Genomic DNA, 62089 nt, shown 5'->3' with positions numbered 1-62089 from the left:
AGTTCCCTGATGCATTCTCCATCACAATGTCTTGAACAAAGTTACTTACTAATCAATCAGAACTCTTTTCCACTGCATAATAAATTGTTGCTCTTTTTTAAGTCTGGCATTCATGTGTCTGTCCTGATGAATCTAAGATAAAAAGCTTCAATAGCATGGTGTTTTTTTCAGCAATACCCAAGTCAGATATTGTGAATAATGCAAGCTGAAAATATCCATTTTATGCTGATGGGGTAAGAGACTTCCCACTAATAGCCCAAACTGCTGAAATGTCAGGCTGTCCTTTTAAAAATATCTACTTTCTATTTCCCTATCTTTTCACTCATTTGGGCCAATATTGTTAACAGATCTGTAAAGTTATAATAGCTATTTAATGACAAAGAAATGCCAAGCTTTCTGTTCTACCACTTGGCTCATTCTGGAGTCAATAACACATTTTCAATTTGAGTCAAGTTGCCTCATTAATTATAAATTTGGAGAGCAGCGTTAATAAAGATCAATGATTTTTGAAAGGTCTTCACCATAATAAGAAAAAATATTTGAGATTCATAAATTAACATATCAACTTCTTCACGCAGGCAGAGTCAAAATGTTGGTGGTTAATTATTACAAAGACACTTCTAGTAGAAAAAGCCACAGACACTTCAGTCAGAGAAACAGTTTAATCAAGTGTCAAAGGAGGTTATAGAGGAAAAGCCATGGAGAGATTTAAGCAGGAGATTCAGAATTTAAATTTTGAGGCCAGAGAATCAGAGTAGATCAATGAGGACAGGTAAGTGGAATTATGTTGTATCGCCTATATGCAGCAAAGTTGTATTGGCATGAAATTTATATAAGGTGATGGTTGGGAGGCTTGCCTGTAAAGAATTGGAGTAATGGAGACAGAAGGATTTCAGCAGGAGTTAGGTAAATTACAATCACAAGTAGGCATGCCAAAAATGACTGGGTTTGGCCATACAGCCCCATGACTAAAAATTATGATGTAGCCTGGGACAGTGCACAAGGTATAGTTGGTAATGAGGGTGCAGGTGTTTGTGAGAGGGTAGTCAATTCAATAGTTTAATCAATAGTTTCTCTCTTTCCCATTTTACCTGGAGCATGTTATTGATTATCTAAGAATGGATAGCAACACAGTGGGCCCTATTTTACCATTTAAATTCTAAATGCTGGGTGAACTTGAAACTGGGAGTGTTTCAGATCCAACTTTTAGACCCGTTCTCAGGCACCCCCATACATACTGCCCGAAAGAAAATCAGCGGTTCTGAATCACGCTGCAGAAGCCTGTGGGCAGGGCATAACACACCCAAAATCCTGCAGCTCCGATTGGCACCTCCAACTATGCATGTTCAGGAAAAGAAAAATAGAAAAACACTCCCCTACCAGATCCCTCCCGGGCCAGATAATGCCTTCCCATAGCCCTGACAGACATTGCCTCACCCCACATTAATGACCCCCTTATCTCCCTAACCCCCTGCTATCCAGACTGATCACGGCAGCCCCCTGCCCCCCCCACTCTTGCTCCCCACCAAATCACACGCACAGTTGTAGCTGACTCCCCCTCCCTAAGCAGAGGTAGAGTAGCAGAGGACCCCACCCCCCACCAATCTGAATGGAGCCTTCTGACCCCACCTCTCACTGATCTGAGTGGAGCCATCTGACCCATGGCCCTCCCCATCGATTTGTGTGGTGGCCATTTTTGGCCTTTGGTATGAGGGGGAGGGGGGGGGGGCGGGCACAGTCTGCACTACTAGCCTCACGCCTGACTTTACCAAGCTTTTCGCACCCACAAATGGGTGCAACTTGATGGTAAAATCAGGCCCAGTGAAAGGATTGTATATATGTGCAAGCATACGTCATGCCAACAAATTATGTTATCAAGGGGCAGCATGTGGAATGAGTAAGATGAAGGAGCCATTCCCAGAAATACATTACACTTGAACTTAGAGATTTTGAGGAAATGCATCCAAAATTCATAAATGGTGTAAGTATTATAATACAGCCCCAGGAGAGTATTATTGTTGCCTTTGCTATTCCCTCAAACAACACCCTGTTACTATTTTTAGAAAGGGAATCTCATACTAGAATGTTCAGCTTGTTAGAATTTTTGCAAATTACAGACAAAACATTCAAAAATTAAAACAACAAAATGCTGAACTATGTAAGAATGCAATGAATTTATAACTGGGAATGACAGATAAATTAAACAGTTTTATGTATACAGTTAGCTGGAAAGCATTTACATATAACAAAGTTACATTATAGTCATCAACAAAGTCATTCAGTTTCAGCTCTGATCAGCAAATTAATCTTCTTCTGGGAAAATAGAGCACAATTTTGGAACAGAAATTAGCAGGAAACTCTAATCTTTAAATTGCAAACAAAACTACCCTCATGAAAAGAAATTACGCACCAAAATCTTTACAGTCTATTATCTGAGTTCATATAAGCTGTAGTATTTTGCATGCTGATTCTTCATTTCTTGCAGCTTCTCTAAGTAGTCATCTCACAAACTGTTAACACAATGTGCTACTAAATTTGTCAATGAAGATTGAATTTAAATTAACACAAGTCAAAAGAAACTCCAATATTTTCATCTCTAATAGTCTGCTTTATATACAAGACAAAATTCGTATTAAACATGCAGCAAGATTACCTGCACTCTAAAGTAGACTTGATTTTAGTTTGGCAGGTTTTCATACTATATAGGACATTCACTAAAAGTCTGCAAATAGTTGGCTTTCAAAGACCATGCTGTCACAAGGACAGAATGTGTCTTAAATGATGTCTTACATTATAGGTACAGATTTCATCATGAAGAAAATAGGCAAAACATTGAATACTATTGGAGTTATCATGCTAAAGAACTCATGTTCAATTCTAAAATCCCACAAAATATTTATATAACAAAAATATTGGTACATTAGAGTTAATAGCCTTGTTTTATTAGAGAATCCAACAATCAGTTGTAAATTACAACTATGTGAGATTGCTTATGAATGAAAAAATGTATATGAACTACAGTTGAACATCTACTTACAACCTGCATTGACAAGAAACTTTGAGAGTAATCTATACATTTCTTATTTTGCACATGTACAGTCTGCTCCTTCCCTATTCCAGTTGAGAAATGATCAGAGGCTCGTCACAGAAAGTAACAGCTATTGGTAATCAATTGAGTACACAATGTCAGAATAAAAGTAGCTCATCAGAGTGAAAATTGACTTATTTAGGAAGTTATAGACATATTTAAGCAAAGGAGAAAACCGTCAAGAGACCCAGCATCTTGCTGTTCTCACACACTTTCCAATTCTTTGATGCTGAGGATGATGGGCAGCAAATTGAGCACCGAACCTTTTGGCCAACATCAGTCAGTGGCTCATGGAAATCCAGGAAAAGGAAGGTGAAATGAGATAAGCTTCATGTCTATAGATAAAAGCAATAAAAAAATTACAGAATAATCTTCATATCCCACTTGTGCCACCTGTAGGAATACATTTCCAGAAAACATAAAGGAATAAAGTACATAGTATATACTTAAAAGTAATCAATTTGATTCCTCGACTGAAAAAACTCAAAGTATACTGGTATAATTTTTATACAACCATAAAAAAGTGTAATATAATCTTTTTTAAAAATATATTCAACAGCCTTTGAATTTCCAGAAACCCACATCATCTTTACTTTACCAAGAGTGCAAATCCTTCAATCCTTTCAGTAAGCAACACTTTGATTTTGCTACATTTTCCAACATGGTTTACTTTTGGTGTTGATTTATTCAATTTAGATTACTGATTGATCATAAAAGTTAAACAAATTCAAATATACAGTTGATCCCAGTAAACACATGACATGAATTGGCCAAGAACCTCGATACTGGTATGATGATACATGTAATCCCATTACCACTGGAATTCTATGCTTTCATATATCAAATAGGCTTAAATTTGCAACTCTAAATATATACAAAGTCAAGAAGTTCTTGTAAGCTCAATTTCAAATACCTATAAACAATTTTTACATTCTATTAGCCTTTTAAACATGTTACAATATTTAGTTCTAGAAATGACAACTTTAGTTGAATAACTCTTCCTATATTCAAATTATCGCTTCCATAACATAATTTTTGTACAACTCCAAAAAAATTAGAACATCTTATAACAGTACATAAAATGCTTAACGTGCTTAGTTGTCATCACTAAATATTAACATTGCTTTCACATTATTGGAATAAAATTAATCTTGAATTTAAACTTAAAGACAATAAACTTTCTGTGCAAGTCACTTTATAATTTCTCTTTCCAGTTGCAAGTTCTTTTCAAAATTAAAGAAAATAGCAAATGCTGAGTGAAAAACAGCATTTGCAAGCAAAATATTAAATATTGTAGATGAATGACTTTTGAGAATAAGTTGGTCATAAGGCAGGTGTGCTCTCCATAAAGCCAACAACTGTCTTTTCTTCATGAAAAGGTTGGAATGTCAACTTAAATATCTTGTCCCATTGATCTTTATCCGAGTCCAGACCAGCCATGAAAGTACGAAACCCAACCTGATGACCGTGAAGTGCTTTCAACTTCTCCTAAAGACAGAACAAAAATTAACATAATTATGACACCTTCAAATTAGGTGAAAACTATGCAAATTGGAAGGGAAACAAAGAAAGTTGCACAATTTCAAGTTTTTTTTGGTTGAACAGAAAAAACTATTCAGCATGTACTTATCAGTTCATAATGCAAAATTCTTAGTCTAGCAAGTGGGTGACACACTTGCAAACAACAAAGCTTTAGTATTGGCTGATTGGAAATGTATAATTCCAGGATTCTCTAATTGTCTCTGCCTCACTGCCCAACAGTTAGGGGGCAGTATGTGGTTTCTGCTTCAGGAAATCAATAAGTAATTGGTAAATTTTTACTGATATACAAGTTACCAAATAAAATTGTAAAATTTTATTATCAGCTTTTCCCAACTGTAAAATCTACTGTACCATTGACAAAAAAATCGCGTATGGGTTACTTCTGCCCTCCAGCCAGTAGATGAGGGAGATTGCAGACTGATTTGCCTTCTCATCAACTTCCACTTGAAGTGAAGCACCTCTACAATAAAAGACTGAGAATTCACTGTGTAGGGAATAAATGTGAACCTCCTTTTTTACAGTCCAAGCACAGGTTAGCTACAAAGCTGACTTCTTTCAAGCCTTCAGACTGGTGAATTCAAATTTTAGAGTGTGCAAAACAAATTCCAGGTGATTAAATTTCTGAATTTTTGATTTATTATATGTTCCTTCTGTACCATACATACAAATAAAATAGACTTTCTGCAATAATAGCACGTTGGGTAGCTGATATTGTGTGACCGGTCAGCAGCCCCTGGGGATGAGTCAATGGTCTGGATTTTGCAGTAAAAATAGCAGGCTATCTGTAGTACCTATTCACTAAAAATTATATGTGAATATTTTATGACAATAAATCTTAATTATTACCAGAGCGCTTCTCTGGCAAAGAAGAGACTTTGAGTGAAACTCAATACTTTCTAAGTATCGAGTTTCATTTCCTCAGGTTTTAGTAGATTTGCAAAAAAAATGAAGTGTGGGTGAATTTTCAAAACAAATAATGAAGTATCATCTTGGGTGGGAAACCTGGTGCAATTCCCCCTGGCTCAGGTGGTGCAATCCTGATCTTCCAACATGGTCATTTTTTTTGCAGGGGGCATATTTTGCATCAACAAAAGGGACAGGATCTCAAGATGTTAACAAGTCCAGTTTCTCAGAGATCAAACGGCACCTTGATTGCAAATTATTTTTAAAGACACCCCCCCCCCCCCCAAGTCAATCACCAGCATTGTCCCCCCTTCATATGAGTCAGCCCCCGCTGTGGGGTTGGCAATCTCCTGCGCCCCTAGCATTGCCATGTTGGCAGTGCCCAGCAATTTCCTTGACCATGTGGGGGACTAAACTGGCTTCTGAGACCCTTGCACAGTCATCACATATGTTTGCTGTTTTTGGAGACCAGTAGTGTTTCCTGCCAGGGTGGTAACACCAGATCTTCCCGGAGGATATGGCGATAAGATGATTTTGTATCTGTAAGTATATTTAAATATACGGTAATCTGGTTCATGCCCTAATGGGGAAACAGGGAAGATCATTCTGAGATTGCTCCATTGCAAATTCCATTATAGCCCACTCGAAGAGTTTCCAGCCATTATGGGATTTGTCCATGCTCTGGACAGGGCTGGAAAATCATTCCCTGCATTTAAAAAAATATATTTTATGTTTCTTATTTCTCTTTCCTGTTAGTTTTTGTACATATTTCGCTGTTGAATTGATCATACTAATTTGTATTTCCTAATTCAGATATTACAGTGCTCAGTTTCAATTCTCAGATCTGATCTATTAAGGAGTTACACAGTTGTTTGTCATGTTCACACAGATCCAAGATACTCAGCAGAGGTCTGTGCACCCAAACAACTTTCTAATTACTGCAAGTTTGATTGCAAAAGCCCATTAAAATTCTGTGGGTAAGTGTAAATGTAATGCTTGGTTGGTGTTGCTCCTTTACTTCTGACAGCTCACCACAAAATACTTCCTAATAAGATGCTGGAGAGATTAGAAAGAAATTATTTCATCTATAAGTGGGTCAATAACCAGAGGGCACACAGAACATAGAAAAATTACAGCACAAACAGGCCCTACGGCCCACAAGCTGCACCAAACATATCTCTAGGCTTACCTATAACCCTCAATCTTATTAAGTCCCATGTACTCCCAGAAATCTCTTAAAAGACCCTATCGAATCCACCGCCACTACCACCGCCAGCAGCCGATTGCATACACCCACGCACTACCCTCAGTGAAAAACTTACCCTTGACATCGCCTCTGTACCTACTCCCCAGCACCCTAAACCTGTCTCTTCTTGTGGCAGCCATTTCAGCCCTGGGAAAAAGCCTCTGAGAATCCACCAATCAATACCTCTCATACACCTCTATCAGGACAAAGACAAAGAGGGAAGTGAGAAATCCTTTCAGAGGGTTAAGATTGTAACATATCATCTGAAAGTATGGTGGAAGTAGATTCTACAACAATTGTAGATAGTAAGATAGATTGTAGATAGATAGTAAGAGTTTTTATAAATATATAAAGAGGAGGAGGCTGGCTAGGGTGAATGTTGGACCATTAGAGGATGAGAGGGGGGCTTTAGTGGTGGGAGATGAGGAAATGGCTGAGGCCTTAAATAAGTTTTTTGCTTCGGTCTCCACGGAGGAGGACGCAAATAGTTTGCCGGGTATTAAAGATAGAAGGATGGTAGGAGTTGAGGGCTTGAATGCGATCACTGCCACTAGAGAGGTAGTGCTCAACAGACTAGCGGGACTGATGGTGGACAAGTCCCCAGGACCGGATGGAATGCATCCCAGGGTTCTGACGGAAATGGCAGAGGTGATAGTGGATGCCTTAGTGATTATTTTCCAAACCTCGCTGGATTCCGGGGAAGTGCCGGAAGACTGGAAAACGGCTAATGTTATACCGCTGTTTAAAAAGGGTAGCAGGCAAAAGGCAGAGAATTATAGGCCGGTTAGTTTAACGTCTGTTGTTGGAAAAATGCTTGAATCCGTCATCAAAGAAGAAATAGCGAGGCATCTTGAGAACAATTGTTTGATAGAGCAGACGCAGCACGGATTCGTTAAGGGGAAGTCGTGTCTGACGAATTTATTGGAATTCTTTGAGGATGTGTCTAGTGCGGTGGACGGAGGGGAACCGGTGGGTGTGGTGTTTCTCGATTTTCAGAAGGCATTTGATAAGGTGCCGCGCAAAAGGTTGTTACAGAAGGTTAGGGGGCATGGAGTTGGGGGTAAGGTGTTAGCGTGGATAGAGGATTGGCTGTCAAATAGGAGGCAGAGAGTAGGTGTCAATGGGCAGTATTCGGATTGGCGGTTGGTGACTAGTGGAGTGCCCCAGGGATCGGTGCTGGGGCCTCAGCTATTTACCATTTATATAGATGATCTGGAGGAGGGAGCTGAGTGTAGGGTGTCGAAATTTGCTGATGACACAAAGATAAGTGGAAAAGCAAATTGTGCAGAGGGATCTAGATAGACTGAGCGAGTGGATGAAGACCTGGCAGATGGAATACAATGTTGGCAAGTGTGAGGTTATCCACTTTGGCAGGAATAATAGTAGGAGGGACTACTATTTAAAGGGCAAAAAGCTGCAGCATGCTACGATGTAGAGGGACCTGGGGGTCCTTGTGCATGAGTCACAAAAACCCAGCCTACAGGTGCGGTAGGTGATCAGGAAGGCAAATGGGATGCTGGCCTTCATAGCGAGGGGGATTGAATATAAAAGTAGGGAGGTCTTGCTGCAACTGTACAGGCCGCAGCTGGAGTACTGTGTGCAGTTTTGGTCGCCGCACTTGCGCAAGGATATTTTGGCCTTGGAGGGAGTGCAGAGGAGGTTCACTAGGCTGATACCAGAGTTGAGGGGGTTGAACTATGAAGAGAGGCTGAATAGACTGGGCTTGTACTCTTTGGAGTTTAGAAGGAGGAGGGGGGATCTTATTGAGACGTATAAGATGATGAAGGGGATGGATAGGGTAGAGGTGGAGAGGTTCTTCCCGCTCAGAAAGGACAGCAGGACTAGAGGGCACAGCCTCAAGATAAGGGGGGTGCAGTTTAGAACGGAGTTGAGGAGGAACTTCTTCATTCAAAGGGTGGTGAATCTCTGGAATTCTCTGCCCGTTGAAGTGGTGGAGGCTACCTCGCTAAATTTATTTAAGATGCAAGTAGATAGGTGTTTGGTAGGCAAGGGGATTAAGGGTTATGGGGAGAAAGCGGGAAAGTGGAACTGAGCCACTTCAGATCAGCCATGATCTTATCGAATGGTGAGGCAGGCTCGAGGAGCTAGATGGCCTACTCCTGCTCCTATTTCTTATGTTCTTATTTTCACACAGCAATCCAATATGTACTTGAAGTGTAAAAATTTGCAGAGTTTGGTAAAAAAGCTGGGTCTGCCTTTGAAAATAAACTTGACCTATTCACACAGTAAGTAGATCCATTTTAGAGGGATGTAAAACTGTTGGCTCTCGAATATCTGCAACGTCCAGTGCAAAAGTCAATGAAAAGCCTGTGAATGTTTGTGTAGCAAATGGCAAATGCAGTTTATCACTGAAAATCCAGGCCAATATTTGTAAGGGTACTATCGATAGAAAAGTTTGAAAATGATTGTTCACAAGTTGGGTGGAGTCCTTACTTATAGAAACCTCCAATGTGGACGTTTTAAGTTTCAAATTTTACCTTGAGCAATAGCAGCCAGCTTACTTTTCTCCTCTGGGCTCAGTTGTAGCATTGTGTCAATTACTGGGAGAAGGCTTTGCCTCTCACTGCCTGCATTTAGGAATATGAACTTTAACATAACATTCTTCAAATACTCCAGGTTTGCGATAGACTTCTCACGTTCCTGGTTCCTTTCTAGCCTTCTCACTTCACTTTTCAGCAGCTGTGTAGGAAAAGAACATTCTTTTAAACTGCATGTGGAGTTAGAACATAAAATCAGAAGGAACTTCCAATGAACTCAAGCATTCCACGGGTTATAACATTTGCTGTCATTTCACAAAGCCCCCTCACTGATTACAAGGCTGTTATTTCCACACTGGCAGAAGTCCAATTATAATGAAGACAATGGGTTTTTTTGACAAGTGAATTTGGCACTGCCATTTTAAAGGGCTTTCAATTTTTATTCAGGACAAAGTTTAAATAAAAATAAAACTTTATACTAATTGACTGAGCTCATTTCAGTCAGGTGAGCAATTGGGACATGGTAGGAACATCAAGTATTTCCACCCAATCACTAGCCAGGTGACTCCTCGTGGAATGTACCTGGGTGGCAGTGAGGTGATGAAACATCCAGTTCATTGATTCTGCCTGTGAATGACCCAAGAGAAAGGCTACCAAATTGTACTGAACAATTAGGAAAAGAAAGTAGGTCATATCAATTAATTATGGTGCTCTTCCTTAATATCTAAAGACATCTGTGTAAATCCTTTTTTATTCACTCATGGGACATGGATGTCACTGGCTCGCCAGCATTTATTGCCCATCAGTAATTGCCCTTGCCTGGCAGTTGAGAGACAACCACATTGCTGTGGCTCTGGAATCACATGTAGGCCAGACCAGGAACGGCTGGCAGATTTCCTTCCTAAAGGACATCAGTGAACTGATGGGTTTTTCCAACAATCAACAAAGGTTTCATGGTCATCAGTAGATTCTTAATTCCAGATGTATTTTATTGAATTCAAATTCCACCATCTGTCGTTCCATAGATCATTTGCCGAGTTTCTGGATTAATAGAATAGCAATAATACTACAAAGCCATAATACCACCTCAGCAAAAGCAATCTCCAAGTGTCAAAACCTTACCAACTCCTCAATCCAGGGTGTGCACCAATGTTTGCAGCAGGACCAGATATGGGCTGAATTATATGGGCCATGATGGTCTTGTGCCATAGAATCATAGAACCCTACAGTGCAGGATCAGGCCCTTCGGCCTATCAAGTCTGCACCGACCACAATCCCACCTAGGCCCTATCCCCATATCCCTACACATTTACCCGCTAACCCCTCTAACCTACACATCCCAGGACACTAAGGGGCAATTTTAGCATGGCCAATCAACCTAACCTGCACATCTTTGGACTGTGGGAGGAAACCCACACAGACACGAGGAGAATGTGCAATCTCCACATAGACAGTGACCCAAGCCGGGAATTAAACCCAGGTCCCTGGAGCTGTGAAGCAGCAGTGCTAACCACCGTGCTACCGTGCCCCCAGCTAAAACATCAGGAGTGAGGTAGGGAGCAGGGTAGTCCTCCCAGGAGAAGAGCAGCTGCCTTGTAGTCAGTTAATGACCAAGTAGCCATTAATAGGCTGGAGGTGGGATTTCTGCCCTCAGACAGAAAGTCCTGTCTTGGAGAACTGCCAACTACAGGCCAACAGCTCTCAATGTACTGCAGCACCAGCTGTGATGACAAATACTGGTTCTGCACCTGGGCGATAAGGTGTGCTGTGAATGGATCAGGACTTTGCAAATGTTTGGGGTTGGCGCTAGGGTTTCAGAGGCCACTGGGAGGAGCAAGCTGGCCAGGAGCATGCAAGCTCATCCCCAAAATTTACATGGGGATATAGAGAGCTAACCCTCAGAGTATAATCCAGCCATCTGCTGAGTAATTTTGAAAACCTTACATTTTGTGTAAATTGGTTCAGAATTTTACCACATTCAAAATCCATAGCATTAGAAAAACTTAATACAAAAACTGTAGCTTAAATTCTTAACAATTAAAATAACTACCAAGCTTCAGAGCAACATGAAAAAAATATTGATTTTACATTTTTTGCTTTCTATTGACATTTTCGAGTAAATATTCAAGCCCAAGAAGCAATTCAGAGAAAAGCCAAGAGATTAATCCTAAATATCAGAGGACCAATTACATATATAAAAAAAAAAATCAGAAAATCTTAACCTGTCAATTTTTAAGAGACTGATCTATGGTGATCTACGAGTGAAAAGGATACACATGGCTTAGAAATTAATCAAAGATGACCCAGATCTCACCTAATGGAAATCAAATGTAAAACTGATGTTGGCAAGATCTTTAGGGATTTATTTATGCAAAAAACAAAAACCCTGGAAATTATTTAAGAAACCCTTTGAAGCACTGATTGGATGAATTAAGTTGGGATGAATGTCATTTCTTGTGGCTTGTGCAAAATCCTTAGAATCAGCTGGACAAAGCAAGACTCAATTAATTTGTCTACAGGGAAATTGGAGTAGGAATCTGGTGTTGGCAACAAGAAAGTGAAACACCAGAGAGAACAGGCCAGGTTGGATAAGGACTGGATGGAGGATGGAATGACAGTACCACACAGAATTTCAGTGAACAGATGAGAAAACAACAAAGCCTCGTGGACTGTGGCTAATTGTAGGTGGATAGAATTATAGGAACATAGGAGGAGTAGTAGGTGATTCAGCCTCTCAAGCCTGCTCCTCTATTCAACTAGGTCATAGTAATCGTCTATTTCAATGTCCATTTTCCCATGGTGTCCCCATATCCCTCAATGTCATTCGTCTTTAGAAATCTATTGATTTCTGTCTAGCACATACTCAATGACTAAGGTTCCACAGCTCTCTGGGGTAGAGAATTCCAAAGCTTCATGATTTCTTCAGGGAAGATGTTGCTCCTCATCTCAGCCCTAAATGGCTTGCCACCTATTCTAAGACTGTCCCCCTGGTTCGAGGTCAGAGGTAACATTCATCTGCAGTGACCTGGTTTCGCCCCTTATGAATTTTGTAAATTTCAATGAGATCAGTTCTCATTTTCCAAAACACTAAATAATACAGGCCCAGTTTCCTCAATCTCTCCTTATAGAACTATCCTGCCATCCCAGGAATTAGTCTAAGTGAACTTTTGCTGTGCTCTGTCTGTCGCATGTGTATTCTTCCTTAGGTAAAGGGACTATAATTGTACACAATACTACAAGTACAGAATAACCAAGGTTCTAGACAATCAAAGCAAGACATCTTTACCCCCCTTACTCAAATTCTCGTGATTAAAGCAAACATACCATTGCCTTCATAACTGCTTGCCGCACCTGTATTTTAACTTTCAGTGACTTATTGAGGTCCCTTTGGTCATCAACGTTTCCTAGTTGTTCACCATTTAGAAATACTCCGCACATCCGTTCCTACTATCAAGTTGAATTTACCATGTTATATTCCATCTGCCATGTTCTTCGCCACCCATTAAACCTGTCCAAATCTACTTGAAACCTCTTCGCATCATCTTCATAACACATATTCCCACCTGATTTTGTGAAACCCCTTCTCATTCTTATCTGATTTGTGCCATATGTTGAAAGACATCTATTGTAATAGACTGCAGCTTCTAGGTTTAAACTAACTTTAGCAGACACAAATACACATCTGATCACTTAATCTTAAAAGTCAACCCACTTGTATATGATTCCGTCTCCTATACAAGTTAAATTCATTAAAGAACTAAAATTTAAGTTTATGCTCCCTGAACAAATTCCAGTGACCAGATAATGCATTTAATTAATCACTTTAGTGCTCCATCCCACTGTCTGTACACACCCACCGTAATTTGTTCCGTAAGGATGGCATTGGTGGCTTCAGTTTCACGTAGTAGCCCATTTAAATGTTCAATGCTCTTAGTAGCTGTGTTTAATTTCTGTATTATTTCTTCCTTGGTTGGTTCTGGCTGCCATTGAGGAACATCTGCAAACCAGCAATGTGATAGTGAGAACAGTTTTCCAGTTAACCTATTATACAAATATTTTAGTTATTTTTCTTAAGCCTTTTTCTGAGAAAAGAAAACCAGTAGTGGTTCCCTAAATCTTTAATTCCAAATCAATTATGATGAGCAGGTCTTTAAGTTGCAATTTTACACTTTTCCCAATTTCCTTCCTCTATAACTTATACTGATGTTGAATGAGGGAGAAAGCACATGATGTGTTTCTAGATCTAAACTCCAGGAAATATAGTACGAGGCCCCAAATGGTTCTTCCTCAAGTCTGTCTTTTTTTTGTTGAGAAAATGTTTGCCTTCTTTTGCAGTTTTAAGAGGTAAAGAATGCTGTTGCATACCAATCATTTTAAGATAAGCAATTCAGTTTTATAAAAACTTTTACAAACGCACAAATAATCATTCTAGATTTAAATAATTGCCAGTTGGTAGGTTTTCATGGTGATTTCCCTTTATGATACCATGAAAATAGTTAGAGAAAATACAAGAATAAGTTAATGGCCTTAAATCATTTGACCATTTTTAATGTCTGATATATACAAATATATTAGCCTAATAAGGCAAGTTAACATACTACATCTGTTGCAAATTCACAACTGTCTACCAACCTAACATAGTCTCGGGGGAAGTGAGCAATTGCTCAAGAGATGCAACTTGGGTATTGGTAGAAGATACAGACTCTGTTTCAGTCATCTCCATTCCTTCTCCTTCTCCACGGTCAATGGAATTTATATCTAACACTGATGTGTCCAGGTTTCGTCGGTCACGCAAAATTTTCCCAGATGGCTCAAGTGATGGAGGATCTTGGGCAAGAGACAAAAAAAGGATTAAAAAAAAAACACACTGTTTCTTCCACATGCTAATATGTAAAATGAGAAAATGAAGTGCTGCTTGTAACAGTAAATGGATACTATGGAAATTCATGCAAGATATGTGGGGTGACATTGTAAAGGAGTCATTTTTATCCTCTCAGTAAAGGGCATAGTATAGAATCAGAATATATTAGCTTTGTTTCTTTTGTAAAATCAGAAATTACACTGGCAATGGAGTAAATATTCTTCTATATTAATTTAAGCATTAAATACCTATCATCACACTATCTGTAATATTTGGTTGAATGGGGCATTTATTTTATTTGTTCTTGGGACTTGGACATTGCTGAGAAGGCCAACATTTACTGCCTAGCTGTAATTACCTTTGAGGTGTGATGAGCCAATGTTTCGAACCACTGCAGTCCTTGTGGAAGGCATAACCACAGTGCTGTTGGGGAGAGAGTTCCAGGATTTTGTCCCAAGAACAATAAAGGAAAGGCAATATATCTCCAAGTCAGGATGGAGTGTGAGATGACAGGAACTTGCACATGGTGGTATTGCCATTCGCCTCCTGATCTTATTCTTTGAAATGGTAGAGCCCACAGTGTTGGAAGGTATAGTCAGTCAAAGATTTCTTGGCAAGTTGCTGCAGTGCATCTTGTGGATGACACATACCACTGCCACAGTATGTTAGTGGCAGATGGAATTAATATTCAAGTAGGTAGATGGAGTGCCAATTAAGAGGGCTGTTTGCGATGGATGACACTGAGCTTTGAGTGTTGTTGGAGTTGCACTCATCCAGGCAAATGGAAAATACTCCATCACAGAATTATCTCATGTTTTTTAGATAGTGGCAGGTTTTGGGAAGTGGACAGACTTTACGGTGTCAGAGGCATGCTATTCCCTGCGGAATTCCCAGCGTGTGACTGGCTCTTGCAACCACATCACTTATGTGGTTGGTCCAATTAAGTTCCTAGTCAGTAGTAACCCTCAGGATGTTTTACTGCAGCAGTTTCGATATGCAAAGAATACAACTGCACATAGATAACTTTAAGATATGCAATTCAGTTGTGATTACTTTTATAATGTATGGAATCGCCATTCTAAAGATTGAAATAACTAGCTATTTAATATGTCTTGAGGATACTTTACTATAAAAAATTAAACAGAATAAACTGAAAATAGTGAAATAGTTTTCAATAAAGTAACCAGAAGGAAAGACGACATGATGGCCACAAATCTTTTTATATTTTTATATCAATTGCATATAATAAATTAGTCTAATAAGAAAAGTTAAAATAACCACCATCTAAATCTATTGTAAATTCACTGCCAACAGCCAATCTAACTTAGCCTTAGGGAAAGCAGTGTGGGAATCAATAATGATAATGTTGTTAATGTTAAGGGACATGGTCATTGCTTGGCACTTGTATGGCATAAATGTCATCTATCACTTATCAAGCCAAGCTTGAAGGTACATTATGTCTTGCTGCATGTAGGCATGGATTCTTCATCACCTGAAAAGTCACGAATGGTATCTAACGTTGCAAACATTTATGAACGTCCCCACTTCTCAGCTTATGATTATTGACTAAGATGGCTGGGCCCAAAACACTACCCTAAGGAATTCCTGCAATGATGTCTACCTGGGACTGAGATGATTGGTCTCCAACAACTACTTTCATCTTCCTTTGTGCTACAATAGTGCAACCAGTAAAGTGTTTTTCCCAGTGACTTCAATCCTGCTAGGGCTCCTTGATGTCACATTTGACTATATACTGCATTGATAGCACAGGCGGTCTCTCCCATATCAGATTTACACCTCTACACTTAATTATTCCATTCAGGCACACTATTTGAGGCAAATAGCATAGCTGCCTTTAAGAGATAGCGATATAATCATATAAAAGGAGAATGTGTACAATAGAAACAATGGCATAGATAGGCCAGTTGGACAGAATTACAGTATATTTAATCTTCCTGGCATTTCTTCTCAAGTTGGCACTGTTCCGCTGTTTGATCTTTTAAGCACCTTATGGCTTGCAAGATGAACATGCCTCCCCTCACATGGCTTCATTCTCCAGTTCAGATACCTCATGGTCAGAAGAATAAACAGGTATTCCTACTGGTCAGTTGCTACGTGGTCCAAAGAGTAATCATGACCATTTTAAAACAATAAACGAGCTCTTACAAATATTCTGGTACATGTCTTCCCTAACTCTGGCCCAGTTGAACCCAGTCCATTATGCTCTGGGATTCAAGTAGTAGTGGGGTTACTGTCAGATAAGATCAACAAGAGAAAGACAAAATCTCAAGTACAAGAACAATTTTGAAATAAATTCTATGATGCTGTTATTTGAATGATAGCATAATAATAGGAGTTTTTAAAGAAATGGATAAAGGCAATCAAAAATATTTTAATTTGATGGAGTAGTTTGTCAATTAGAAGTGTTAATTTAAAATGCAAGTGGTAATGTTACTAAATAATGCAAAGCATGCAAAAAATAATAATTCGTTATTTGAAATCTATAACAAGTGGAAAGCTGTACTTCATATTTTTCAATTAGCTTTTAAACAAAAGCATTTCTACCTGATCTATAACATTTTCACAACTTAAGACAAGTCAGTAGTATGTTTTGTAAGTAGCAAATAATATCAAAATAGACAACATTTCTTACATGAGAACCGATCTGAAATAATTACAAGTAGTTTTTCTCTCCTTTTAAATCAGCAGAGTATGGCCTCTAAATTAATCTAAAATGATGTGCTGTGTAATGTTTGCAATCTCACATTAATAGATGGTTGTTTCATATATTGAAACTCACTTGCTAAGTTGTTTTCAGCTTGAAGCTGGAAGATCTGTGCCTCCATTTCGGCTAATTGTTTCTGCAACATTTCAACCGTCTTTCTGTGATCTTCTTGCAGGTGCCGGATTTGGTCACGGAAGCTTTGGTGCGCTGCGTCATTCTGGGCCGTCATCTGACTCACAATTTGAGCATGCTCCGATTTCAGCAGTACATTTTCAGACTGCACACAGCAAAGTCTGCAAAGCAATATTTAATAGCAATGTGACAACTTCACCTCACTGCAATTGTGAAACATTACATAAAACTACCATATAAAATTCTGAGCTGGATTCCTCCCCGTGCATTAAGGTAGATAGGCAAGAGACTACTCTCCTAGCTTCTGTTCATATTATGAGGGTGCATAACAGTGGCAACATCTCTCAATTTTCTTAATATATTTTGGTTGAAATTCCTAGGCTGAATTGAGGAATTCACCACATCCAGATTTATTAACATATGCTGAGGTACCATTAAACTCTAGCAATGCCTAAATAAATCAAGAGTGCTCATAATGTAATTTGTTGTGCAACTGGTATGAAATATTGTATTAGTTTAGACAATGCAAAATATATAAAAATCTTAAACTAAGATTCATAATTTGATTATGATCTGGGTTAAAATTAACTCAAAGCCTAAAAAAGGAATCATTTTATAAATTTGTATGCTTGCATGTAAACATCAATAATATATATTCCTAGATGATATTTCATTTTATAAACTACATACTTCTGTAACACAATCACTTGTAGTGACTTCCAAATGTATCTAATAGAGGTTGCTAATGCAAAATGTTGTCAGGTCTCACTTTTAAAATAAGTCATTATTAAATAATTCATAATTTTTTAAACAGTAGGCTTTTCATATGCAACACAGAAACATTATAATGTTATAATTGTAAACAACAGTGGGACAAATGGGTAAAGACAAAAAGGTTGAAAATTAGTTTCATGAAGCATGTCTGAACACCCCATGTTTCCTTTGTGATAAGCAAAATTGAGTATAGTACCTGTAATTTATTCATAACAAGTTTGATCATGTGCGGATTTGACTGGTTTGTGAAAATATTTTTTCAAATTCATTTACATTAACATTTTAAAAATCATATTGCAGCACCTTAGTGCTTAAAATAAGCACCAAAAATAGCTCTTGCAGTATTTAAGTTGCAACTCCAGATTTACCAGATACTTAAGTACTTTTTTTTTTATACAGTTGTAAATACTTGAAATTAGTAATTACAATACTTATACCTATTTAAGAACTACTTGAGGAGCTTGAAAAACAATAAAAAAGACGTACTTTTCTCGAATCTCAGCCTCTTTGGACACAGTTTCCTGCAGAATCTTGTTATGTCGTTCCAACAGCATATCATGCTCCAACTGTAGAGCTTGCAACTCACCCACATTGACTTGTAGGTTGCACTGAGTCTCCTGTAACTTTGCCTTCAGCTGGTCGACAACCTTTTGGAGATGTTCTCTGAAGCAAAAAAAAGTTTACCTTTATTCAGCACAATCACATCTGACTGGCACATTTGTGTAATTAATCGGGCGTAAATGATCAAACTGAGTAGTGCATAAGTTTTATTGGGATAATTTGTGAACTTTGGGCTATGTTGTTAAATTTGGCATATCTTTACTTGCAAAATACTGTCATGTAACTTTAACAAAGAACATGTAGGTCTGTTGGGAGTGAACTGAAGTTCTAACTAAGTCTAGCTTTGCAGCAAAGAAGCCAAAGCTACAATGCTGATTGACCAGGAAAGTAGCTTGAGAACTAGATGTTCTAGGGCCATTGGTCAAAGGTACTAGTAATGGTTTAGAATGTTTCAAGGATCCATCAAAGATACAAATTAAGGTTAGATTGGTTTGGAGATGCTGGTAGCATTCTTCCCATTGATCAAGAGTTGCATTTATCAGGTTAGAAGTTGTACAAAAATAGGGATGTATCAATGAGATTTTTGCATTTGTCACAATACATTTGTTGGTGGGCATCAAAGATCAAGCATCAGATCAAGCCCAAGATGGGGTGCAATACCTTGTCAGCTTAGATCTTGTGTCTTTTTTGTGGGAGCCATGAATTGGATTCAATTGGATTTTGATTTTTGGAGCAAGCAAGGAATAGTTTTGGGTCCTCCTGTCCACGCAGAGTTAAGAATGGAGTAAAAAATATTATCAAGAGAGTTAGGAGTAGGTCAGTTGCTGGGAGATCATTTGTCAGGAGTAAGGGGCACTTGCTAACATTTACGTAGGGCATTTTTCACAGGCTGCTGTAAGAACCTAGTATTAAGCCTATTTACTGATTAGAATAGCATAGGGCTGAGGATTATCATAAAAATGCAATATTAGTGATCAGTGGATCCAGAATAAGCAGAATTGCCAGGGCCTTGAGTGCAAATAGAAAATATTCATAGCCACTTAGCTGTCAAGAAATCATTCAGTCAAAGTCTAGTTTGGGAGAATCAGTAGTAAAATACAATCATAGTCTTTGTTAGAAAGCTGTGTCCAGTGAAATAGAGAGAGAATGAGAGAACACTTAGCAGGCAGCTGTGAAATATGTAGCTTCAGCAGTTAAGGTAGACTGGAAGCTGTGTGTTGAAGCAGCAGTCAGACCCAAGCTAAAATCTCAAAAGGATTTTGCGAGTCAAGAGATCAAGTTTAAGGAACTAAAAAGAGAAGACCCTAGAAGTCTGAGGATTCATGAAAAAGACAGGCTGACACACATGGAACTTATGGATCATACTTTGTCTCAACTAAATGAAATATTATATATCAATGGTTTAAATTTTTATTGTCTAATAAACCTAGTCAGTTTGCATTCTAAATTAGTGATTGCCCTTTTGCTAACATGGTTATTCCCTGACAAGATTTTTCTTACTCTGGGGTTTAGTATACAGCCCAAATCTCTATATCTATGATACTATTGGCTAAGCAACCCCATATTAACCACAATGCAATTTCACAAAAAAGTCATGAAGTCAAAGCCTTTCTTTTTGCTAGGTTAATTATTGTAGCAGGGGCTGCTGCAACACATCCCCACATTGACAGACTAGAGAAAAATAAACCATAATTTTACTCCAGAATACCAGTGCAAGAAACAGCTATTTGGCCCATCACAACCTATCCTTCAAGCATTTTAGTTCATTTAAACGAATCGCCAAATGCATTTTGAATGCCATAAAATGTAGAATCCAATATGCTGCCAGTAGATTAAACAAAGTGCTTTCAATGAAACATTTTAATTTTGTTTAAATGCTCCACAACCACACTACTGAACCTTCCCATGAGGACATTAGTTTCAATCCTTTTGAGCTGTAACCTGTCGCATGTCCCTTGCACTGTGCCTCAATTCTCCATGACTTGCTATTTCCACTCATCACTAGCATACGACACCAGGAGTAATCCAAAGATTACTACTGTTGAGGTCCTACTTCTGAACTTCATTCCTAGCTCTTAAAAATTTGACCACTGGATCTTAATACCAGCTTTCTCTTGGTACTGACATTACCAGTATCTGGTTTGTTACCCATCCCCCCAGAATATTATGCACCCTCTCCATGATGCCCTTTATCCTGGCACCAGAGAGCCAAGACACCATAGAGACACATAATAATAGCTGCAGAAACAGTAGATTAAACAAACTGTGGCATGGTAACACAGTGGTTATCCAGGGACCCAAGTTCGATTCCCGGCTTGGATCACTGTCTGTGTGGAGTTGGCACATTCTCCTCATATCTGTGGGTTTCCTCCGGGTGCTCCAGTTTCCTCCCACAGTCCAAAGATGTGCAGGTTAGGTTGATTGGCTATGCTAAAATTGCCCCATTAGTGTCCTGAGACACATAGGTTAGAGGGATTAGCGGATAAGTGTGTAGGGATATGGGGGTAGGGCCTGGGTGGGATTGTGTTTGGTGCAGACTTGATGGGCCAGATGGTCCCTTTCTGCACCATAGGGTTTCTATGATTCTAAATGCTTGTCAGTCATCTACCTATGGAGTCTCCTATAGCAACTGTATTTCTACTGTTTCCTCCTGTGCAATCCTTTATCCAGTGGTGACATGGTCATTGCACTTCAAGCCTCTTCTTACTCTTCCAGATAGCCACCCTTTTACGATCCTCAACTCTTTCTGTCCGTGGGCTGACAACCTCCTGGAAAGCATGATCCAGGAAACTCGCATGCTCCCTGATCCTCCTGTGACCCGAGCATCTGACTATTCAGAAATCCTAAGTTTGAGCTCAAGCAGCTGGAAACGCTTTCTCCCCACCCTGCCGTCCCAGCCCCCTTAGGTCACATGAATTGTCCTGAAGTTCCCACATGGCACAGGAATTGCAAGCAACAGGTGTTCCTCTGATCTAAGAAAAAAACTTTCCTCTTTTAGTTCTCGTAAATACCTTGAATAAACTATTAATTTTAATGAATGTCTTCAGACTCTGTGTTAATACTGTCTTCCTGTTATTACTCATCCCAATTGAAATTGTATTAATTGGTTTAACTAGTTAAGTTGTAAACTTAATAGCTTCCTGGTCCTAGTATAAATCATTGCCCTAGTTTTAAACAAGTGTGGAATCATTAGTATACAATTGAAAGAGTATATATTTTACAAATCACAAAAAATGCATCAGTAACAGAAGCTGCATTGAGAACATTCTATAGCTCACTTTTCCTGCTGGGTCAACTCATGTTCACTCTGAGCAGCTGATCGACTCTTCTGTTGCTTTAGGACATTATGAACGCGAACCTTGTAGCTTTCAAAATCCACAGTGGTTGCATTTTGCTCAGCCTGTAAAAGCAACATTAAATCACTTTGATGGAAGTACGTGAATTTCAAATAAATTGAACTCTATCATTTATATGTAAATTGCATAGCACATCAGAACAAATCCTCAATTCATAGCACTGGAATATTTCCCCCTTGCAATCAGGGTTATTTCTGGCTACTTGTTTGTGATGCTGGAAACCTCTTGACCTGTTCCCAAAGCCTGTAAGAAAAAAACTTCATTATGAGGTTCCCAGCACTGAGCCCTGCTTGACCAGAGTACAGGCTGGAGAATCAGGAGCTCTATATCAGCATCAGCAGAGTATTGAATGCGGAGTGTCAAGAACGGAGGTCAGGTTCTTTGACACATGCTGTCATTGAGTAAGTTTCTATTTACTTGGGGAACAAATATGCCCTATAACTCAAAATTAAATAGATGATACACTCACTTGCTTATGAGGGAACTGACAACAAAATTAGTAGTGGTGCTTAGATGATGAACATATTTTACTGTACAAGAGAGAATGGGTTAAAGGAAAGAGAATTGGAGAAAATGAAAAATAGAAAGAGTAAAATTTAAATAAAGAGGAAGTGAAAGCAAGAGGAAGAAAAATAACAACACAAAAAATGAGAATTAACTGGACACAGCAGATGAGCGCAAAAAGAATGACTAATGAACATGAACGCTACAATATGGCAGCTGCCAGCTTAAACCCTTATACTAATATCAATGGCATGCAATGGCTTCAGCAGTGAAAGTTAATTTTTTACTGATTAATTTTCCCAAGCTTATAGACCTTTTTGTAACTTGTCTTTTTCTTATTGTCACTATACAACTTGGAAAAACTCATGACCCTCAGAAAATCAAAATGTTTTATATTTTTAGTGTTAGAAATGAATAGAAATTCACTGATGGTTATTAATTATGATTTTGCAGCAAATAATCTTATATAGGAACTACAGACAACTAACAGATTGGAAAAAAATACCATTTGATTATCTAAGCCACAGGCTGAAGAGACATTGCATTCAAAGCTCAAATCAAAAAAGTAGTCATCTTGATTGTGCCACGGAAGTCATCTGAAACTAATGCCCAATTCTACATTAAAGATTGTTTCAGATCTGTTGAGACACATCTCTGGATGCACTCAAGATCGTACCTTAGCAATACTGCACTCTTCCTGAAGAGTTGCTATCTTTTGTGTGAATGCACTCACTGTACGATTATTCTGCTCATTCATTTGACGTAATTGTTCCTGAAACTTGTGGTTTTCAGCAGTTAAATCTGCCACTTGAATCTGCAACATTTAACAGTAATAGTCAATGGATTTTCTGCAAATCTGTTCTATGATTACTACTGCGTTGGTGTTCTGAATTGCATACATATAGACAAACTTTTTCATTTCCTTAATTACATCAGTTTGAAAGAATTAAAAGAAAATGCAAAACTAGATTTTGCAAAGAATTGGTCCAAAACTGACAGACATTTTAGATTCAATCCCTTGTAACTGAATTTAGTGATTAAGTCAGAACATCACCATGCCAATGCAGCTGCAAGTTGCCAAGTATTTCTACATATTTAACAACAATAAAATTTCATGTTTATAGAACTAATTAATACAGTTGAGATCCTTCACAGACCTGTGGCACCTACAAGTGGGTCAAAATGTAAACATCTTCAGGACTCCCTAGGTCCCTAGCAAAAACTAGGTGATCATTAATCAGCTGAACAATCAACAAGTCATGTGCACAGTAGATGGCATCCTGCACTTACAGGAAAACAGACATCAATGCAAATCCCACTGCTCCCCCAGCTAGGATTTTGGCATCCATGTGATACTGGACATACATAGAACATTACAGCGCAGTACAGGCCCTTCGGCCCTCGATGTTGCACCGACCAGTGGAACCAATCTAATGGCCCTCTAACCTAAACTATTCCAATGCTATCCATATGCCTATCCACAGACCATTTGAACACCCTTAAAGTTGACGAGTTCACAACTGCTGCAGGCAGGGCATTCCACGACCTTACTACCCTCTGCGTAAAGAGCCTACCTCTGACATCTGTCCTATAATTACCACCCCTTACTTTAAAGCTATGTCCCCTTGTGTTAGCCATCTCCATCCGAGGTAAAAGGCTCTCACTATCCACCCTATCCAATCCATTGATCGTCTTGTATGCCTCAATCAGGTCACCTCGTAACCTTCTTTTCTCCAATGAAAATAACCTCAAGTCTCTCAGTCTTTCCTCATAAGACCTTCCCACCATACCAGGCAACATCCTGGTAAACCTCCTCTGCACCCTTTCCAATGCCTCCACATCTTTCTTATAATGCGGCGACCAGAACTGTACACAATACTCCAACTGCGGCAGCACCAGAGTTTTGTACAGTTGTAACATAACCTCACGGCTCCGAAATTCAATCCCTCTACCAATAAAAGCCAACACACCGTACGCCTTCTTAACAACTTTATCAACCTGGGTGCCAACTTTCAGGGAGCTATGCACATGTACCCCGAGGTCCCTCTGCTCGTCCACACTACTAAGAGTCCTTCCATTAGCCCTATATTCTGTACTCCTGTTACTCTTACCAAAGTGAATCACCTCACACTTTTCCGTATTAAACTCCAACTGCCACCTCTCGGCCCAGCTCTGCAGCCTACGTCCCTCTGCAAACTGTAACATCCATCCTCACTGTCTACAACTCCTCCGACCTTGGTATCGTCAGCAAATTTACTAATCCATCCTTCTACACCCTCATCTAGGTCATTTATAAAAATGACAAACAGCAGCGGCCCCAAAACAGATCCTTGAGGTACACCCACTTGTAACTGCACTCCAGGTTGAATATTTCCCATCAACTACCACCCTCTGTCTTCTATCAGCTAGCCAATTCCTGATCCAAACTGCTAAATCACCCTCAATCCCATGCATCTGCATTTTCTGCAGTAGCCTACCATGGGGAACCTTATCAAATGCTTTGCTAAAATCCATATACACCACGTCAACTGCCTTACCCTTATCCACCTCTTTGGTCACCTTTTCAAAAAACTCAATAAGGTTTGTGAGGCACGACCTACCCTTCACAAAACCATGTTGACTATCTCTAATCAATTTATTTCCCTCTAGATGATTATAAATCCTATCCCTTATAATTCCTTCCAAAACTTTGCCCACAACAGAAGTAAGGCTCACTGGTCTATAATTCCCAGGATGGTCTCTACTCCCCTTCTTGAACAAGGGGACAACATTTGCTATCCCCCAGTCTTCCGGCACTATACCTGAAGCCATGCTGAGCTATGGTGAACAAGGCACTTGGACCTCAAGTATGTGCGTTGCTGATTGGAAAATTCTGCTCAGGTCACCAGTGGAGCCCTCGAAGGAACTGCTGGCAAAAAAGTTCACTGCAGCAGTGACATGGGATGTTCCCCAAGTTCTTGTAGCCACAGTTCTTCCCAAAGAAGCTGGCAAATACGAACTACGACATCCCTGGACAAATGAAGGCACCTGCAGCATTGTCTTTCACCCACTTCTATTACTCGTAGTCAGACCACTGGTCTTCATTGCATTTTCCACTTTGAAAGCATTTTGGACTTCCATGCTCCCTTGCTGCTCAGGCCACTGCTCCCCTGAGATTTATGCCAATCTACAGTGGGGCCTTTGCCTCATTCATACAAGAGCAAGAATCAAGGTAGGGTTGCTTGCAACCTGCATTCTCAGCAGCTCTTTGTACTTGTGAACATGTCAATTTGATACATTTACTGGGCCTTTTGTTAACAAGTTTGTCTCCATCTCCAAGCCAGCAGGACAGTGCTAAGTCCTTGGATTGGCCACCATCTAGACATGGCATCCCCAGTCCACCCCTTGCAGGTGAAGAACGTCCTGGATGATCACAGATGGGTGTGCCCCCCATTTATGCATGATTGAACATGTAGATATTGCGCCAAGATGTGGGTGATAACAACCATGTGCGAGAACTCTGTCAGCTTGCCTCCATAAACCCCTCTGTCACCCATCAAGTTCTTCCCATCCTCTTCCACAATTACCCAGCTCACAAATCCTTCCCCTCTTGTGGCCATTCAGCCTCTCTGTTACCCTCAACTCCATTACTTATGTTGACATTCCTGCTGTCTACCCGTTCCCTTCAATGTTTACGTCACTATGCTGCTTATGAATCTGACCCCTCCAATTCTTGAGGTGGATTGCAGCCTTACGTTTAGAGAACATCCCTACGAGACCCAAACTTCCTCAATACTGAATCCAATTGCCTTCCTGGAACGTGACTGTGCCCACCACATCCCAATAGCATGCTTGTAATCCACTTGGACCAAATCCACTAAATGATGGACTAGCTCTTTATGTTGTCACTATCCAGAGAAGCCTTTCCCCAAGAAAAACTGGGACCAAGACATGCATGCCATGCTGAGCCCTCTAACATGCCCCCAACAATCTGGCTTCCTTCCTTGGGCAGTCTCAAATATGCCCAAATATTTAGGTTACACTGCTCTAACAATCTCTCACCCTTCCCCTCTGGTTCTTCTTCCCACCTTTGGGCTGCCTCTGTCCCATCTCCACCCTGCTACTTGTGACTCCCATGCACAGTCTGGGCATTTTTTTTTGTTGTTTATATCCAATCCAATCAAAGTCCAATTCAAAGTCTCAGCAAGTGAGACATTCCACATCCAAACTGACGAGACAGGCTTCCCACTTCCTGTCTTGGGCTTGATCTACATGATCCAAGCTGATTGTGCAATACATGTTGCATTCTCCAAGGTTTGCTCTCATTTGCAACTTAGCCAAAAGGCCTACATGCTGCTTTAAAAAACTGCTTCAAACAAAAAATTACAAGCGTGGTATTGGGATGCAGTGGGCAGAGTCACATTCTGGGAAGGCAGTTGGATTCAGTATAGGGGAAGTTTGGGTCTCATGGGATAGTAGATGGTCTTCAAACAGTGTAACCTCATGACTTCAGCAAAGTGCAGGATACCAAAACTTAAGAACATAAGAAATAGGAGCAGGAGTAGGCCATCCAGCCCTTCGAGCCTGCCCCGCCATTCAATAAGATCATGGCTGATCTGTCGCTGCTCAGTTCCACTTTCCCGCCTTCTCCCCATAACCCTTAATCCCCTCTCATCAAAAACCCATCAACCCGCGTCTTAAAAATATTTAGCGAGGCAGCCTCCACCACTTCAACGGGCAGAGAATTCCAGAGATTCACCACCCTTTGAGTGAAGAAGTTCCTCCTCAACTCCGCTCTAAACCGCCCCCCTTTTCACTTGCTCTTAGCCAAAAGGCCGAGAAGCAAACAGTCTTGGCATTATTTTTTTGTTACAGTTTTTTTTTGTTTTTATTCCAATCCAATCAAGTCCAATTCAGAGTCTCAACAAGTTGAGACATTCCCAATCCAAGCTGACAAGACAGGGCTCTCACTTCCTGTCTTGGGCTTGATCTACATGATCCAAGCTGATTGAAGCAGGCATTGCTCCTCCAAGGCTTGATCTCATTTGCATCTTAGCCAAAAAGCCGAGATGCCGCTTTTAAAAATTGCTTCAAATGAAGCTGAAATGTAACCTAATGACTTTGACCAAGTGCAACATGTCAATACTACACTTGATCTTAGCCAAAAGGCCGAGGAGCAAACAGTCTTGGCATAATTTGCGCCACTGGCACCTGATGTAAAACAGTAAATAGTTAACAGGAAGCTGAAAGCAGCAGCAGCTGCTGACCTCAAAGTCACAGATAAAGTGAAGCTTACCAGATGAGCATCACTTATCTAGTCATAAAACTGAACATTCCAATTATCTGTTGGTGGGGAACTTAAATGTCAACAGGGAATATGCTTCTGTTGAGGTGGCCTTTTAATGACCATTCATGACATGCTAATATATGCAAATAGCATTCTTGATATTGGTCATCAGGAACTCTGACCCACATTTAATCCACCTCGGAAGTCAGGAAAAAAATTCCAACAGTTTATCCCGCTGCTGATAAACATTTTTTGAGCATCCTGTCAAATAAAGTGCTTTGGCCTGCCACAATTCCTGCTTCTGGTGGGAGAGGAAGATTCCGCCTAACATATCTGGTAAAGTTCTGCTGTCAGCAAGGTTTCTTTAGGGATTCCAAAAGAACTCCTTCCCCTAGTTCCACACTAATTTCCTTTTAACACATTGTGTCTATATAAGTGTTTATTGAACATAAGAAATAGGACCGGGATAGGCCATCTAGCCCTTCGAGCCTGCCCCGCCATTCAATAAGATCATGGCTGATCTGAAGTGGATCAGTTCCACTTTCCCGCCTGCTCCCCATAACCCTTAATTCCCTTGTCTGTCAGAAATCTATCTACCCGTGACTTAAACATATTCCACAAGGTTGCCCCCACCACTTCAATGGGCAAAGAATTCCAGAGATTCACTATCCTGAGAGAAGAAGTTCCTCCTCAACTCTTCTAAACTGCTTCCCCACAGAAGTTTAAAGGTCACTTTCACTTCCTAAGTCTTTGATATCTTTGATATTTACAAATATTTCACAAAACTACAAAAAAGTTAAACATTTGATAAATGAGGTCTAACTAATTATTATTAATGACAACCCTTTTGAAAGGGTATATTTCCAGAAATTTAGTTGAAAGGTTTCAGATTAAAAAGGTACCTTGTAATTTTCCACTTGCTGCTGGTTTGCTTCCAGTTCACCTTTCATAGAAGCTTGGAGAGCTAATTGTTCTCCTTCCTAAAAACATAATACTACATCAGTAATATAGCTGTTTGTCAAACTACACAAGTCAAATTTAAGGGATAAATTCCTTTTGATTTTGAGTTGTAAGTATGCAATTAAAGTCCGTGTAATATTCTGTAATATGGCATTTAATATTCTACGGTATTTAATTTATACCAAAATCCAGTCAAAGTTTCTCAGCTACCTTTGTATTTTGTACACACAGGGAAACTAAATAAAATTAAAAATTGGTCAACTTGAAATGTATTGCATTATCTTGGAATTATTGTTAAAATGAATTTGTGCAACACTCATTGGTTGCATAGGTTGTTCTGTGATTCTCTTCATCTAACTACGGACAATCTTACCATCGTGCCATGCTGGCCGTTGGGCAGGGCGAGCTGGTAAGATCGCAAGAGAGCTGAGAAATCAGGTTTGTGCTTGATTTCTTGCCTCTTGTGATCTTACTGGTGCTGGATATCCGACAAGATCAGCCTCACGCCCATTTCCAGTGCGAGGCTAAATAACTTATTTGAATATATTTAAAAACTCATTTAAATGAGATTAGTGAGCCTGGGACTCAATCATCTGGGCTCATTTGCCTATGTGACTTTGCTGGGAGAGGTTACCCCATCTACAGGGACCAGAGTTGATGGCCTCACAGGCAGAGAGAGGTCTGCTTCAGGCCATGGACACTAGCTGTGAGTAGCAGAGAATTAGTGACAGGTGTCTCTGCTCTCAGTGCAGTGGCACCCTCTGCCGCTCTCAGCTAGCTTTCTGGCATTTTAAGCCCTGCCCCTCTCCCAACAAGGGAGAAACAGATTTTGAGGGGTTTCTATTAATCTAAGTGCATAAGATCACAGATTTGGATTCACCCAAAAGAGGATCAGAAACTCTCCCATTTTCATACTCTTTCTGGAATTAGAAATTTTTTTCTAAGATTGTCCCCTTTGAGTCCTCCTTTGTACATTTCTTATCCTTTTTTCCTCCACTTTTGCAAACTGGTCTTGCCTTCTTACAAACACCCGCATTTAAGCAAAAAGATTACTTGTCATATGTGCAAGAACTTTCCTTAGAACTGTAGACATTCCAAATCTCAGCAACCTTCTTTTACAATCAGATCCCATTACACAAGTCACTTCTTGAAATGCAACTGCTAGGAAACAGATGCCATTTATACATTGTAAATTTATTCATAATTAAGAACAAACACCAAATTTCTGGAATCAAAATATATTTCCAGCGATTAAGATCATCTGGGACCTATTCATGTTACTCACTACTCGCTTTGAATCTGTAAGTTCCTTCTTTGTTTTCACTAGGATTTGTTTCATCTTGGTATTTTTCTCTTTGTGCTCCTCCAAGGTTGTCTGAAGAGATTCTGCAACATAACCATATAAATCAGGTCAGCTTTCTTACAGGGCATTATTAGCGCCTTTCTAATAATAAATTCTAGACTTTTCATGAAATTAGTTTAATGAAAACAAAGTTAAGAAAGTGAAAAAATTCTAGATTTAGTGCTATTCAAATTCCTTGAGAACAAATTTGTAGCAGCACTACACAGATCAAATTATTTTGATTCTGGAGAGGATGGGTGCAGGCGGAGTTGTAGACCGTGCTTTGTTCTTCAATAACATAAATAAAGAACAGGACTGCGCCAGTAAGCAACTTGCAGCACTGTCTGCAAAGGAATCGGGTAAATTTCACCCTCTACTGATTGCACCTTTAATTATCAAAACACTGCGGTGTTCAGATTGGTATTTTGTTGCAGTAAGTTAATCTCCAACTACTTTATATGCCACCAGTTTTCCTCTATTTGACTTAATCATTCAGTTTGCACTTCTGTGAAAGGCTAATTTCACCATATCGGTGGGATTTTCCCCACTGGAAATTAATGGACCTTTCCATCATCTGCCCGTCACCCAGTCCGATTCCCGTAGTGTGTGGAATGGGAAAATTCGCCCCCAGGCGTTTTTCCCAATTTTATATGGACCTGCTGTTTTAGAACACAGAAAATATAGTAAGTTCAAAGAGGAAGTGAAAAAGTGAAGTAAATGCAGCAATGAGAGTATGAGCAAAGATTGACAGTCAACATTAAAGGGAATCCAAAAGTCTTGTAAAGGCATATAGTAAAATAATACTAAAAGACATATGGCTGATTTGGGACCAAAAAGGGGATTTACTTATGGATGCAGATGGCACGGCTGAAGTACAAAATGAGGACTTTGCACCTGTCTTTCGCAAGTACTGCTGCCAAAATCATTGTGAAATGGAGGGTAGTTAAGAAATTGGATGGAGTAAGTATCAATAAAAAAAAATGAAGCATTAGAATGGCCAGTGGTACTTAAGTGTTGTTAAGTCACCAGAACTGGATCAGATGTATCAAGATGGGTCATATTTAAGGTATGCAAGTAGAAACCAGGAAAATGTGGGAATGTAACATTTCATTCAAAATTTCTTTTTGACTCCATGTTTAATTAATAAAAAAAACCATAAAAATGTCCCAAGTACTCAAACTATTGAACTTACTCATTTCACATTCCTTGGTTTCTAGTTTCTGTTTGCATGATGTTATTTCTTCTACTATTTCTATAATCCGGTTGTCTCGATCAGTAATTTTCTGGTTTAATTCTTTCACAAAACGCTCATAGTCTGCAATCTCCATGTCCATTAGAGTGCTTTTTTGGGCATCCTAGTACCACATATGGAACAATAAGTATTTGATTTGAACAGTCAAATTAACAGTCACCTGCATTGCATTTTTAGATTTCAAATACAGTGCTGCCCTGTTATGACACGATGGTTGGGGTCCATAAAATGTTATCGCGAGAAAAGCAGGGTTGAGCTAAATCGGGTTTCAAGAAAATCAGCATTCAAACTGTCCCAATGTTGACCTAACATCCTAAAACACTCCTATTATCGCCCTATTTGATCCATTTTTTTTGCACGTTTACCATCTGGCAAATAAATTACCATTGTTGTTACAGTAGAAATTAAAACAAATTAATTTTTAGTAAAGCTTTTTAATAAACATAGAAAAAGATTTTCTTTTTCTAGCAGTTTGTTCCATTTTGATCTAAGAAAACACAAAATTAACTCATCAAAACCTTCTCAGTTCCCCGGAAACAGCAAAAAAAAGTCAATGATTCAGTGTGTTGTGTCCGAATTCGCGGTAAATCGGGGTTTCACTGTACTGTGCATTGCACTACAAAAAGTGATTTATTGTCTGGACAAACTCTTTGGGACATAAAGGACACGTATAAATTCAGATTCATTTTTCTCTTCCATATTAAACTATTTTGGCCTGAATTTGGCCCACACAAAGCTCTTTCTCCCTGGCACATTTTTTAATGCACCATCCCCCAGTATTTGTCTTTCAGCACTTAATGTTCGGAATGCACACAATAACACTGAAGCTCACCATGTTAATTATTTTATTGATGTCAATTTTGTTTCAAACAGATGAGAGTATCCTGCATGTGTTCATTAGTCTTTTTTATTGCATTCATGTTGGATATGAAGCAACTGCATTTCTGCATTGGAAAGTTTAGGGCTTTATTTCATTAGATGCGTATCCTGATTGCACCACAAATTAGGTTATAAGATTTGGAGCATCTCTCAGGATCAACCACTGTGGCAGGAAACCAAACCAGGTCTGGTTGCAGCTCCAGCAGATTAAGCTTCTAACACCTATTAGCTTTGCATCCTGTGGTTTGGATCAAAGCTGATATGGAATCACATCAGTCCCAGATCTAGATCTTCATTCCAACTCATGCCAAATGAAGTTTTTGTGTTTAACACTTGGAGCGATGTACTTCAGTCATTATTGTCTGCTCTAAGAAAAGTAAAATTACTGGAGATGTCTTCTCTAAATTTGAAATAAAGTACCGGGAGAACCTGGGCAGTATCTGCAAAGAAAGGGAAAATTGACCTGATTTACAAAATGCTGATAGTTTTCCATTCTTGTAAACATTTAAATTTCAAACGTTTGGGTCAGAACTCCACCCATGCATTTACCCAAGCACATGTAAAGCTCACTTCCAAACAGGCCAATTAAACTCCAGCCAAGCAGAGGCTAAATAATTGAAATGATGCTGTCTGTCCACCAACTGTAGTATATTTGTGCTTTTTGAAGTTTTGTACCTTTCTCACAAGTTCCAGTTCTTGTGCTGTTTGCTGCAGCTGGTGTTTCTCATTTTGAAGTTGCTTTTTAATTTCTTCAACTTCTTTCAATAGTGCATGATTTTCCTGAAGAATACATTTTTTGCATATAGATTAACAACTTAGGGGAAAGAAGGTAAGTCCTTGAGAAAATGATTTCGACAATTCCATAGAATGCACCTAAAACATAAGACGTATGCCTATGTGATATTTCCATTACCTTGGACGTCTGTTCCTTAAGTAACTTTAAGGCCTCGAGCTCCTTTTCGGCAGCTACCTTGGCTTTCTCAGATTCTAATATCTGTGCTTCCAGCTGCCTGGTATTTGATTGCAAAGTTCCCAAATGAGCAACCATATCTTCTTTATCTGAAACCAACTGTTTGTGCTGAATGGAAGGCATTGGAAATATAACATTTGATTAATTCAGAAATAAGTCAGCAGTGAATTTCTCTAATTTATCTTGGGTGTCTTTTTGCACAATGCATTAAATCAGGGGTTCCAAGAGTAATCAATTGTAATATTCTTACTTTGTCTCTACTACAACTGCTAACTGCAAAGAAACTCTAACTTGCCGGATTACTTCCAGTCTCCCCCACTTCCAAATAAATGTTACAGAATATACAGGTTTTTAAAAATCTATCAAGGATGCAAGTGAGATAGATTAACGGGTCTTTTGGAAGAATTAGAATGGGCCAAGCAATCTTTTTGATCGGGAATGATCTGGAGCTGAATTTATAGCCTCAAACTTCATCCAAGAAGGGATATTCATTGTTTTCCTTCTCTTACCTTCATGGTGCCATAGCATTCAGATACTGACATCCATTTCAGTTTTAGAGGATATTGTTTAGGCAAAAATGAAACAAATGTTGTGTGGCAGAATACACTTTTGTTCAGAGCACTTCTGAAAATCCTAAGAATGGGCAGTACATTACCACAATGGACTACAATCCAAGATATCTCATTAACGTTTGTAATTTTATAAATTAATGTAGCTTAAAAAAATTGAAAAAAAAATCTTTGATTTATTTAGTGCAAACAACACTAAAATTTGCAGTTGCCTGATATAGTACATGCAACTCAACTGCTTATGAATCTTAAAGAAGAAAGAATGCAGGAGTGCTATTTACTGTGCAAGGTTCAAGAAGGCTGCTTTGCACATTGTTTCATTCAATTGCGCACTAGAAGTACAATGAACCACCCATCTTTACTAAAATTTGGAGGTCATACAATCCTGTTCTTCACAAGATTGTTCCTGAAAGATCACTGAGTCCACCTTCATTCATTCTGAAATATTGATTAAATCATCTCTTCTGCATCCTTGGTATACAGATACATTTATTTCTGTTTACTCAGCATTCCAAAAAACAAATTAAATTACATTCAAGGGCTAGACCAAAATTTTCAAATTTCATTTCATACTAAAAAGTTAGGCAATATTAGGAGGCACCCCCCCCAAAAAAAAACAAGAAATAAGAACTGGCAAAAATCTCAATGGCTGTACCTGATGTTATTAACATGGAAATATATAAAATGTTTCATGTCCTATTGTTCACATATGATAAACACAATTGATAGGAGTAGTTCAGGAGACAATATTCTTCACTTTTACAACATTTTGAAATAGACAATTCCCAAGTCATCTGTGAACATGCAAAGTAAAATGGCAACTGGTTGTATGCACGTTCACTTAAAACATGAATTATTTTTGACAATTGTGGTAAATTAAGCATTTTTCTTTCAGCGAATACACCTTTTAAGTATGCATTGCTAAAAAGCAATCCAGTGTCTTGTGGAGAAAAGCAACCTTTATTCCCCCTAATGGGCACTACAGGGCTTGAATATTACTGAAAAGAGACGCATGTTGCCAAATCACTTTGCCGTGCACTTATCAGTACAAATGCAAGAATGCCAAGTTTTAAACAGTTGCAACAGTTTATACTACAGGAACAAAAGGGGCTGATTGTTGATCGCTTGAGAAGCCTATAGTTAGCCATTGCTTTCTCCAAGGCAACACCTCAGCCAGAGTTGTCTTGGCAATCAACCAGCATCTTTTGTTCCTGTAAATGAACTGTTGTGACCATTTGAAATTTGGCATCCTTGCATTTGTTCTGAAGAGCACAAATTGAAAAACCTAGGCAACACGTCTCATTTCAGCAACATTCAACTTTTCTTTTGCACATTAGGTTCTTTGGGGATGAAGGCGTTGGAATCTGCAGACATTTTCCATGAATTTCTTTGGCTTAAAAAGATGAGTAGCCTATTTTCCATACAAAAAGAGCAATTTTCACTTTTTCCACAGAGGATTTGAATGCACTGAAAATATGACTTGTTAAATACATGGCCATTTATAGCTACATTAGTCATATCATTTATAATACTGAACAACAATAACTTGACAACTATCAAGCGGCACACTGAAAATAATCGAAGTAGTCTGATGTAAAAGAAATGAACTTCATTGAAATTTCCATTCGTAAAAGGTTTGTTCAATTGTACACAGCAGCACGAAGCATTGAATTGCTTTGTTTCCATGAATCCAGGCTCACCTCTCCCATATGGACATTGCAGGTGATCAGGAAGGCGAGCAGGTGGTCAGGAAGGCGAATGGGATGCTGGCCTTCATAGCGAGGGGGATTGAATATAAAAGTAGGGAGGTCTTGCTGCGGCTGTATAGGGCATTGGTGAGGCTGCAGCTGGAGTACTGTGTGCAGTTTTGGGCACCGTACTTATGCAAGGATATTTTGGCCTTGGAGGGAGTGCAGAGGAGGTTTACTAGGCTGATGCCGGAGTTGAGCTATGAGGAGAGGCTGAATAAATTAGGCTTGTACTCGTTAAGAGTTTAGAAGAATGAGGGGAGATCTCATTGAGACGTATAAGATGATGAATGGGATGGGATAGGATAGAGGTGGAGAGACTCTTCCCACTCAGAAAGGATAGTAGGACTAGGGGGCACAGCCTCAAGATAAAGGGGGGGCGGTTTAGAACGGAGTTGAGGAGGAACTTCTTCACTCAAAGGGTGGTGAATCTCTGGAATTCTCTGCCCGTTGAAGTGGTGGAGGTTACCTCGCTAAATATTTTTAAGACGCGGGTTGATGGGTTTTTGATAAGAGGGGATTAAGGGTTATGGGGAGAGGGCGGAAATGTGGAACTGAGCCACGACAGATCTTATTGAATGGCGGGGCAGGCTCAAAGGGCTAGATGGCCTACTCCTGCTCCTATTTCTCATGTTCTTATAATACTATGCCCACAGCACAGAGATCATCATGAACAAAGTCAGTGATATTCTTCGAGATCCCATTCAAGACACGTGCACCTCCTTCTCCTCTCTGCAGCAATATACATGGTTGACCAGTCTAACTCCAAAGCTTCCCCCAATGATATACCTCGTGGAGAAGCCATTTCATGGCTTCACTCCTACAAGTTCTCATTTTAATCAACACACCATCAGTAATGGCATCTCTGCATACCGTCAAGCAACTTCCGAGTTCCCCAAAGTCCCATCTGTTGTCCCCTTTTCCTCACTTGTCTGAGTAAAATATCCGTAGGGATTGGGTTGGTTTCTATAGATCTGTTGATGATGCCCAACTCTATCTTCACAAATAATTCTTAACTTAGTGACTACCTTTGTTTTGTCAGATTACTATTTGAATAGAGTCTTGAATAATGATTCTAATTGAATCTGGGAAGACGAGAGTCATCCTTTGATTTCCTATGAAGAACTGTTCCCCCACCACCACCCACTCTGGCTGCTTACTAAAATCAAACCACATGGTACACAAATCTTGATCTTTTGCCAGGCTTAAAGCTTCAAATAGTTTACAATACCCATTGTCAAGACCATTCATTTTTACTTATGCAAGATTTATTGCATCTGTTCTTATCCCTTTCCACTGCTGTTGAAGGCCTAATCTATGCTTGTTATGTGGATACTTCATTTCCCCAAACCACTCCATCACACTGTTATCAAGATCCAATATCCTTAAATCATCCAGAACTCTCTTGTTCGCACTGAGTATATAAATTCTTGTGAAGTTCCTCCTGTGCTCTCCATCTCATCCTGCTCTATGACAACCTTACTCCCACATCCCCAGCTTCAAATTCACTCTAATTTCTCTGCTCAGTCAGTCACTTACGACGTGCATTTCAGCAGTCTTAGTCCCACTATTCCTAACTCTTTCCCTAAATCCTTTTCACCTTGCCACTTCTCTCACAGTTACAACTATTTGCAAAAACTTAGTACATTAATCATGCTTTTTGACACCTTTAACCCATTGTTGTGCAGCCTTTTTAAAGGATGATTGTTTTTGTTCTATGTTAACGGGGCTTTCGAAATATACATTATTGCCATTATCACTACTGACAAACTGTACAAGATCTTTTAACAAAGTTCATAGCAGTTATTTAAATATTGTTACCCAGTTGAAATAGGTGAAGGTGCATTGTGAACATCTATGTTTTACCAATGAAAAAATTGTTGTTCAGTAGACTGCAGTACAGGAAAACAGCTTCTCACCTGTTGAAGACATCCATGTAGGTGCTGTGTAAGCTCCTCCACCTGACGTTCACAGTTATTTGCTCGTTCTTTTTCTATATCCAGTTTTTCTTCTTGTTTCTCGTATTCTAGCAAAAGATTCTGATCCAAAGAAACATTATCTTAAGTAAGCTATAGCATTTAAAGAAGTTAAAGTTATTCTGTGCTATTTGTTATTTTTTGTCAATTTAGTTGTCTTATTTTAAGCAGCAAATGCTTTACTAAGCTTTGCTCCCGAGTTGCTGCGCCGTAGACAAGGGGGGTCCAAGGCTGGATACTTGTCTGACTTATCAGTTTCCTGTAGTAGCAGTGGTAAGAACATCTTAGGGCAGTGGGTTGGGAAAGTTAATACAAAAAAAAATCAGGCAAACCATCCACCTTTTATTTCTATTCCTTTAGATGCGCGTTTGTAGATGTTGTGGAGCAGAATCTTTTTGGCTGTTACTGCCATCATGTAGGCTGTGCTTAGAGGTTTATACATGGTTAATGACCATGTAGGTGAGACATCAGAAACTAACTGGTACCTGTGGGACCATGGTTCAGTAAAGAGTTAACAGCATTAAAACATTTGGAAGAATAATTGAAAAAAAAGCTTCATTTGCTCACAAGGAAGAGATAACTATCAGCAGTATACACCCGAGCATATGGCCATATGCAAGCCCGAACTCACTTGTGATAAGTACTCAAACTCTCAGTGATCAGCAAGGAATACAATTCAGGGTGAAATTGAAATCAGAAGTAATATAAGTATGCTGAGTTGACCCAGCTCAATGAAATGTCTTGGAATCTTTATTCCAGTCAATCATCCAAGTTGCCCTAATTAAGATAATAATTACTCTTCCAACAATTACAGCAGATGGTGAGATCATAGCTAGTTTAATATTTTTGGGTCCATTGTTTTTACAGTGAACAAGCTATCAAAGCAGTGATTAGAAGTAGGCAATTCATAGTGGGGCTCAAATCACTATCATCTGAGAGATAAAAGCTGATGTAGGCTGGAACTTGAAATCTTGGAGCAGTTTTACCAAAATAAATTATGTCCTTGTATTAATGATGATAATGGAATTGGTGGGGCTGCTTTTTTGTTCTCATTCTTTTAGACAGCGCATGGCAAGGGATTATTAACAACCACAATTCATCAGTTTTCAAGTGTACATAATTTATCCATATCAGGAGCAATAGGAGAACCATACTCAGCATGTCTCCTCAGGTGAATACTACTCATGCTCTCTTTTGATCATCTCCAAGTTTTACTTTATGTACTTTGCTAAGCATATATAACAGCACCTCATGTGGAACTTTCTGAAAAGATAAAATATAGTTCTTTCCACTACCCACTTTGAATGTCACTTTCTCAGAAAGGAAATGTAGAGTTAGAGACAAGTCAGACTTTCTCAGCCTTTTCCCATTTTCCTGCCCATAATTTAAAGTAATTAATAACATACCTTGTAGCTTTCTGCTCCATGCATAATGTCCTTTATGGAAGAAGACAATCTGTCTCGCTCAGATTTTACAATTTCTATCTCTTCTGTTAACAGTAGCACCTAATTGAAAATAAACGTCTCTTTATACAAAGAGCATGATGTGCAGACATTAATCTTAAATGGAAACAGAACATTTTGACTGGATACCTTACCTGTTTTTTACTGGTATCAAGTTCTTTTTTGGCTTTCACAGCTACAGCTTTAATCTTGTTTATTCGGTTTTCCTTGTCATTGCTTACTTTTTCTAGAGCAACTGTTTAAAATTGAAACATTACAAATAAGTCAACCACAATTATTCTTTCAGTCCTATATTTTAGCCATTGCTCTTAGATTATCACTTTTATGGGGTTGCTCAAATTAAAGCAAACATTGATGCTGATCAAGAGTTTCCTTTTGGATCACAGAGTGGTTATCGATTGAGTGCAATGTAAACAAACTGTTAAGAGTTGGAGTTTAGCAAGTGCGGAATTCAAAAAGGGAAGGATATATTGTTTTTCGCCTCCAATACCTGTAAAGCTGGAGCTGTACGTAAAGTTTTTGTCTGGCATTTTAATGCTTCATGGGGGCAAGTGTGTTGTTAAAAAAAGTAAAAAATAGTGAATCTATCGCCTGTCTTGACTGTAGTGTGTGGGAGTTTGTGGACAGCGAAATTATTCCACGTGAACACAACCACTGCAGACATCTACAACTCGAATCTCTAGCTCAAGAATAAAATTGGAGTGCATGCTGGGGTCAGTCTGACACAAGAGAGGGGAAAGGTATCTGGACAGCTTGCTCCAAACATTGATCACATCTTATAGAGGGGTGCAGGTTCAAAACAGAGTTGGTATGATATTGTGCACACTGAGGATGAGGCAAGAGAATGCGGATTGGCAAAAAACTGATTTGGTCCAAAAGGTACAATGTACTTTCCACTCGTGGGTAAGGATGAAGGGTAAAAATAACAATTAGAATGTTGACCACAACAAAGAGAAAAACATAGGGAGCATTGTAGGTAGAAAGAGACAATTACAAAGATTTATCAACTGAATGGGCTAAACAGTGGCAAATGAATTCCAACGCAGGCAAATGTGAGGTCATCCATCTTACACCTAAGAAGGATAGAATAGCGTAATTTCTGAAAGGTGAAAGCTAGAAATGGTGCAAGAGACTTGGAGATCCATGTGCATAAATCATCAGTGTCAGCTATGTTGCCTCTGAATCACAAGGCTCTAGATTCAAGTCCCACTCCAGCATTTTGATCACTAAAACCCTCCTCCTGTTCTTAAATTCCAATCAAGATGTTAACTGCATTCAAATCTGTGCCAACTTTGGAAAATGTTTTCCTCCTCAATTGTCCACTCAAATTAATTTGCACATCACCAAATGTAAATTTCATTAAGCATGGTAATCTTTATTATTGTAGCTGAAAATGGATTTATCATACAATTTTTAAATGTGTCAAGTCTATTACCTATATGTAACACAATTTTAAATAACTGAAAACAACTTTTAGAAATTTAATTATCGAGAGCCAGCTATTAGTTGCAGAGGTCAATTTTCAGTAAATCAGAATATATTTTAAAGCTTTTAAAACTGACCTATTAGTGTTCTTATGCTAAAGAGTTTAATTCTAAAAATGTCAAGAGAAAACAAGCGCAATTCGTGGAAACCCACAATGGTGCTTTAACTTGATCTGGGAATGTGGCCAATTTTGCAGACAGTGTCAGTGTAATGTTATTAACCTACTGCAAGCATTTGCAGAAGTTCTATTTGTGTGGGATATAATTTGTGCTTCAAATTCCTTCCTCTTTTGCTTGGTTTGACCATTTTCAGTCAAATTACACCAAAACACCCAACTCATTCCAGTGGAAACTCCTGTCCAATTTGAATAGGAATAATTTGTTGAACAGAAATAAAGTTTTATCAACAGAAGGCTCACAAAAATCATATGCGAGTCTCTGTATGAACTGGATATTGCAATTTCAGTTTTTCTCTATAGTAATTTTTAAGAAGATATATTCAAGTGACTAGACGTAATTTATCAAATGGCCACGTTTATTTTTAGACTGCCACAAAAGGACATCCAGTAAAAGCACATACCACCACCCCACTGTGTTAAGTGAATGTTATTACAATTATGCAGTTCTTCCTCAAAGCTTTTCCTTGACTGGTTGATGCTCTGTAACTGCAACGGGATTCCCGAGTCAGCATGTCTGCAGCAATCCTCAAACACAACATAAACTCTTCAGCCACACTGGGCAAACTACTACTGTTGCTCCACCGGCCTGTAGCATGGAAACACCAACATTTCACTACATTCATCTCCCAAGCCCCCACACATAAACACTGACAACTGAAGCCCTTTTTCTGCTTGGAGCCTCTTTCTCAGTTCCTCCCTCTCTTTCTTCTGAACTGGGACTTCTCCCGGTCAGTCTGGGATTCGTCTCAATTATAGTACCCTAATTTCTGGGTCACATGATCCCAGTCTCACACCATTTTTCTTTTACACAATTCACTGGGCCTGTCCTTGGCTGGAAGAACTATATCACACCAGATTACACATGCACCGCCTGCTCCCAGCCCGCGTGAAACTGCTGAGGCATGCTTGGAGTCATTTCACGTTCAGCAGTGGAGGCAATTAATGTGCAGTTGGAAGACTGGAGGTTTAAGATTGCACTTTTAAGGCTGACGAAAAATATTGTTTTACAGCAAAAGTGTATTGCCCTTCTACGAGGTGGAACTTAAAAAAAAATCACACTCCAGCTCCGAAAACGAATGTAGAACCTGATTAATGACAATGAAAACACGTATCAATTACTTCTCACTATATGCTAGTCAGAATAGGTAATGTGCAAAAACAACGTGAATCTTGCTTGCTGGCATTTTTTGAAAATTAACTGCAGTTAATTGGTGAATCCTAGGTGTTTAAATTAATTCCAACAATGCTAACTTGTATTTCCATGGCACTTAAAACATTCAAGACGTTTCACAGAGTCAATTCAGAACAAAATATAACAAGCCACTCAGGGGATATTAGAGTAGGTGATCAAAAGCTGGGTCAAAGTAAGTTTCAAGGAGTGTCTCAATGGAAGACGACAAAGTTGCAAGGTGAAGAGGTTTACAGTGGGAATTCCAGAGCTTGAGCCTGGGTAGCTTAAGGCACAGCCATTAATGAAAGAGTGATTAAAATCAAGGATGTTCAAATAGTTAGAATTGGAGAGGTTAAGATACCTCAGAAGGTTGTAGGGCTGGACGACATTATGGAGATAGGGATGGACCAGACTACGGAGGAATTTGAAAGCAAGGATGTGAATTTTAAAATCAAGCCAATGCTTGACCAGTGAGCACAGGGGTAAATGGAAGAACAGGATTTGGCACAATCTTGGACACAGGTAGCTAAGTTTTGGATTTCCTACTTTATTTACAAGTGTTTAGCTTTGATTAGTGTTTGTTGGTCCAACATAAGTAACATTAATTTATGAATTCCATTCCATTCTCCCAATTCCTCTGCAGCATCTGTCCTCATGATGGAATGTGCCACACCAATGCCTCCAACGTATTTTCTTTTATCTTCAACCAAGAAATTCTACCCATTGTGGTTGGCAGGGCCCTCCACCACATCCGATTCATTTCACGCACTTCTGCCCTCATCCTTTCCTATCTCTCCCACCCCACTAGAGTATTGCAGCAGGAGTAATCCATTCAGTCCATCTATCATGCAATATGATCATGGCAGATCATCCACTTCAATGCCTTGTTCCTCACATTATCCTCATATCCCTTTATGTCATTAGTATTTAGAAATCTGTCAGCCTGTGCTTTAAACATACTTAATGCCTGAGCTTCCACAGCCCTCTGGGGTAGTGAATTCCAAAGATACACACTCTTCAAGTAAAAGGATTTCTCCTCTTCTCGATCCTAAATGGCTTCCTTTTAACTTTGAACTTGCGTCCCCTGGCAGGAGACTCCTCAACCACAGAAAACATCTTACCTGCGTCTTACAGGGATGGAGTGGGTAGGCCTTTAAGTATTTTGTAATCGTCTTTTATTCTTTGAAACTCTAGAGAATATAAGCCCACTTCCTGCAATATTTCTTCATTGGATCACCTTGCCATCCTGGGAACAAGTTTGGTTAACCTCGATTGGACTTCCATTTGCTTTTATAAAAACGTTTCGTCTGGGTGCTCCGGTTTCTTCGCACAGTCCAAAGATGTGCAGGTTAGAGGGATTGGCCATGCTACATTGCCCCTTAGCATCAGGGGAACTAGCTAGGGTAAATGCATGGGGTTATGGGGATTGAGCCTGGGTGGGATTGTGGTCGGTGCAGACTCAATGGGCCAAATGGTCACCTTCTATGATTCTATGAACTGAGTGAAGTGTCACAATTTAAAAGGCAAACATGAAATCGAAGGACATGTGACATATAAATGAAACAAAGCATTCTTACTTATTTTCAATTAAAGTTTCTTCTAAAGTAAAAAAGTGCATAAAAGGATAAAATAACATTGGTTTCACAAGATTAGACACATTGGACGCGGATGAGGGTCATTCTCAGCCCACATCTGCTGTCGTAGAGAACAACGATGCGGGCTGAAAATCTGAAGAGAAATGCCATTTCCTCTGGAGAAATTGAATTCCATGATTTTCCCCACCACTTTGCGGGTGACACCAAAGAACTCTGTGGTAGGGTGGGGGAGGAGGTTATTTCTGGGTCTGATCAGAGCGTCCTTTAAAAATGGCACAGCAATCTCAGTGCAATCAGTTTTACAAGTGTGTCTGGGCCCATCCCTCAGAATGATGGCATGAAACACCCTTCCCCCACCCCCCAATTCATTTTGATGAAGTACCATATAACCTGGAGAGACTTAGACTGGTTTTCAGTCAATCCTTCTCTGGTAAGATTCTGCCCGGAGTGTGGCTCACTACAGTTCGACCAATGCACCATGGATCAATGTCAGAATCAAGTTGTAGGACAACTGAACAACCAAATTTAGCTGCTAATGGGAAAATCTATCAAAACTTTTTTGGGAAAAACATTCAATTCCCATACATTACTGAATACTTACATTTTAAATTTCAGTGCAAGTTAGGGGAACAGAAAGGAAACCATACCTATTTTGTGATTCAATTCTGCAATAGTGCTTTGTAAGGTATTCTCTTCATTAGATGTTTTCTGCATCAAGTCCTGTATTGAATGCAAGAAAACAAAGGTTATCTTCGTTCTTTAGCTGTTTTATAGTTTAGTATTAACAGAGAAAATAGCTGCAGGAGCAGACCATGATGCCTTTTGAATCCTGATCAGCCCTTCTACACTATATACATTATGAAATTTCTTGAAACAGTGAGCAAAATACCGGTACCCTTTTTCATCAAATTGCAAGGTGCCAACCATTTTCCTCTGCATTATGTAAAATTTGCTGCTCAAATTCAATTTCAAATGTGAAAAAAATGAGTATTCATATGAAGACCAAAAACAGCTTCAAACAGCTTAAATTCAGTTGGAATGAATGAAAATTTAACTTTATTCCAAATTCAATTAATTATTTTCTGATTTCAGTATCAGTACAAAAAATTTGCATTTAACAACAAATTTATTTATAAATATGTTTTAGTCCGGTAGTTGCAGGCATTTTCATCTTGTCGAGCCTACCGTTCACATTAAAGAATTCCTCAAAGATTCTATACTGGCCACACTTTGGAGAAATTCAATTATTTGACAAAGTTAATCATGGCACAGTGTCACGACTTGGGGGTGGTGGGAGGTGGGTAGAAGGTTAAAATTTTAAAATTCAGAACAATGCAAATTAACAATGAACCACAAAATGGTTTTGAATCTAGGATTAATCATTTAAAGTTCTTTCGCAATCCCTTTCGCCATGTTAATTTTTAAATGAAGGAACAAACAAAAAACTTTATAAAGAATAAAATAGTTTCAAATCAATCTGGCTATTGCGCAGTGATGATGTGCTCAGTATTTTATAAGTATGATTTGCTAAGTATTTCCAAGTCGGTAGTCAGTACTAAAAAATTATGCATTGCATATAAACTAGATGCCAATGTCTCCTAAAATTGCCATGATGTGGATATGCCGGCGTTGGACTGGGGTAAACACAGTAAAAAGTCTGACAACACCAGGGAACTCTCTATTCACCCGACGAAGGGACTAACCCGAAAGCTAGTGAGTGTACTACCAAATAAATCGGTTGGATTTAAACCTGGTGTTGTCAGACTTTTTACTGTGTTTACTCCTAAAATTGCATCATGGCATCATTCTCTTCATTATATTAGTGAACATATTTGAGCAAGACATCTTGGGATGACAGTAATCATTCCTGGTTCTCAGCAAGATAAAAGGACTCCATATTTCCTGGAAGCTTAGCTTAAATTCAGACACTCAGGCTTCAGACAAAGATTTTGACGTTTCATAAGGCTATTAGGCTACAACTATTCAGGAAGATCAATTATATATTTTAATCTCATTTAATATTTATAATATAAATTTAATATCTTTAAATTTTCATATAAATGGTTACCTTCAATCTCTGAAGCTCCTCTTTAAACTTTGATAGCTCAAACTCTTTTTCATTTAATTGGCACTTTAACTGTTCCTCTTTCTCTTCTGTTGCTTCTTTTCCAGTTTTCTCGTTCTGTTCTTGCTTTTCTGTGTCCAAGTTCTCAAGCTTCTCTGTAACACTCTGAATTTGAACAAGCAGATCCTCATTTTCCTTGGTGATTTTTTCACTGAAGTTCTGTAACTCCAACAAATCTCTTTGCAATCCTTCCTTATCTAACAGTGCTTCATCTAGATGCTTTTGCAAAAGAGCCTTCTCTTTCCTGAGGTCGTCTATTAAACAACTGAATTCTGCCTGTTGATCTCTATGTGCAGTTTCTTGCAATTCCAATTCTTGCTGCAATTGTAGTATGTGCTCATTGCACTGCAACACTGTGGACTGCTTTTCATCCATAATCTTTGTCACAGATATCTCCAGTAATTGCACTGCCTCAATTATGTCTAACTCAGGACCATCACTTGTAAAACTAAAGACTTCTTTTTCAAGAATATTAATTATTTTAAGTCTTACATCACAAAGTTTCTGTTCAGCAACTCCATCTGCTAGTTGGAGATTGTCTCTTTCTTGAATCAGAATTTGTAGCTGTTTATTGAGATCTTGAAGTTTTTCTTCATTTTCTCCCAACTTTTCATTTTGTAAATTGAACATAGCCGTATCTTTTTGTAAAACTTCCTTTTCTTTTTCTAACTTTGTAATGATGTCTTCCAGATTCTTTGTCTGGGAGTCCAAGTGTTCTTTCTCAGTTCTAAAAGCTTCTAACTTGTTTTCCATATCACCTAGCTTTTGACAAGTAGATTCCTTTTGTGAAACTGCCTCTTCCAATTGACATGCAATTTCATCTAACCTTTGTTGTAATTCACATTTATCCTTATCCAGTACTTGTATTTGCTGTTGAAATTCTGCACATTTATCCTGCTCCTCCACAAGAGATTGTTTCAAACTAATGGTCGACTCTTCAGCGTTCTTTGTTGTTTTGATTAGTTCCTCTTTCTCTCTGATTAAAGTGCCCACTTGTTCTTGCAAGTTGTTTAAGTTTGCTTCCTTCTGCTGCATTAAAGATGTCAACTCTTCATTCTTCTCTTGAAAATTACTTACAGTTTGCTTCAATTCTTTAGCCTCTTCAACTTCAGCCTGCAGTCTATTTGTAGTCTCCAGGAGAGAATCTTTCTCATTAAAAATTCTTCTCAGTTTCTGCTGCAGGTCGTGAATTTCATCAGATTGTTGCTGCTTCATAACTTTAAACTCATAACTGATCTTTGAAGCAGATTCTCCTAATTCAGTCTGCAACGTTTCCATTGTTTTACGCAAGTTTTCATATTGACCCTGTACCTCCTCTTTCTCCTCCAGTAATGTTTGGCACCGTTTCTTCAAATTGTCTATTTCCAGAAGCGATTCCTGTTTCTCTTTTTCAGCTGCAGTAGCTAAAGTTTGCTCAAGGACTGTAATATCTTGTTTATGTTGTTCTGTTGTAATCTGCATTTCATAGGAATGCTGGGCCACTGCCATTTCACAACGGTCATTAGCTAATTGAAGTTCATCTGTCAATTTTGTAACCATATTCATATATTCTTCTTTGGATAGCTGGAGTTCATTTATCTTAAATTCCCAGTCCTCTCGCTCATGGAAAAATTCCTTTTTAGTATGGTGCAGTTCCATCTCTAGCTTCTCTTTTGTATCTTTCATGTAGGAAAGTTCATCTCGTAGCAAATTTTGTTGCAATTCTAATTTTTTCACATAATTCCCAAGACACTTGATCTGTTCATTTGATTCAGAAACTGCTTCATTTGGGATTTCTTTTTGGGCTTCATTTTGTTCTTCTGTCATTTTTCTTAACTGCTCCTCCAGTTGATTCAGCCGATGTTCATAGTTGGTCCTGTTAGCGATCTCTTCATTCTCAAGGCTTTTTTCTTTTAGTAAATGTTTCTCCGTTAAATCTTGTTCCAACATCTTAAGTTCCTCCTCATGCGCTTTGACTGCAGATTCAAACTGTTGCTTCAATATTGTCACTTCTTCAAGATGGGAGACTTGGATTATTTGAAACTCCTTCTGGAGTTCTGCCAATTCACTTTCTTTTTTAGCAACAGCATCTTCATTACTTTCTTGTAATCTTCTAGTTTCTTCCTTTTGTTTCTCAGCAAGAGCTTCTAATTGTTGTTTCAACTGTAATATCTGATCCTCAGAAGCAATTTTAACTGCATTGAATTCTTCTCTTAGTCTCTTTGCTTCAGTTTGCTGAGCTGAGTAGACTTCAAGTTGTTGTTCAAGTTGTCCAATGTGGCTATTGTGCTTCAGGTTTGATGCTTGAAGTTCATTTTCTAATCTGGTTACTTCTTCGGTGTGTTTTGCATGAGCAGCTTCCAATTTCCCATGCAAAGCTTCAATTTTGTTTAAATGCTGATTTTTTAACAGTTCCATCTCCTCCTGGAATTCTGTTGCTCTTGACAATGCATCCTTAAAAGTATAAAATACATTTTAATCACAGCTCATGGAAAATTGCTCTGTTCACTTCAAGCTGAAGTTGTACTAATATTCATCTGAACAGTTTGTAAACGCAAAAGAATATGATAATCTGTAAGATTAAAGGAGAAGATTTTTTTAAAACATTACACAAAAGCTATAATGACCCTCAGGTTTGAAGCATCTTAACATACATTACATCAGCAACCACAGAATTGACACGAGTTCAAATGCCTACAAAGTGTAAATTTTTACTAAATGCAAACAAAAAAGCCAATCCTCTTCTCTGCCAAAGGTAAGCTATGATATTTAAGAATGAAATATTTCTGTTTGAGCAGCGATAGCCACTGACATCAGAGCATATGTAGAATGCAATTACCGAGCTGAAACAGGCTACACTTTCAGTACAGTATACATTTAAACCAATTCACCTAATGTGTAACCACTTAGTAACAAATGCTTGAAATACTTGTCCCAGCATTTGCAAAGCAGAAAGCTTTTCTAAATGATCCTTTGCCCTTTTCAGATATGATGGACAGACTGCATTTTTGCAGCATTTTCCAGAAGAACACAATTTAATAAAATTTATACATCAGACAGGAAAGCAAAAATGGGATGCTAATGTTCAAAAAAATCTTACAATAACGAAATTGTCTGGCTTCAGACAGCCTTATAGTTACAGTTTTAAGATCAGGAAGTACACTGGCAATTTTTTTGGGAACAGTAGCATTGTGGCAAAGTTACTGGACTAAGATCCAGAGGCTCAGCCCATGCTTTGGAGAAAAGTTCAAATACTAAAATGGTAACTGGTGAACTTTAAATTCAATTAATAATAATCTGGCAACCAGGAATCTATAAAACGCATGTAAACCCACCCGGTTCACTCAAACTTCGAGAGAAAAAATCTGCTGTTATTTCTGGTCTGGTTTGCATGTGATTCTGGGCTCACAGCAATATAGTAAATTGAACTGTCCTCTGAAGTAGCCCAGCAAGTCACTCAGTTGTATCAGAATAAATACAGAAAAGTTGAAAATAAATAAAACAGAAAGGCTCCCTGGTATCAACCCAAGCACCAGCAACGACAAAGATATACCTGTTGACCCTGTTCACAAAAAGTAGGACAAATCCAATCTGGCCAATTACCACCCCATTAGTCTACTCTCAATCATCAAACTCAAGGAACATGTTGTCGACAGTGCTATCAAATGGCACTTATGCAGCAAGTGCCTGCTCACCAATGCTGAAATTGGGTTCTGCTGGGGACACTAGACTCCCAGCCTCAGTAGGGGGCCTTGGTCCATGAAAAAGGAAGAGTTGAATTCTAGAGGCTAGGTGAATGTGACTGCATTTGACATCAACAGCATTTAACGAGTGTAACATTAAGGACTCTTAGAAAAATTGAATTCAATTGGAATTATACCCAGGGCAAAGGAAAATAGTTGTGATTATTGGAGGTCTATAATCACAGCCTCAGGATGTTACTACAGGAGTTCCTCAGGGTGGTGTCCTGGACCCAAAGATCTTCAGCTGTTTCATCAATGACTTCCCTCCATCCTAAGGTCAGAAGTAGGACGATGTATTGATGATTTCACAACATTCAGCACTGTCTGTGCCCATATGTAACAAGACATGAACAACGTTCAGGCTTGCGCTGGTAAGTGGCAAGAAACATCCATACTACACAAGTGCCAGGCAATGAATATCTTCCACAAGACAAATTCTAAATATCTCCCATTGTTCAATGATATTAACATTGTTGAATTCCCCCACTATCAAAATCCTGAGCCACTATTAACTAGAAACGTTGGGCCAGCCATGTAATACTTCTAATGCAAAAGCAGATCAGAGGTTGGGAATTCTGAGGTGAGGAACTCACTTTTTGATTCCCCAAAGCTTATCAACCATCGACAAGGTACAAGTCAGTGGTGTAATGGAATACTCTCCACTTTTCTGGATGAGTGCAGTTCCAATCACATTTAAGAAGCTTGACACCATCCAATTCAAAGCAGCCTGCTTAATCAGCAGCCAATCCACCAATTTAAACAATCAGTCCCTCTACCACCAGAGCACAGTGGCCAAAATGTGCACCATCTACAAGGTACACTGTTGCAACATGCCAAGTCTCCTTCAATAGCACCTCCAAAGTTATGATCTCTACCGCCTAGAAGGATCAGGGCAGCAAACACATGATAACACCACTACCTGTAAGCTCTCCTCCAAGTCTCTCATCATCTTAACTTGGAACTATACTGCTGACCCTTCATTGCTGGAAGTCAAAAACCTGCAATCTCTTTACTGACAGAATTTGAGTGTACCTATAACCCCATAGATTGCAACAGATCAAGGAGTTCACCATCTGAAGGGTAATTGGGGATGGGCAACCAATGCTGTCTTTGCCAGCAATGCTCACATCCCATTAACAAATGAGAAAAATTACTGGGCAGATCTTTCGGAATGTGTGTACAGCCAAGATGTTGAGAGTACAAAAGAACATTTAAACAGGTAGCTTTGAAATCACTCAACCTCACGGGCAGGAAAGAGGTCATCGAGGGGTTAAAATCTTGAAGATCAAAATCCTGCTCCCCAGCTTCTGTATTCCCAGCCATCCTAATATTAAAAGAGGGATTGAGAAAATCACCAAAGCTCCCACTAAAACATCCCTGGGCCACAAAACATGCTAAAGTCATGGCTGAATGACATTGCAATATAACATTAAGGTCAAGCCAGGGACTGTTCCACCACAGAATTATAGTAGGAAGAGAAAATACCACCCAATCACGCAAGAGCTTCTAATCCACCCTGATGATTGAAATCTCCCATACTTCATCCCAAAGGAAATTACCCCCCCACTGTTCCATTGAGCCAATAACTGGGAAACCTTTTTTAATATTCATTCATGGGATGTAGACATCACTGGCTATGTCAGCATTTATTGTTGCTAATTGTCTTTGCGAAGGTGCCTTCTTGAACCTCCACAGTCTGTGTGGTGGAGGTACACCCAGTGTGGTGTCAGGAACGAAGTGCCAGGGTTTTGATCCAGTGAGAGTGAACAGAGTGATATACTACCAAGTCAAGATGGTGAGCGGCTTGAAGGGGAACTTCCAGTTGGTGGTGTTCGCATGGGTCCACTACCCTTGTCCTTCTAGGAGGTAGTGATCATGGGTTTGGAAGATGCTGTTTAAAGGAGCCTTTGAGAGTTTTTGCAGTATATATTGTCGTTAGTAATGATTGCCCTGAAGCTCCTCCTTCCAGTAACAACTGGAACCACTCTCAAATTCTTGATGTTGTTTTGTAGTCAGGTAACTACTTTGGACAAATGGGAAACCAAGACTTTTCATTTAACTGGGGCCCTGCAATGGACTTAATGGAAACGTCACTGGCTATCAGGGGAATGCGCACCTTTCCCGAGCATTTACAAGAATGGCGTGGACAAATGACCTAGAGACAAAAATTCAAATCCCAGTATGACAAGGGAAATTAAATACAAAAGAAATCTTCCGACTTTTCCTGGTCTCTATGTGACTCCAGATCCAATGTGGTTGACACAACTCCCTTGTATTAATTAAAAACGGGCTGGTATTGAACTTTGAATGAATCTGGAGACAAGCAAGGAGCACTGTTAATACAACAGGCAGGGGTGCCTTTGGTACAGAAGCAGCCAAATGCAGTGGTCTGTATTGGAGTTAACACTCAGATCATTTGGAGCATAAAATGATGCCAGTCGATGAGAGGAAGAGTAAATGAAGGAATGACAGAATAGGAGAAAGCGAGGGAGGCATGGTCAAAGCAGGGCTTCTGCATTGTACGTTTGAGCTGATGTGAGGAGGGACAATTAAAAAATTGGTTAAGATGTAGATTTTAAAGAGGGTGTTCAAGGATGAGAGGGGGATGGAATTAGAGTTTAGGGAACAGACAGCCAATTATCATTTTAAAAAAGTCACTACCTTCATTTCTTCTTTATTTTTTTCAATCTCCTTTCTAAGAGAAACTGCACTTTGCTGAGCCTCTGCTTTTTCCAAAAGTAGTGAATCAAGCCTAGTTGTCAGATCCTGGTCAAATAAATAGAACAGTGCAAATTACAACAATGCATCAAATTTATTTCAAAAAATTATAAAATATTATAAAAAGTTCTGGTTTATTATTTTATTCAACTAGACAGAAATAATTTCCTAATTCCCATATAAAGGTCACAGAGTTGCATAACACAAGTCTCCAAAAATAATAAATGGACATATAACCCAAAAATTAATGAGATTCAATTCATTGGCCAAAGTTGCTCATATACTGAATATACATTTACATATGCTTGACCAGCCCACAAATAAAAATGTTAACATTATCCAGCTATGATACTGCTTAGCAGTATAAATAAAGCCCTTTTATAACTTTATAAAGTAGCCATGCTACAGAGCATAGACAAAAATTTTCCCACAATAACATTAATTTCTCACATATCATCCATATTTAAGTTTTTACCCTCCTTCAGTCAATATAGTATTCGAAGGACAGTAAGGCCTATCTATGTTCCTCTTGTGCTTTCTTGTGCCCAATGAGCAAAAGTTTCAATAAGTTTTGATGCCATTTTGAGAACTCCATGGAAGCCTGCAACTCCCTTGATGGCTTAATGATTAAATGCATGTTGTGATGTGCCATTAAATCATACAGACTAGAAGGACCACAGTCTGTCATGTATTCTGTGTTACAACAATCAGCCACCGTTCCCATTCCCTACCACTATACAGTGGCCCCTACTGTGTAAGTGGACACTTGACAAGAATAGGCTTTGAGCTCTTCACAGTTGAAAGTTTTCTGATAACACTCACTACCTAACCCCCAAAGAATAGGAATGGCTAACCAGACAAAGTAGCTGAGGACCACTTATGCCATAGAACCATATCTTGGCAAGGGTGTCTGAAGGAAAGACAAGGAAACAAGGAACAAAAATAAGCACAAAACACAGATGATGGGAAAAAGAATGCTGGTTAAATGCAAGAAATCAGGAAAAGGCAAAGTCACTTTCACTATAAAATGACCAGGACAAGCTCATCATTTTACAAAAAAAAAATCACATTAACATCTACTTATTCGAGCAAATTGATTTGCTGTTTAAATACTTCAATTTTATATAAAATGTCCTCAAGACAAAAATGTTAGCTTTAGATGTGTAACAACCAATCATTTCCTTTACAGATAATTATAATTCACACTAATTAACATGACGTAGTTTTGTTCATGCTACCAGATAAAGTTACAACAATAATTGAAATCCATTTTATGCGCGTTACCTGGATGACTGCATCATTAACTTCAGCAGTTGGCTTTGTTTTGAGCTGTTCAATTTCATTTTCCAGTGCTGAAATGATATTATATGTATTGTAAAATCTTTGAAAAATAAACTGCTTGACGAGATCTAAATCTGCCAAAGTAAAAACTAAACAATACATGCATACTTACAGGATAAACAGTAATGAAATACAATGTACACAATTTAGTAAATAAATATGAGTTAAAATGAGGAAAATACTACAAAATATCAGGAAACGCCTGGTCCTGTTTTAACTGGTATAATTTTTAGAAAGTCTATAATTCAGTCAGATACATTGGAAGATTTATTGTTACCTGATGTTGTGTTTTGCTGCATTGTAACCAGCATATATAGTGTGCTTTTAATGTAGTAAAATGTCCCACATTTCAGAGTAGTTATCAGAACAAAATCCACATGAATATGAATGAGATGTTATAAGGTTTAACCAAATGTATTGTTGAACACATGGATTCTAAAACAGAGCCTTAAAGGAGACAACTGATTCAATAACTGTCCCTCTATGAAGTGTGTTGGGTCCCCCCCCATGTTAAAAGTGTTCTTCTATATGTGCAAATTATCATTGCAGCTCAATTTGCAAAAGTGATATCTATGCACATATTATTTAAGTACAGATAGCTAAAATTAACTTCCTATCTTAACAGTAGCATTACAGAACTCGGTAGCCAGTATCAGTAAAGGAAGTGCAAGAAACCAGTGCATGGACGCCACTGTCTATAAGCTAAACTTCACAAATGGTCAAATTTTCAAGGGAAGATTATCACAGCAAGGTTGTCAATTTTTATTTAGGCAAACTGATCACAGTGCATGATCCTAATTGTGTGCAACCTTAGCATATTACACTGGCAGCTTGTACTTCAGATATTATTGAATTTATTACTGCATCCACAATGCCAGGTGATGTAGAGTTAGATCAACATGAGGTAGGACCACCATAACTATACAATCAGTTCCTTATTTAGAATTAAACTATTCAATGAGAAACAAGAGTACAAAACAATTATTGTAATGTTCAGCTTACCATGCTATCGAGTGCTATCAACCTTCCTATATAGTGTGCTGGCTCAGCATTCACTATATGAGTGAGTAAACAACATACATCTTAACTGTTTAAGGGTGCTAATGGTGAATTTTCTGTTAAAAAAAATTGTACTGTCTATATACATTACCAGTGCATTTTGACTTTGTCTTCTGTAAAAGCATAATCTGTTTCTTTGTGAATTTTATGAGATCTTCCTTTGATAGAGTGTCCAGCTGTAAATACAGTAAAACATAGATTATTATGTACTCAACATATTGTAATGTTAATCCAAAAGGAATTAATATTTAGATGTTGTAAATAAAAACAAGTTCTGAAAAATTGTGTAGTTAGTTTGAATACAAGGTTTTTATAAGTTGCTTATGTTGTGACTTATATTCAAATTCATGGTAAAGGAGGAAATGAAAAAGGTCAGGCGGCCTGCTGCTAGTTATGCCCGGTGATAAGCTGATGTGATCTGGTTACAATGGGTACAGAACAAATTTCACTTGCCAGGTTTAACATCTGAAAACAAAGGACAGAGTATCTAGCTTTGCTCTGGGTAGACTTAGAGACTCAGACAGCTGTTAATCCTGAACTTAGAGAGGAGAGAGCAGCTCTCGCAAGTAACAGTTCTTTGTTAGCCATCATGCAAAATACTAGTGAATGCTTGCCCTGGGTGAACAGAAAGAATTGCAGAGATGCAAAGTACAGGGAGATTTTTCCTGGCAAGGCCAGGAGTAGGAAACACTGGAGCGAACCTTTTTGCTGGAAGATGATTTTGAATTTTCAGAAGCCTGAGGAACAGGGCCTTGATGATCATCGGACATTATGACTCAGCAAAACAGGGAGAAGTGAACTCATTTGAAGTTGGGAGTGACTATGGACTATTTCCCGTAAACACTGCAATTCTGGGGAGAATGTACTTTACCTTATTTATATATGTCACATGGGATTAGGATCATAGAGTTTTACAGCACAGAAAGAGGTCTATAGCCCATCAAGCACCTATCTATTCTAATCCCATTTTCCTGCTCTATTTGTCACGTTATGGATTATCTGTTCTGTCGCTGAAAGTATTAGCTGCCTACTAAGTAATGTTTAGTTGATGTTGATTTTAATTTATCACAGTAAAAATTTTAAAATTCAATATCTTCTCTACAAGACCACAAGAAAAGCAGAATTATGACACTCGGCCCATTGAATGGCGGAGCAGACTCAATCATGACTGATTTTTTCTCATCCTCATTCTCCAGCCCTTTCCCCATAACCCCTGATCCCCTTATTAATCATGGACCTATCTATCTCTGTTTTAAAGACATTCAATGACATGGCCTCCACAGCCTTTTGTGGCAAACAGTTCCACAGATTCATCACTCTCTGGTTGAAGAAATTCTTCCTCATCTGTTTTAAAGGAGCGTCCCTTTTGCCTGAGGTTGTGCCCTCTGGTTCTATTTTTTCCTACTAGTGGAAACATCCTCTCCACATCCACTCTATCCAGGTTTTGCAGTATCTTGTAAGTTTCAATAAGATCACCCCCTTGTCCTTCTAAACTCCAACGAGTACAGACCCAGAGTCCTCAACTGTCCCCATACAAGCCCTTCATTCCAGGGATCATTCTTGTGAACCTCCTTTGCACCCTTTCCAAGGCCAGCACATCCTTCCTTAGATATGAAGCCCAAAACTGCTCACAATACTCCAAATCGGGTCTGACTAGAGCCTTATACAACCTCAGAAGTACATCCCTGCTCTTGTATTTTAGCCCTCTCGACATGAATGCTGACCGCATTTGCCTTCCTAACTGCCAACTGAACATGCATGTTAATCTTAAGAGAATCTTGAACAATGACTCCCAAGTCCCTTTGTGTTTCTGATTTTTTAAGCATTTTCACCATTTAGAAAATAGTCTGTGCCTCCATTCCTCCTTCAAAAGTGCATAACCTCACACTTTTCCACATTGTATTCCATCTGCCACTTTGCCCACTCTTCTAACCTGTCCAAGTTCTTCTGCAGCCCCCCTGCTTCCTCAATACTGCCTGTCCCTCAACATATCTTTGTATCATCTGCAAACTTAGCAACAGTGCCTTCAGTTCCTTCTTCCAAATCAATGTATATTGTGAAAAGTTGTGGTCCCAGCACTGACCCCTGGGCATATCACTAGTCACCAGCAGCCATCCTGAAAAATACCCCTTCATCCCCACTCTCTGCCTTCTACCAGTCAGCCAATCCTCTATCCATGCTAGAATCTTACCCTTAACACCATGGGCACTTAACTTATTTAACAGTCTCTTATGTGGCACCTTGTCAAAGGCCTTCTGGAAATCTAAATAAATCACGTCCACTGGTTCGCCTTAATCCAATTTCCTTCTTACCTCCTCAAAGAACTCTAGCAGTTTTGTCAGTCATGACCTCCCCTTGACGAAGCCATGCTAACTCAGTCCTACTTTATTGTGCACTCTGCAATCTCATCTTTAATAATGGACTCTAAAATCTTGCCAATGACCGAAGTCAGGTTAACCAGCCCATAATTTCCTGTCTGCATCCTCCCACCCTTCTTAAACAGCAGTGTTACATTAGCTACTTTCCAGTTCTCTGGTACCCTCCCTGCCTCCAGTGATTCCTGAAAGATCACCATCAATGCATCCACGATTTCCTCAGCTATCTCTTTTAGAACGCTGAGGTGTGGTCCATCCAGTCCAAACGAATGATTCACCTTCATACCTTTCAGTTTCTCCAGAACTTTCTCCTTAGCCATGGCCACTGCAACCTGTGTCCCCTGACTCTCCTGGAGCTCTGGCATCCCACTGGTGTCTTTCACCATGAAGACTGATGCGAAGTAACTATTCAGTTTCTCTGCCATTGCTTTGTTTTCTATTATTACTTCTCTAGCTTCATTCTCCAGTGGTCCAATGGCTATTTTTGCCTCTCTCCTACCTCTTATATATTAAAAAACTCTTCCTATCTTTTATATTACAGTGGAACCCCGATTTTACGCGCCCCGATTTAGCGTGAAATTGGATATGATGGATGGACCCTTTTTTCCCCTCTTTCCGATTTAGTGATTTAACGTGACCCCGATAACATTCATGATAACATTTTATGGACCCCAACCATCGCATTACAATGGGGCTGCACTGTACTAGTTAGCTTACACTCATTATTTCATTTTCTCCTTCCGTATTACTTCTTTAGTTGTCCTCTGCTCACTTTCATGCGATTCCCTTAAGTTAGTCACTGGGCATTCAAATCTTTAAGTCATCAGTGATGGGGACTGTGACAAGAAAATGTTTTATTTTTTCAAACCTTAGATTTTCCTGTTCCAGGGGTTGCTGGTGAAGGCACACCATCCTGACTGCTCTCCTATTAAACAGAAACAGAAGTGTTACAACTTAAGGATTGTTTCAGTGTTTTAGCGTAGCATCATTTTTCACAATAACTGCAACTTATATGCAATCAATACCTCATGTTTGCCTTTGTAACAGATAACTGGGAAATCCTACAACTATAGTTCAAATTCAACATAAAAATCTAATTTTTTATTCCAATTAACCACAATGCAGATATTCATCACTGTTTATGACCTTATTGTCTAACACATTTACTGCAGCTTAAGTAATTCACAATATGTTTAAAGCTTTGAGATGTGACAGCACATAAATGCAATATTAATGAAATAAAATGGTTTGGTATCAAATTATCCAATTAACAAGGTGTTTGTTACAGTACATCCACTATATTTTCAATAGCTCCTGAATTCATGCAGCCTTAAGCTAGAGACATTCATTTGTTAAGGAATTCATTACCTTGGAGACTTCAAGTTTTCTGACTCCCAAGTTTAAAACAGTTCACTCACCTCTGTTGCTCTGGTTTCAGGCTGATGCATCACTACTTATCTTCCCACTGCTCCTCCAAACACAGGTGTTTCCCTCAAATGTGAGCCTATCAACAACAAGTGTGGGGAGGAAATGCCTGCGATTGAAGGAGCAACCCCTCACAGATGCCGTTTCTTCACACCTGGTGGTCATTTTCCTCTCACTGGCCATCCCCATGATTCAATATTGCTCAATAGAGTTTCTGTCTCACCAAAGAGGCTTCAAACCAATCCACATCTAACAACTTGCTCGGAAAACACTGTTCACATTTTGACAGCTGTGACAAATTGCACCACAACAGAGACAATGCACACATGCTAAACAAAACAACTCAATATTCTAAAAATAAGTCAATTCACCTTGTGTCTTTATGCAACCCAGTGTTTGATGACTAAACACCCCTATGCAGATTTGTGACCTTTAAGCCTTAACTCAAATATTGTCTGTGCCTAAATGCACTGAGAGTGAAAGGGAGTGTATGCACATTAGGCAAATTGAATTTCTGCCCATGGAGATTTTTAAATGTTTATTTGTGAAATTCCTAAGAATGTTGATGGGCTTCTGTTTATATCAGACTCAGATACCTGGATAGTAATAATTCAAAAAGTTCATCATTCAACAGGGGGAATCTTTTTTGCAGCACATCCACTACATAGCAATAAAAATTTAGAATCCACTATGAACAACAGCAAATGATACCCATTAATTACTTGTCTTGCTGAGATATGAAAACCTGTAGAAAAGCAGTTAAAAGTAATTTTCGGATTCCTTTTACAGCATGAGTAAATTAATATGATTCAATTCTTGCAAAATAATTTTAAATGATGGTCGTTGTAGAAATGTTTTCCCTTCAATATTGGGAAAATTATTTTGTTTAGTAAAAACACCTGGAGACAATAACATGCCTTGACAAACTTCTGCTTGGATGCAAGCATAGCACCATCTACTACATTAGGATAAATGCACAATCCAATTACCTTACATCTTGAAGTTGGTTGTAATGTACATTAGCACTAGTCACAAGAAGGTACAATGCAGCACAATCCTTTACATAATGTAATCTTTGAATTACATATGTAAGGGCTATAGTGAGAAGTACCAATAGACCACTTTGGTTGATGTAGAAACATTTAGGTTACTGAGTTTAACTCTTAATAAAAGGTAACTGAGTAGTGATATAGCAATTATTAAAGTATCTTTTGTAAGAAATAAAGTCTTCTGAAATTTGGCCAGAACAATAATTGATTGATTTTCCCCAGACTAAGACTGCCATAACTTGGTTTATTCATTTGTAGAAAATACAAAAGACAATGCTAAATATCAGTCCATTTACATTACATAAATGGAAGTGATTCAAAATAAAGAAACAGGTCATGTTGCATTGTTTTCACATCTATCAATAGTTTGCCTCATTTGTCAACACTCTCAGCAGAATCAAACGATCCAAGTTCCTCCTACTCCAGGATTTGAACACATAATCTAGACTAACACTTCAGGTTTAACTAATGGTGTGTTGCATTTTAAGAGGTGCAAACTTTCAGATGCGATATTAATCTGCACCTACCTTTCCAGGTTACATCCAAATTTCCAAAAAGGGTAAAGGGAAAGAGTTGCTCAGACCAGATTCTTGTACTCACTATTAACAGTGAGGCAGAGTTCCATAAACAGCAGAGACTGGAGCTCATCACTGGCAAATAACATCAACACAAAGGCCTAGTTCTGAAACGTTCATTTATCGTTGTATGCTATGAAACCCTTAAGACTTATTCATAAGGAACCACAGGTTCTGCATTATCTGAGTGACAAAACCAGCTGAACACAAACATTCAATAATGGTCTGCCACAGGGGTTGGTTTTCACACTGGCCTTTTTTAGAGAATTTGTATGGACATGACCTGCACCAAACCCTGGAACTTCATCAATTCCAGTGACAGAACACTGGTGATGTAGGCATCAATGTCAGAGGAAGCAGTGGCCTGGATCTATTGGATCCATTGATCTGGACCTAATGGGATGCCACTTCCAGAGCTGATAACTTCACTTCAATTCAGAGGAGACAGTTGTGTCAACATCCCATCTCAACAATAATGTCACCAAGAAAGAACTCAGTGTTTTATTCTGTAGAAGGCAACGTATTCATGATCAACACAGAATGCCCAGATATCACCTTGGACAGACTTTCATCTAATCACTACTAGCTAGAAAGTAAAAACCAATGTGAACCTGGTCTGAAAATACTCTGGAACATCATATGGGGGTACAGTCAAAACACTTCGCATTGCTGAATGGAGGCAGGAATAACATTGCCCATCTCTTTGAAATAACATTGCCCAAACTCAACCCCATTATAAGACTTGTCCTTCATACATAAATAGTAGCAATACAAATTGAAGGGAGCTCTCCCAGTGCAGACTTTCGAATTGCCATCAGACTTTTGAATGGACCTACCTTGTATTAAGTTGATCTTTTTCTACACCCAACTATGACTCTAACACTATATTCTGCACCTTCTCCCCTATGTAGTCTATGAATGGTATGCTTTGTCTGTATAGCACACAAGAAACAATACTTTTTATTGTATACCAACACACAACAATAATAAATCAAATCAAAATCTTTCCACAAGCAGAACCAAACTGGTGACTACATTTGCCAACATAATAGTCTGCAGCTCAAAGATACTGAGTAAGTGATGGTGCTGTGCAATGTAATTGCAATCAAGTTTTCTCTTTATTTTATAACGTAAATGGAGAATTATGGATCAGATCGCAGTAAGCTCTAATGCACAATAATACCCTTAGTGTTTGATTTATAGTGCAAAATCACCCTATGCCCCTAGAGAACAACAGAAATTGTTTATTTACAACCCTGCTAGATAGGTCATGCTTTTTTTTTACAGTGGACCACTGTTGAAGAATTCAGGAAATACGAACTAAACAGGAACTAAAAGGCAGTCTGGTCTTGTTAACGTGTACTGAATGTTTAGCCCATAGGTCAGAAAAGGTAACTTCAGTGGAACCAGCTCGAGAAGCAATCTGGTAAGACAGTAATGCCATCCCATTTATTATTCTGCTCGAATGCTGATTTCAAATGAGAATCTGAAAGCTGGCCGGGGTTTGCTTTGTCAACATCCTGCTTGGTGCTGGCAGAGCGAATTACCGCTACTAATTAAATATTTACTAGTGATTCATTTTACAGCCCGAAATGCTACACGGCAACTTTGGAAACTCGATATAAGGGCGATAACAGGAGGTTTTGCCGCAGAACAACAGTGTCGGCAAGTGAAATGTTCGGCTTCTTCTCAACCGGAGCTTTTACTGGGCAGCAATTTAATAATAAACTGAACGAATTCTCACTCGCCCAATCGCTCCCATTTCACACCGTTCAGGTGAAGTCTCTAGAGATTTGAGTCCAGGCTCAGTGACACCTCACACCATCCAACTCACCTCCATCTTCAATATTCCGGCCTCCTCCCCCTCACCTCAATCAAATCGACTGCACAAAAAGCAGCACAGCGACTGCCGGCTCTGGGCCCCGACCTCCAATCACCGCCTCCGGCCTCTCAGCCGCAGCCCCGGCCCCCAGTCACTGGCCCCAACCGGACCTCAGCCTCCAATCACCGCCTCCGGATCCTTCCTACAATCACCGACCCAACTAGCCACCGATCTCCAATCACCACCTCCGGGTCCTTCCTCCAATCACCGACCCTAACTGGCCCCCGATCTCCAATCACCGCCTCTAGATCCCTCCTCCAATCAACGCTTTAAGTTCTTCCCCAATCATAGTCTCGAAGCTCGCCCCGGTCTCCAATCACCGCCTTCAGATCCCTCCTCCAATCAACGTCTTCAGATCCCTCCTCCAATCATCGTCTCCGCGTGCGGTTGTTCCGGTCTCGCGTTCTTGCTGACGTCTCCTACCGGAAGTGAAGGTTACCATGGTGACGGCCTTGTTCCTGCTTTCTTGCTGTGTGAACTCTGATCCATACAAATTTGCAAATACAAAGCCCCCGATTATAAAACGTCAAAGCAAAAATATCGCGGATGCTGGAATCTGAAACAAAAACAGAAAGTGCTGGTAAATCTCAGCAGGTCGGACAGCATCTGTGGAGAGAGAGAATAGAACTAAAGTTTCGAGTCTGGATGACCCTTCCTCAGATTGTGTTCTGGTGCTTTAGTCGCCATTAGCAAATGTAACTCCAGTGGTAATGGTAGACAATCAGCGTATTCCACCATCGACCATATGAAATCATTGTAGGTGCAAAGCACGTT

General features: G+C 39.1%; 1 protein-coding gene across 3 annotated transcripts; it reads right to left on the bottom strand.

Moving 5' to 3' along the window:
• Positions 1 to 2152: 2152 nt before the first annotated feature.
• Positions 2153 to 61416, bottom strand: gcc2 (GRIP and coiled-coil domain containing 2). Of its 3 annotated transcripts, none has more exons than XM_080197184.1 (23): positions 61268 to 61416; positions 57253 to 57309; positions 54101 to 54185; positions 52894 to 52961; positions 51553 to 51657; positions 45113 to 47602; positions 43692 to 43764; positions 38750 to 38850; positions 38559 to 38657; positions 37096 to 37215; positions 32803 to 32967; positions 32565 to 32669; positions 30951 to 31113; positions 29702 to 29802; positions 28359 to 28436; positions 22867 to 23004; positions 21609 to 21730; positions 18256 to 18432; positions 16939 to 17156; positions 13910 to 14104; positions 13135 to 13274; positions 9302 to 9479; positions 2153 to 4576 (listed from the first exon to the last, which is right to left on the bottom strand). In XM_080197184.1, exons 1-23 carry the CDS (start codon positions 61271 to 61273, stop codon positions 4506 to 4508), a joined length of 5055 nt encoding a protein of 1684 aa, XP_080053310.1. In that variant the 5' UTR covers positions 61274 to 61416; the 3' UTR covers positions 2153 to 4505. The 3 variants fall into 3 exon arrangements, with proteins under 3 accessions (XP_080053310.1, XP_080053308.1, XP_080053311.1); XM_080197182.1 differs by having other exon boundaries at positions 9278 to 9479; positions 61268 to 61415; XM_080197185.1 differs by lacking the exons at positions 57253 to 57309; positions 61268 to 61416 and adding an exon at positions 57102 to 57215 and having other exon boundaries at positions 9278 to 9479.
• Positions 61417 to 62089: the final 673 nt, after the last annotated feature.

Source organism: Carcharhinus amblyrhynchos, chromosome 10 (assembly GCF_965287045.1).
Source record: "Carcharhinus amblyrhynchos chromosome 10, sCarAmb.v2.hapA, whole genome shotgun sequence".
Classification (NCBI taxonomy): Eukaryota; Metazoa; Chordata; class Chondrichthyes; order Carcharhiniformes; family Carcharhinidae; genus Carcharhinus; species Carcharhinus amblyrhynchos.
The sequence above is the reverse complement of the archived record's forward strand: the minus strand, read 5'-3'. Positions and strand labels throughout refer to the sequence as shown.

Excerpts from the sequence above, each read along its gene's own strand:
- gcc2 (XM_080197182.1), bottom strand. Across the intron at positions 54,186-57,252 it reads CTGGAACAGGAAAATCTAAG|CTGGACACTCTATCAAAGGA; the intron begins GTTTGAAAAAAT and ends CTGTATTTACAG. Across the intron at positions 29,803-30,950 it reads AACCAAGGAATGTGAAATGA|AATCTCTTCAGACAACCTTG; the intron begins GTAAGTTCAATA and ends GTTATGTTGCAG.